This window comes from Ursus americanus, chromosome 13, assembly GCF_024610735.1.
Source record: "Ursus americanus isolate L20-20 chromosome 13, mUrsAme1.1.p, whole genome shotgun sequence".
NCBI classification, from domain to species: domain Eukaryota; kingdom Metazoa; phylum Chordata; class Mammalia; order Carnivora; family Ursidae; genus Ursus; species Ursus americanus.
In genome coordinates this window covers 24681552-24753640 of record NC_142139.1, presented here as the reverse complement: position 1 = coordinate 24753640, position 72089 = coordinate 24681552, and the positions used below count along the sequence as shown (strand labels likewise).

General features: G+C 36.1%; 1 protein-coding gene and 1 long non-coding RNA gene across 2 annotated transcripts; one reads left to right on the top strand and one right to left on the bottom strand.

Annotated features, from left to right (window-relative positions):
• Positions 1 to 13343: 13343 nt before the first annotated feature.
• On the bottom strand, positions 13344 to 60583 carry PCDH10 (protocadherin 10). Its single transcript, XM_045798974.2, has 5 exons — positions 57084 to 60583; positions 55448 to 55506; positions 54791 to 54897; positions 46758 to 47063; positions 13344 to 19831 (listed from the first exon to the last, which is right to left on the bottom strand). Exons 1-5 carry the CDS (start codon positions 59712 to 59714, stop codon positions 19812 to 19814), a joined length of 3123 nt encoding a protein of 1040 aa, XP_045654930.1. The 5' UTR covers positions 59715 to 60583; the 3' UTR covers positions 13344 to 19811.
• Positions 60584 to 61984: 1401 nt separating this feature from the next.
• On the top strand, positions 61985 to 67732 carry LOC148109068 (uncharacterized). Its single transcript, XR_015726433.1, has 3 exons — positions 61985 to 62187; positions 62596 to 62668; positions 67251 to 67732. It is a non-coding gene; the product is annotated as an uncharacterized LOC148109068 (long non-coding RNA).
• Positions 67733 to 72089: the final 4357 nt, after the last annotated feature.

Sequence of the window (72089 nt, the reverse complement as noted above, 5' to 3'; positions counted from 1 at the left end):
GATGTGGTTTTAAACTGAAAGGAATTGCCACTCTAAAAATTTATTTTTTTCCAAATATCTGCTCTCCAAATATGACCTTAGTAGTTTTCAAATGTTTCATAACTTAAAAATGACAAGTACGGTTATTTTAAATCTTTAAAGTAACTCTTTGTTAATCTTTTTTTTTTTTTTACCACGGCAAAAGAAAGATTTAAAAAAACCTCACAAACATAATTGTGTAAATTCTGAAGCTAACAAAATACTTAGCACCGAAGTTATGTAGCATATGGTTATCCTAGTCCCAAACAGTAAAATGTGTCTGTATGTGCCAGCTCTTAATTACCGGCTCATTAACACTCAGGTGTCAATTGCTGGTGGCAAAGGCAATACCCAAATGGCCTAGTTTCTGTCATGCACAGTGTAATTAAATTGACCTCAAGTACTAAAGCTTGCAAGTTGCCTGATATTATTTGGACACTAATTTCAGGCACTATTCAAAGTAGAATACTATGGTGAATAAACCAATGTAAGAGAAAAGCACTATCAGGCTTCAAATTTTATTTTCATTCATAATTATAACCTTAAAACCAATTGACTAAATAACGAGCATTCTAATCTATATCAAATATAACACTGGGTATCACCTATCTGGTTTTACCACTATCGATCTAAAATTTTTAAAACGTATAGACTCATAAACTCATAAACTTGTTACAAACCAAGAGTGAAAAATAAATCATTGTAATACTCACATTTGGGAAAATAGAAATTGCATATCATATTTTATAATTTCATTTATTAATATATAATGAGAGAATTATGTGTATATTACATTTAAATTATTAATTCCCAAATGTAACCAAATGTGAAGCATATCCTTGCTTTCTACATGGTCCTAACAACAAAGAAATATGTACTTCTAGCAAGAATCCCACAAACTCTCAATCATCTGAGAGCAGATTTCTTCATGACTCTGTGTTATAAGACTTTAGCTCATTATGTGAAAGCTTATTTTTAAGCTTCCAGTTAAAAAGAGAGAGAAGATGAATTCATGCACAAACTTTAGCTTTTCATAAAACTTCACAGAAATGAAAAGAAGATTTTCTACAGAAAAGCCTACAAGAACAAGTATAAGACAAAGAAACAAGTGAGCAAACTATAACAACATTTTGGAAGTTTGGAAGTGAATCAGTAAGTTGCTATCGACTTACTTGTTTTAAAAATATATGATCTTGAGCTGGAAGTTAAGAGTATGAAGAAAGAAATCTGATTTATCCCACAGAATATTCCAAAGGCTAAGGAATTAATAGAACAAATTAGTTCTGAAGTGGGAGTGAATATAAAAATGAAAAGAAGGATCAAAAAATGTCATTGAGAAGCAATTAGACTCCCAGGTTTCTCTCATCGACTGCGCATATGTAGGTGATCAATTATCCCCTCTGGTTAGAAGACAGGAAATATATTCTCTAAGGAGGTTAAAACAGAGGTGCCTACATTGGAAGACAGTAGGTACAGTTTAATGTGAGATCATCATACCTGGAAAACTTAGGCTCTTGGGTCTCCCAACCATCTTTCCCTGATTAACTTTCAAATTGCAAGTGCCCAGGCTTATACCTCCAGGAGGAAGACCTGAAAACATTTATCTGGATATCTCTAACTAGCCTAAGAAGAAAAACATACCAAACGTATTGACAGTGGGGTTTCCTTAATTAAATGATCCACCAGACATTTGCAAAAAAAAAAAAAAAAAAATCTCTACCGTAGATTCCTGGAAAGAGACACTATTCTGGGAAAATAAAATGCAACATAAGCTATCATCGATATCTTCAGGCGAATGAGAGATAATATTGCATTCACGAAGAGAGTTCAAAAAACCTTTAGAGAGGAATATTGAGAAAGCATAAAGAACTCTTAGACTTAATAATAAAACAGGGAAATAAAAGGATTAGTAGAAGTTCGGAAGATAAACACAAGAACATCTCTGAAAAAGCAGGTTAAAAAATGTAGAAAGTAGGGAAGAAAAAGTGAAAAAAGTTGATAGGTCAGTAGAGGAGGTTCAATATCCAAATAAAAAAGGATAAAAAAAGATGAAAAGAAATAAGGGGAGAAATGATGAAAGCAATAATTCAAGAAAATTTCCAAAAACTGAAACTTGGGTTTAAAGACTGAAAGAGCTCACCAAGTATCTGAAATTCAGATGGAAATCGATCTACATCAAATCATGTAATACTATGAAATTTCAGAACTTGATGACAAAGAGACCCTTCCGTAAGTTTCCATAGGAGCTGGAGGACCTATGTTCATAAAAAGTTTAGTTTCTATTTTGGAAATTATTCTACTTTTGAAGACAATATAGGAAACCTCTCAAAGAACCTCAGCTTAATATCTGACAAATTTGGCTTGAAGCAAGCCTGACCAAGACCAAAATTGTTCAAGGGCTCTCAGGGATTTTGGTCTTCTCCAACGGCATACCATTCACTTTTACGGTATAAGCAAAGTTAAGCCCAATATATGTGTTGCCTTGACATCTGGCACAACTAGGAAAACTTCAAATAACCTAACTCCCAAGTTTCTTTCTCTACTTTGCTCCCAAAGATAAGATCACCTAGCCAGACAACCCTACTTATCAGGGGGACTAGGTGAAGGTGGGTGTCAGTTCCCTATTGGCTTGCAGAACAAGCCAATTCAAACAAGCCAATCCTATCTCACCAGAATCAGGAAACACCTCATCCCCTTGATACTACAAAGCTTGTCTCCTTACAGCCCCTGGTTGTTCACTCTGTTCCTGAGTGCAATCCCATGTGGCCACGTGCAGCATCCTTCCTGCCGCCTTCCATCCCAGGCCTGTGACTATATGTGACTAATAAATTGCTCTTGGTCTCTTCTGTCCAGTGTTAGGTGCTACATATTCTCTGATCCCTTAACTCTAGGACAGAAATTTCTCCCTCATCAAAGGCGTGATTAAGAGACAGAACAACCCTTTACAGGATGATCCAACCATGACCAAGGACACTCGGTCAGCTTGAATTAACTGCTCTTGGATAACTAAATGATTTCATGATACAAGGAAGGCTTCCTGGAACCAAACTGTCATTGCTGATGGACTTGCACTTTGGCCTGTTAGGCACTGTGTTGTCTTTAGCGGGTATTGCCCTCACTTCCCACTGCAAAATGCTCTTGTCCTAAAGAAGAGAACTGTGTTTAATTGGCTGTACCTCAGCATGATGCTCTGTTGGAGTCGGTCTACATCTAGCAGGCATCTCTGGGACTCCTGCTTATAAAAGCAGTGACAACACAAAACCTTACTTGGTCAGTTAGTGCTTCAGTTCCACTTACCAAGGATAAGCTAGAGCTCTGGTCACTGCATCTACCTTGAGAACCATCACTATCTATTTGGGGCAGCCATCTGGCCATTATTGTGATTGTCCACCCTCAGGGGGAGTCCAGGGATAGTTCATAATGAGGTTTGTGGAAAGGAAGGAGATCACTGCCCTACCGAGAATTAATCATGGCACCTAAGTCATTTAAAGTGTAGCTACTTTGCCCCTTCCTTGTGCTACTCTTTCCCTTGCTGCTATCCCAAGTATTTTACTGACCCCCAAGGGTATATATTTCTGGCAACCCATGGACAAGGCACTGATGGAAAAAAAGGGGGGGAAGAGCAGGGGGCACTAACTGCTCCCCAAATAATGGAGGAGGTGACACAACTGCTGTCTCAGTGAAACATCCCTAGCCAATGTGTGTGGGCTTGTCTTAGTGCTTCTGGTTGCCAGCAGGCCAAAGGACTAATCTTCAAACCATGGGGCTTGACTGCCAGACTAGCACCATAGGCAAAAGGATTTTACTGCAGGTGGACTGTGACCCTGGGGACGTTGCCTAACCCTGGAAAAGGAGATAGCTGTCTCCAGAAGAGAAGAGTCGCTGGGCCTCTAAACTGCTTCCTCTCACCTATCCAGGTCTACTCCAGGTCCTAAGTTACCTGTGGACTTCTGATACAGGGAACTGCTCTCCTTGACTTTGCACTGCACACCATTAGAGTGGTAGTTGTGGGCCACATACTGAGCTCCTCTGCAAACAGTCTCTCCCCCACCCTTCACCTACCTTCAGAGCATCTATTCTTGCATACCACGCTGGCCGTTATGCCTTGGGTCATGGAACCAGCACTCACAAGATCTCCGTTGTACAGGCTGAATTCAAGTCTGACCCTCTGACATATCCCATCTGCAGGAAGGTGTAGCCTCAGCTCCCCTTAGACCCTTGTCAGATGCCATGGTGTTAGAGGTCGACCCACTCCCAGACCCCTTAGCAACATGGAGAGCCCCGTAGGAGCAACTTGGTGAATAATTAATGGAGTTTGTACACTTTATGGATCATATTGCCATCATTATATATGATGGAACTTGGTGGAATGTTGCTTCTTTTCCTTCCTTATCCAGTATGTCCCTGATAAATGCAGGATCTCAGGGTCAGCACAGTTGACCATATAACAGGCAGTCATCTTAGCACTGGATACCCTGGCCAGAAAATGGCTCCATATGAACATTTTTATAAACCCTTGGTGTATTATATAAGAATTGCTCCCTTGGAGGTAAAGGACTCTGGGAACCTCTTGTCCCACAGACACCTAAAATATAAATCAAGGGAACAGATGTCCCTATATATACTAAGGCCACAATTCAGCCTCACCAGGACACTCCTATTCTCCCCTTTGGAATTTCAGAGATTATTGATAGTGACCAAGGTGCTCATTTCACTTCTCAAAACAGACAAGTCTGGGCTCTTGAAGAAGACATTCAATACAACTTCCATGTCCTCTATAGACCCCAGGCAGCCAGTTTAATTGAGAGGCGTAATGGCTCCTTCGAAGAATTCCAAAGAAAGGAAATAGCCCTCTGCTATTGCCATAGGCATAGATTAGTCTGAATCCACATTCCCTGGGTCATGCATCCTTGTACTAATGCCACACAGGTTCCTCAGTTTCCTTTATTGGCCATAAAGGGAACACCTCTAAAGTTCATGTTTTTGAAGTGCACCTCACTATGCGGCCCTCTATGTTGGGGGGGCACAGCTGATGCATTAAATTAAAAATATGTAGATTATGATCTGCTGAATGAAGAGGCTTAAGTCACCTGCATAAGGTTGGCAGTTACCTCCTTCAGTATTAAGGTGCCCCAGGAAGAGCAAAGCCGGAACTTCTTGTGGGAATCCTAAGCTTAGGTCCTTATCTAAACGTCCGGACTGTGCAAGGGCAGGGTTATCTACTGTGAACTGACTAGGCAGCTACTCAAAATAGTTGTTTTTCTCTTCACACTGTCTTTCTCCTGCTCAAGTGCCTACTTCATGTCCTGGAGAGGTTCTTCTACTACCTAGAAATCTCAGTGCATCACCAAGGTAAGAATTGGTGTCAAGACATCAGGGAATCAATTATGGTATAAGGACCGAAATTAAAGCCAGATATTATGTGCTACCCTGACATCTAGCGTATCTAGGACTGCCTTGAATGGTCTAACCTCACCTTCCTCTTCTCCTCTGGAAGATAAGATCCCCTAGCCATACAGCTCTGCTTATCAGGGGGGACCAATCACAGTTGGCTCTTAATGAGTGTGGTTTCATTTCCCTGCTAGCTCCATTGAATTCTCCCTGGCCACATCCTCCAGCAGGAACCAGGGAGAACCCCTCCCTCTTGATAGCCAAAAAGCCTGTTTCTCATATCCCCTGGTAGTGTGGCCCTGTATTTTGTGTGGTGTCCTTCTCCCCGAGGCTATGAGAATATGTGGCTTGTAAACTGTTGTCAATTTCATCTGTCTCTCCAGTGTCCAATGTTGTGTGTTCCCCATCCCCAAAACCCTAAGATGGAAGTCTCTCCCTCACCAACAGGGTGGATAGTTGATGATTAAAACCCACGCTTCACCTACCTTCTTATTTTTTTTTTCAGTATTTGACTAAATTAGTTGAAGCAAGTTGAGCTAAGTTGGGTGGATTTATTAGCTGGGATGATGATGATTTTATAAAGTCAGGTTAGTCAGACCTTTTCTTGGTGAGGTAGCAGTCGTTCAATAGGATTTCTCTGGGAGATGTACTCCTATTTGTCTGACTCTAGGTTTGCTTATTCACTGCCAACATAACATGCTGGTTAGGAGGAATAAAAATGCATATATTAGAACAACATTTTGTTCTAAATTATCTATCATAAAAGGACAGACAAACTGTCCTTAGTTTCTTAGGCCACATTTCATGGTGTCTTCTATCTGAGAATCCTCCTTAGAAATGAGCATGTGGCATAGGGAGAGCATTGAAATGTAAAAATATAGAGTGAAGTTCTAGATGCTGTAGCTTATTTTTATATTTTTAAATATAGTTACTCCTAGAATTTCAAGTTAAAATAAGACACAGAGACTAGAAATGTAGCCTGGCATGGGTTAAAGAATTCAGTCAAGAGAAAAGGTTTGGACCTTACGTTTATGGTTATGCTCTTGCATCAGTCAGTCTATATTTGTCTCATTTGCTTCATAGGTAGGTTAAGGACCAGAGTATTTTCAAGGACCTGCTCTGCACTAAAAGTCTATTATTCTGTGGGGTCCACTTAAAAAAAAACATAGAAAATAAAATTAATTGCTAATAGAGTTTAGATAAGAGTTGATGACTACAGGTCAAACAACATAAAGTATTATGATTTTGTTCAAAAATATTTGCCGAAAATGTTATTTGAACAGATGGAAAGGAAACATAAATAGCTTTTTTACAACTATTATGTCTTTATTTTTATTGGTATGTCTTCCTCTTCATTATGTAGTGTCATGCATGTCACAAAAAGAGCCAGAGGTTTTGACTTAATCTGCATCCTTTTTAAATTAGTCAAGACCACTTCCGGCATATACACTAGCCGAAGGTGCACAGGGAAAAAAAAGAAAACCTTTAAAAATATTTCTAGCTTACATATTACATAAATATAGAATTCTTTCCAAATAAACATAATGAAAAAATTCAACTGAAGAGTTTTAATTGAAATCGTCATAATAATAATAAATTACTACAGAGGGAGTGAAGTAAAGTGCAATAGAGAGACTATCATTTGATATAAGGGTAAAAATCTAAAATTTTCTGAATATGTTTAAATATAATGCCATTCCGGTTCTACTTGGATAGCAAACGTAGCAAAAACTGAATGATAAAGAGAAAATTAGCAAGCCCTGCTACAAATATGATTACCCTTTTCTTTCTTTTATGTTGTCTCGTTTAAAGACGGCACGATCCGCTCAGGCAAACCCAAACTCCCATTCATAGTGACTTCTGCCTCTCATCAGTCAGCTGACCATGGGATCAGGGAGCAAGTACCATCTATTGGTTTCTGAATTGTCTCTTGATTCTGTCCTTCCACCTCCATTTTTACTAGTTCAGTCTGTAAATTACTTGTACTCACTTGCTTCCTGGCTAGAGATTTACAACAATGGGTTTCTCATTATCCCAATTTCCCTTTTTTCTGTTTTTATTGTTATGAATTATCTCATAACATCATCTAAATCATAACGCTTCATTATTTGCAGCAATTATTTTCATCTTTTAATTATTATTATATCTAATACTGGAACAGACTCTCCTAGAGTGTTAAAGGAAGTATTACATTTAAACCAGAACTGTGCAACATACCTAAACTTTAAAAATACCTAATATCCTTGTCCACTCCACCTACCTGATTGTTGTCAATTGAAAACATTCTTACCGCCTCAGCAGGAATACTCGACTAGTAATCACGTGTTGTAAACTTGTCATCTAGCTTTATGAAATGTTATGCCAGTGCACATGATTCTGCATGATCTCTTAATGGCATTTCCAGTTTCTCCCCTGTTCTGGTCCCTATAATTGCAAGCGCATTTTCTTAAGATTATGGAGACACATTTGAACTTAAAATATTTGCAACACTGTCATGTAAATCCATACATCCTTGTCAGGGAAACAATGGACACAAAACACACCTCCACAGAGGCATCCCAATGACATAGTTTGGTATGCCTGTGTTCTAAAATAAAATTTCTATATCCGCTCTCTGTTTTACTCCTTTTTTTTTTTTTAAGATTTTAGTTATTTATTTGAGAGAGAGGCAGCAGAGGGAGAGAAAGAGCATGAGCTGCGGTGGGGGGGTGGAGAGAGGCAGAGGGAGAGGAAGAAGCAGGCTCCCCACTGAGCAGGGCTGGATCCCAGCACCCTGGGATCATGACCTGAGCCAAAGGCAGATGCTTAACCAACTGAGCCATCCGGGTGCCCCTGTTTTACTCCTTTCTAAGGTATTCCACTTTACCTCATTCTTTATTGCATTTTAACTAGAATTATCTATCGTTTATTTTCATTATTTTTCTCTTTCTTTTAACTTACATATGTATATGACTACATGAACTTTAAAAATCATAACTGCTTCTCAGTCTCTTCAAACTTATTGGAGAGTGAAGGAGGACAATGGTTGTATTCTCTCTTCCTCTTTTTCTCTCTCATTTCTCACCTTCTCTCGCTAATTCAACTTTACTTGGTACATTTTATTATAACCATTGTGTTGTCTCTTTGTGGTCTACATAGCCCAGTATAAAATAAGGGTGGTTACCACGCAATGCCAAAAGAAATTGATCATTAATTGCCTATGTGTGGAAAAGCCCATGCCAGCTTGTTGAAGATCAAATATATCATTACCTTCCAACCAGGCATTCTGATAGCCTAAAGATTAATTAATATAGTGTACAGAATGTGTATGTGTTTGCCTATAAGATGATTTTCTCCATGCACTCCTCCATGAGTCTCTTTTGTGTTGGTTAATACCTCTCCCCATCACAGACAAATACACACATAGACACATACACACACACACACACACACACACACACACACACACACACACACACATGCATGGCTATCAATTTTGAGAGAAATATATTGCCAGAAAACTTTGAGGTTGGACTTCATTCCATTATTAATTAAGAAACACAACTAAGAATATTAAAAACTCTCACACTTCTAGAATAAAATTCAGTTTCAGGTTTATGCAATTCACCACACCAACGCTTGTTTTCCTCCCCTTTTTTCATGATTAAGAGAAGAGTCACTCCTCATGATAAAGGGAGCAAGAGGATGGAGATGGTGTTCCAAATTAGATAATTGCAACATTCATTAAATGTTTCTTACTTCCAGGCAGACTGGGTGAGCAACAACCCAATGATTAGCAACTGCACTCAAAGAAAAGTAAATAGGTAAGATGAAGCGAAACACAAAGTGTCTTCTTCTACACAATATTCTCAATAGAACTTTTTACCTGGATTAATACATTTCCTTTAAAATATAAGTGCCCCTTTAGAAACACTAATTTAGTCACAGATTAATATGAACTGCTTTAGTTTGGTGATAAATTTAAAAACCTAGTTTTCATAAGGAAATAAAAATTTTGATTAATTAAAGAGAAAAGAAGAAAATAAAACAATTTTGAACAACCCAAGGACAGCTCTAGAGAAGGGTCTGCCAAGCTAAGAAATGACAACTTCAAGAATTCTACAATTATAACCGTTGAGGAAAAAATCCATTCAATAGAACAGATACTAAATACTGAAGGTTTACACGGTACCCCTTTAACAAATCTTGATTTAAAGGTCATACTGTAGAAATGAAGAAAGACATTTCCAAGCTGGTTATGCTGTTACTATCTAACAAGGACTAGGTGAAAGAGGGGATCTCCCACAAGCCAAGTCAACCCGACAAGCAGAGCCCCAGGCCCTTACCAGAGCCTGCCAGTTATGAGGACAAACTGTTAGTATTTATACTGACAGCCAGTATGCCTTTGGGGTAATCCATGATTTGGTGATGCTATGGAAACAGAGGGGTTTTCTTAAGTCCTGTGAGACCCCAATCAAAAACAGGACCACAAGTAAATGAACTTCTTACAGCTATTCTTTCACCTTCTGAAATTGCTGTCATCAAAATTGAGGCCCACACTAGAAGGACTGAACTTGAATATCAGGGAAATGCCCTAGCTAACTTTCATCCACAGACAGCAACAACAGAATCTATAAAAGTTGCAACTCAGGTGGTGAACTCCATTCTGCCTCAGCAAAAAATAACCCCTCATTGCCAGACTTTTGTCATCTTGATGTTCTTGTAACATAGCAATTGTCTGCTCCTGAATCAGAAAACATAAGATGGGCAAACAATGGCTGTAAATTAAATAAACACTTGGGGCTATGGGAAACCCAAGATGATGGTTTTTCCTGGCTCTCTAGTAAACCCCAATTTTCAGTTTTTGCATTCCTTTATCCACCATGGTGCCATTAAGGTGTAGCAACTTCTTTTTTTTTTTTTTTAAGGATTCTATTTATTTATTTGACAAAGAGAGACAGAGCACAAGCAGGGGGAGCTGCAGAGAGAGAGGAAGAAGAAGGCTCTCCAGTGAGCAGGGAGCCCAATACGAGGCTCGATTCCAGGACCCTGGGATCATGACCTGAGCCGAAGGCAGCCACTTAACCGACTGAGCCACTGAGGCACCCCTGGTGTAGCAACTTCTATAAAATTGTGCAGTTTACTACCAACATCGAACCTGTCAAGTCTATAATCCTGGAGAAACTATTTTTGTCCCAAGAGGCCTCAGACTTACTCCTTCTCCTCCTTTTGAGCACCTGTAGCTGGACTTGATTCAGTTGCCACTTAGTGTGGGTTACTGATACGTACTTGTTATTTTCTGTATGTTTTCCGGATAGTTTCAAGCTTTCCCCTGCCCAAAGCTGACGCTCCCTCAGTGGCAAAGAAATTATTAGAGAATGTGTTTCCCACTTGGGGATTACCTTCTGCAATCTCCCATGATCGAGGCAACCACTTCACTGGACAAATCATATGAGCCTTACCGAAAACCTTGCAAATTTCTTGGCATGATTACTGGCCCCGTCATCCTCAATCATCAGGCAAGTTCAAGAAAACTAATGGGATTTTCAAACTCAAAATCTCTACTCTTGTTGAAACTACTGGACTCCCTTGACCTACAGTATTGCCTCTGGACTCTCTGACTGTTCTCAGATCCCCTTTGGGAAACATAAACGAACTCTACATGAGATAGTCACCAGTAAACCAATGTCTATTGGTATACAACTTTCTGCTGCTCCCTCGTTGTCATGCTAGTATGGCTAGCTACTATAAGTATTTAATGTCTTCTGCTAAAGAGTATCAACAGGTTAAAGAAGCCTTCCATATCCCAATTCAAAGGATCCTGTTTGTTGGCCATTGTCTGAAGACTGTTGACTGGATATTCTGCAAACATCATCATCAGAGGACTTTCCCTTTGCCCCCATTGGAAGGGACATTACCACGCACTCTCAACCACCGACGCTGCTGCAAAACTGGAAGGCATTGAGTGTATGGTACACATCTTGCAGCTAAAGAAGGCTTTACCTGACATCTGGTCCTGTCCAGACACTGAAGACCCCCAAATCAAACTGATGAGGAATACGAGTAGTTGACCTTAGGGTAGACTACTTCCACCCAAGACACCAGATCAAAACTTCGTCCTTTAATTGAACATGAAAACTTTTTTCTTCTCTTTCTCTCCTTTGCTCTGTCATTGGCCTGGAAAGCTAACACCCTCATCCATATTTCCTAGACTATTGCTAATGGGGGTAAGCTTCAGTCAGCCACTCTTAGAAGTCTTTTACCAAGTTCAACTTTTATGACAGAACATCCAGTGCCTTGTTTTTTTTTTCCTTTCTCCAATTATAGCTGTACTTATGCAATTACACTTGTATACCTATGTAAATCTTTGTACAATCACACTCTCACATTTCCATGAGTATCTAGATCAGATCTGCTCCAATCACTAAGAGATCTCTCTGGCAGCCCCCATCTTTGCAAGGAATTCAGAACAACTCTTTATTTTAGGCTATGAGATTTACTTTCTGAATGTGCTGAAAACCTAATTGATCCTGGGTTGAAGGGGCAAATACAATAATCTCTGTGAATGAATCCATTAATAGCACCTCCTTAATGGGAATGGTTTGTGCCCTAACTGGGTTTGTCTTTGTCCACAGTGCTTATCATTCTCTTTGGACCTGAATACCTGGATGACTGCTGTATAACTGGGCAATATTTTTTAGGATATCCAACTGTGCCCCAAATTTTCCATAAACTAAGACATCTCATTACTTGGCTCCCCTGAATTTACACCATCTAGTTAGAAAGGACCTCCCAGGAGGCGTTCATGACTTAGGATTTGCTTCCTTTGGCAGGCCATACTTCCCTGGTTAGGGATAAATGTAAAAGAGAATATGATCAGAAACCTCTCCTTAATTTTTGAAGATAGCATAGAATCTGTTGCTAAGACAATAGCTACCCAACAACGATCCTTAGCCTTTATGACCAAGGTCATTCCTGATAACAAGATAGCCCTCGATTTTCTTTTAGCTGACTGAGGAAGTAGGGGTCTCTGCTGTGGCCAACACCACCTGCTACACCTGGATTAACACTTCTGTGGAAGTTGAAACTTGGGCACATAAGATCACTGAGCAAGCCACTTGGCTTAAAAAGGTGACTCCTTTAGCGGGGTCTTTCTTTGACTTATTTGATTTTGACTGGCTTGGGTTTGGGGGACCATGGCTCCAAAGTACACTCCAACATTAAAAATATCCTGCCTATTATAATGTAATAATCTCCCTAGTGCATTTCATTCTCTCAAAAGCCTTAAATGTATGTTCACAGCTGCTAACCACCAAGAAAATGACCTCCCTAGGACTAGAATTCCAGAAAAGAAGCAAAGAGAATGACAAATTTAAGGACTATGAACCTGGAACCGTGACCTATGGATACCACAAAAAAGAAACAACAGAAGCTGCCAAGTGGTAGCTGAGAGTGGTGCTAATGCCTTAAATTTTGATCACATCTCTCAGTCAAGCTGACAGTCTGATCAAAAGGAAGGAATTGTTAAAAAGGAAACCACAGGTCCAAAATGGAGTTACTTCTGCTAGGCCCACATCACCAAATGGGGGCTTTATTCCTAACCTAATTGCAGTTTCAACCTTCCCCAGGAATGCAATCTTAATCAGTCAGTCTGGAATTTTCTGCCCAGCACCAGTGAACTAACCCACATAATAAGATCCTTTTATTTCAGACCTTGCCTGAAATAAACCTTTATTTTGTTTATGACTGCCTTGTCCTGGCTTTAAAAACCTTTCCCTTTCTGTAGCCCTTTGGAGCTCTCTCCTACTTGCTAGATGGGATGTTGCCTGATTTATGAAGAGTTCAATGAAGCCAGTTAGATCTTCAAAATTTACTCAGTTGAATTTTTGTTATTTCACACTGCCCAAATTCATTTTATAAGTCATATGCAAAAAATATCATTCTGTCAATTATTCAGTAACTCCAACAAACATTTATTTTCATGGAAATAGAAAGTTATTCAAAAAGCACATTGGGGATCAAGGGAAAAAATCAGGTAAATATATCCTAGTGCAATCATACATATATATTTTTCAATAGTAGGAATAGAGGGCTATTTGAGAGTTGCAAAGGGAAATGACTGGAACTCAGCAGCTGTGAGTTTTATTTCCTGGACTCCATACCACAATAAATAGAGAGGCAAAGGTGAACTGAGCTGATGAGTGGATACCAAAGGCAAGTCCACTTGCATCTTGAGGTCTTGCAATAAGCACTGCTTCGATACAACTCAAAAGCCGTCTGGAGTTTTGAGAAAGGAATGATTTCCATTTGTAGACTGTATTCCATACTTCTGGTAATCAAGAATAGTGATAAAGGGATGAAAGTGATATTAATAATAAAATACACTACCTAATGTGCGTTAGCATTGTGCTATGTATTTCACATATGTCAGTTCACTGAATTCTCGTTAAGACTTTTACAGCTAAGTGTACTTCATATTTTACAAAGGTTAAGATCAGGATTCAGATGTGAAAGAACTTTTTGAAAAGATCTTTCCTGACTTTGTACAGCATTAAATAAATTTAAATTTGAAATAGTGATCATATGGTGCAGTGCTTTTCAAACATTTGGGCAATGATTCACAGCAAGAAATGTATTTCACCTTGTGACCTATTTCACACATGTATCAGAAAAAATGTTTCACAAAGAACTATTTGCTTTTACCATGAGTGATATGTTTTCATACTCTTCTACTCTACATTTTTCCTATTCTATTTACTTATAGTTTTGTTTTTATGTTCTCGTCTTAATACACTGAGTTACTCTCATGACCCACAGTTGGGTTCTAACCACAAATTTGATTACTTGATTATTTGACCATTTAATTATTTAATATTTTCCTAGAATTTCTTTGGTTCTCAAGGCAAACTAGAATTTTCGTGAAGGCAGATGTTACTACCATGCATCCTTAACTGCCCGCATTGTTGGACCTTACTATAGGTATGTAATTTAATAAAATTTAATTTTTATTTCTGCAAAGTTATAATCTTGGTTAAATGGAAGAGTCTGTGAGATGATTCCCAGAAAGGATAAAAGTAAGGGATAGGAGGCATAGGCCGAGGGGACCAAAGTAACTTGTAGTTGTAGCTGTCAATATTTCATTGAGAATCATCATTCCTGCGTATTTCAATTAGTTATTTTCCACCATAGGGTTGGCTTTATTCGATGTCCAAAAAAGAGAAATACCTAGTCCTATCCCTCATTGCTTCATAAAATGAATTTCTGTCAGATATGTGTAGTCTGAACTCAAGAAAATCAGTTACATAAACCACACATGAGATTACAAGCACATTTCTTCTATTACCTTTCAGCTGTTTCAGACTGTAAATTTCTGTAAGATGCATTCAGAGTATTTTTACATTATAAAAAAATCTATACCTTAATTTATATTTTCTTCTTGAATAACGATACCATCTGTATTTTATTTTTTCTTACAATTCTGTTGACTTTAAATGTGAAGTAATTTCTTTCTAAATTTTAGATAAAATGTTTTCCTCTTATTGCTTGAAGGCACTCATATCCTGTGTACAACTTGTCTGTATCATTCCTTGTGGACCCTTGGTATTACTACAAACCAAAAAAATTAAAAAAGAAAATATAACATTAGGTGGAAAAATATATATATATATATATTTATTTAAAATATTCGTTGTGGGTATCATGAGAATCATATGGAACTAAATGCCTACTTTCGGAAGTATAAATATCATGAAATCCTTTAAACCTAGCATATGTTTCTTCGAATGAGACTCAGTTTTGAACAGATGTCCCCTTAGACCTGTTATATTAAGACTAAAATTACTAAATCAGCATTAGTTGTTTTTAAACTTAGGGTCATATTTTGCCACTGATTTTTATTCAAAGCTCCCACGGGCGTCAGTGGAAGATCCATGCATGGAAAAATGGCATAATATGTATCCTAGTTTTATTTATTTCATATGTATACAGCAGTATAAAATAATATATTACATTTACACTCATTTTACTTATGTATTATTATAGCATTCACAGTAACAAACACTATAGTTAAGATTTAAACTCATCTTTTGTTATAATACCCTGTTTTCACTCACAGATAACTGTCTCAAAAATGTGTTTAGAGCTGAAATTCCCTGCTTACTTTCAGCTCTATGATGTACGGATGTATTGGAAGTCTGAGTTCTATCGTTCAGAAATTTTTGAGTCTCATGTGAAAATGTAATATTTGCATCATTAATGCAAAATTTTCATGCAACTCAAAAACATCTGGAGTGTAAAACTTCAAACTAAGCATGTGACAAGTTTTCAAGAAATAAAAGTCATTTTTCTAATTTTACAAATACTTAAAAAATAACAGTGGTTAGAAATACATGCATGCACACTAAAGGTATTAGAATTTTAGTCATATTATTGCCTGCAATACTCTGGCGGCACCCATCTACCAGCATCCTCATAGAATGCTATAATCTAAGACCTATGCCAAGTTTTAGAAGAAAAAAAAATACTCTATTGAATAGTAGTTTCACAAATTACTGTATAAGGATTTTGTTCGACCTAGCGGAGGGAAATTCCTTGAAGTGCTAACAATATATAAAATAATTTTACTACTCCATGGCATAAAAAATATGGAATTTTGTCATTTTCTGTTTTTCCTTGTTAAAAAGGAACATATAAAGGATGTTAAGTGCAAAGCCTTTACCACTACAAAATTAGAGTTGAAAAAGATAAAGAACCCAAGAAATTGCAATATGAAAAATATAGGATTTTCAGAAAAATTATCAAGTATACCAATGCTTTAAATATTTTTGAGTTCCTCGGGTATTAAAAGCACACATAGAAATATGAGGGGGGAGAAAGAAAACCACATGAAATGACAATTAACAGTCCTCTTATCAGTCAGTACCGTACGTAATTTTCTTTATCCTGACTAACATTTGCAGCATTCTGACTGAGTAATTATGTTAAATATTACCTTTACTCCAGCAAATAATTTTTGTAAGGTGAAATGGTACAATTCATATACAGTTTAAGTTTATGTTGAGAATTGTGAGGATTTTTGTTCCTCCTATTGTCGGAGAAGTAGGAGAGTTTCTACATTACAGAAGATCTGACGGCAAATTATAACACTGTTAAAAAATGAAGCAAGAGGATGAGTAATTAAAATATTTAAACCTTCTACTATAGTACTTAATTTGCAATGTTTGATAAAGGCATTGCATTTAATATCTTCAAAAAACAGAATATACACATTTCCTTCATATTTCCCAAGAAAGATGATACACTTATAGTGACACCATTTTATCTGTTAAGTAATCCTGATGTGATATTTAAATATAGGAATTAAAATGATTTCACAGAACTATGTTCACAAGGTAAAAATTAGAATTTTACATGTGGATAAAATATTTCTAAAAATTGTCGTTTGACATACCTTTGAAACATTAAGACACTGTTTCCACAGGAAAATATTTTGACATTTTTACTACTTTAAAACTAGCCATGTTATCAAGGAGTAAATGTCATGATTATTCATTTTGGAAATAATTAATTGATGAAATATTGTCTAATAATTTAGATATCGTTTTCCTTTGATAAGTATAAAATGACATAAGGTTGGATATTAGGATGACTAGATTAAACAGAAAAACTATTCTAAAATTCCTTTTCATGCTAATCTAATAAATGTTTATTTGGAAACCTTTATTATTGGTGGATTGTATTTTTCTGTTTTACAGTCCCCCCCCCCCAATCATTGGTAGATAACATTTTAGCCAATTTGCTAAAATTATATCCTTACTCTATTATAACTTCTGATTTACTCTGGATGCACTAGGTAATTGATTAATAATGAAATGTTTAGTATTTTGTTTTAAATAATTCTATTTTTCACACAAATTAGATAAAATTTCCTTTTTTCTTGTTTGTTTTTGTAGATCAATGATATAAGAATTTAAATGCAAATTAGAATAACTGTTACTATGACATAAAAAAACTAATGCATAAATATATGGCATAAGAAGTTTGTTCAAGGGAGATTATATACAATGACATAAAGGGCACGATCATTAAAGAAACTTTCTTAAGGTTGAATGAATGAATATAACCATAATATATGAAGTATGTCCTTATTTTTAATGCATGTGATAAGGCAGATGGATGTGTGTTTTCCCCCATAATTGTAAAATGATGAATGAAAGGTTTTAATTAAAGCAGAGTGATTCAACAAGAAAATCATTTTCTTGTTTAAAAAGCAATTACAACAAACAGACGTTTTTCCAGCTAAATTATATCGAAACATATCCTTACTAAAATAGTCTATCATTCAAAATATTAATGTAGTGGTGCCAAAAGTTTGAGAAAATGTTACTGCTGCACTTATGTGAATGCATGTGCTTTTTGTGTCATACGTGGTGGATTAGTTTTACATATTTTTAAAGGGTTCCCAAAAGGCTGGAACATTACACATATTATTTCAATATATAAAATGATTGGGATTCTGACATATTAATATCTCTAATTTGATAACAGTCAAATGAGTGATGCCAAAAGCCACTCAGATATACACATATCAAGGACATATGAATATGTGTATGCTAATCGAAGGAAAATATTCCCATTTACATGACCACAAAATTGGGTGGAAAACATTTGTTATGTGTTAAGTTTTAGTCTATTCTTTAATAATATAGCACAGCTCAAATTATCACTGAATTCATAAGATCAGTTGACAATTAAGGTAAATATTGCCAAATTGATCTGTAATTTGGATTGGGCAAACATTCAGATATGTTGAAGGCTTTTTTAGAGGGGAGCTACGAGAATTCTGTTTTTTGCTAAGAAGATTATCTCATATTCTCTGATTTTTCTCTCTTAATTTCTCTCTCAGTTAAGCAATAAACGACAGCAGGAAAAAAAGAAAAATATGTAAAAGAAAGGAAAATATATCTTAACGAATTTAATAATTAGCTTTGTTGACCTAAAAGGAAGAGACAAGCTTAGCCTTTCAAGGCTGACTCAGGAAGAATTTCTCTCATTAATAAAACACTGACTATATTTAAGCTATAAAACTTTCACTTGTAAGATAATACTGAAACAATAATGTAACATGTTTCTATCTCCAAATTTATTTAATTTATTTTAAATTTAGAGATCCCTTATATCTTATAGTTACTCTTTACCAGTTCAGATATTGATATATCTCTATATATTCATATAGAGTTATAAATAGATATTATATTCATGTGTTATTAGGAGTCACAAAACTATGTAAAACTATGTAAAATAAAATTTTGTGTGAGTTCTATGGTTGATGACTTCTTAAAATAGTAATCTCAATGACATATTTTACATCACAAAATGTACAGACACCCAGTGTTCGTTTTTGTTTTTTTCTAACAACAAATACAGGTGAATTTATAGATTCCTTATAAAAGCTTTAAATGATTCTAAATTCAAAGCCATAGAAATAGAATCGAAAGAATGTAGATTGTTAGAGATTTTGATATTACATGTTCAGTGCTCTTCTGATAACATCGACAGCTATATCTTTGGCATTGAAAATTCAGTACGAGTTCTTGACAAAATTTTGTAGCTTAGAGCTTCATTTTCTTTTAAACAAGGAAAAACAGGGTTGAATAAGATATGAAAATTGGGAGGAAATTATTAAGGATTATTTTTTTTCTTAGTAAGTTTCTCTTTGGGACCCTGAATTACCTTTTACTTTACTGTATGATGTGGACTGTATGAATCCATTTAAAAACCAACTGAGTTGTACCACATTTTAGGAAAATTATATAATATAATATATATATTTTATATTTATTTAGAAGCTTTGAAATAGTACAGTAAACACTTTGCAACACGGTGTATAAACTACAGAATGTCTTTGATATTTTGTGGGTCTTCAGAATACAACATTTTTTATAACCCACAGGTGAAAAGAACATAATCACAATCTTTCTTGTAAAGTTGGAATAGTTTGGGGAACACTTGATCACACAAAAATAATATAAAACAGTCAAGTTTAAAACAGTGATATTGCATTTATAATGCACAAATTTCCTTTATCTTTATGACTGGCTTCTCGTGGTGAATATAAACATCTAAAGGGCTCAGTGACATTTGGAGAGAGAAAGATATATAGTGCTGTAAACAGGCACACACTGATCGGAGAGGCAAAATCAGATGCCTCTAAAGTTTCTACAGTTCTGCACATTTCAACTCATTTCTCAGGCCTGCTGAGAGCAATTAGGTCCTATAATTGGCCACGATGACTCCGCCGGCAATCTAATACTCAGTGACACACAGCTAACTGGATGGCCAAGATAATGAAGTTGAAAAGTTGATGCTTTTGTTGGTCGACTTTGTGCAAATCATGCTGCTTCAGGTGAATCCTGTAGAATTGACTAGCATATCCTTTTCCGTGCTGCGAAAAAGAAAGAAAAATACTCTAAGAAAAGGAGCCTGGCTTTTGGAGTTTAGAATTGCATGTCATTGTAAAAGAAACAAATACAATTGGAAATAAGCTGTGTCCCTACACAAGATCCATGTAGTGTCGAAATATTTCAGTGGTAACCTTGGTTTCTAATAGTTATAGAATAAAGTTATTCTGGTGCTTGGCTTTCCAAAAATGACAATTTTGATATTTTGAAAAACCCATTTCGTGTGGGAGATGTATACTTTATATACCAACCACCGGTAATGTGGAGACTAACCTTTTAAAGTGACATACCAAACAATCCCTACTTCACTATGTATGCACGACGAGAGTATAGAAAAAAATGTGTGGCCCTTAAACATTCTAGAATAATCCTTTATAATATCTCCGAAAAACTGGTTATATGTTTAGTTTAATAAATTTTGAATTATATATATTAAGTCAATATACGATACAGAAAACTGTACCAGAAAGTGTTTATGTAGTTAAAAAGTAAATGATGCTTCACATTTTCTAGGTTTACTTTATCTCACCTTTGAAATTATTCAAAAACCAAACCTTTTCATGTCTACAGAATAAAAAAAAAATCTAAATTTATCCCTTAAAAGGAATCGGTTTTCTTATAAAGAAGGTAGAGGTGCAAAGAGAAAAAGATATTGAACTTGGCCAAGTCTTATAAAATGTATTGAATTATGAAGTAGAATTTCCAAATTCAATCATTTAGATATTTTAAGTATTTTATTTATTTATAATGATAATGGATATTTCTTCTCACCTATCCATAATCTTTATATTTGGCAATGAGCACAATGAGAACAGAAACTGCAACCCCTAGGTCAGTATCTGGCACATAATAGATATATGATAAAAAGGTACTGAAAATTGTGTACAATTGTGATAAAAGGCAATTCGGTTGTGTAAAGTCAATTAAAATAAAAATTATGTATATATAGAGAGAGAATTAAAAATTAAGAACTACTCTAAATAGCATAACTGAACTGTTTCAATCTGGTGAATAGTTGGATTTTTTTTGTTTCTTTTTGGGGTTTCTTTACATGAATGTAAGAACATACTGGTCAGTTCAATTCCTCCTCTATGGTATGTCTGTTAATTTCAAGTAGATTATCTGGTTTATAATTTTCCTAATTTATTTCCCTGATTCTCTCATTTATTTTTCCTCACAAGCTCAGTTTGTGACCAGACCACCAAACATTTCTTCCCTAGGCCACTGTTTAGCAGACACATCAATTAAAATTGTAGAAGTCAAGCACCACCATTGACAGAAATAAAGTAAAAAATAATATATACATGTACTGTGTAGTAACTAGTATTGAAAACAATCGAAACATATTTTGTTTTCTAATTTTATATAATATCATGAACTATATAATGAGTTAGCTCCAACACAGGAAGGACTACGTGGTAGTTATTATAACTTACCTGGTCATAATGCTACAGAGAGTATTTTACAAAAGCAAACAGAAATTTGCTCTTTTTAAATAATCAAATCCTATTATCCTATGTTGTTGAATTTAAATTCCCTGTTTCCTGATAAACTTGAGTATATCTGATTTAAATATATTTGGCTTATACCAACCAGAATTTAAAATTCTTCAGTAAATTCAAATAATTAAGCACCGTAGAAATTCAGGTTCGAAAAATGAATTGGACAAATAATTACGGTGACCAAATAACTTACTGTCCAAGCTGAACAATTGTGTGAGTAAAAGGGAACACTAGTAATAATTACATAAGACATAATCTTATGCTTTCAAGGACAACCCAGGCAATATGAACACCCTATAAACAATACCACTTTTCTCAAAATAAGTTAGAGATATTACTTACAGGATGTTTTTTCTTAAAATACTCATTTAGAGGAAACATCTTAAAATACTCCTTTATAGGAAACTAATTTATAGGAAACATCTCAAACATTTATAGTTCGAGGGCAAAAGAAACTCAAGAGCGACCTATCCTCAACCTATAAAGTAATTTATTATGTGCAAAAATTAATATACTGAAAAGCTACATCTTAGTATAATGTAGAAATTAGCCAACCCAATACATATTTAAATCAGTAAAATATTTCTAATTAGGTTAAAAGATTACTTTTGGGAAAAGCTATTAGCATGGATATTATATGTTCATTTGATTCAGTCAAAATACAAAAAGAAATTGTATTATTAAAATAGTTCAGAGTTTTAAGAACACAGGTTAGTACACAGTATACTTGATATCTTAAATCTAAACATAAGCTTAAATGCATATTTTAATTACTGCTTAGAGTTACATGTGTGCTGCTTTTATTTAAAGTGCACCTATTCCAACAGTTATATGAATAATATCATTGCCTTTTATTAAATTACCTTCTCCCACCTATCTGTTAATTCAGAAATGAAAATCTGAATAGGACAAGTGTTAAGGGCTGAGGTTGAAGGTCAGAACAAAGTAGGATGAGGAGGAAAGAGTTCCTCCATTCCGAAGCAAATTTCCCAAATGTGAAATACGGCCAGACAAACTAGAGAAAATGAAGTATTATCACTAAAGTTACAGTCACATACATTTTATTTCAAAGCTTTTAAGAACTGAATTTGAATATCGAATACTCATTATCTTTGGGGGCTGTCTGGGTTAATGTTGGACAAGTAGCATACAAATATATATACATATATATAAAGCAATGTTATTACATTTTAGAGTCAGTGCCAAGGACATTATTCCACAGCGTTAACTGTTATGGCTATGCATTTGCTGAAGCATTTCAGGCTAGAGAGAATGGGTCAAATACATTGAATCTCTATGCTTTATGATGTATTCTACATATGTTTTGGAATTATGAAAGCATACTTGAAAATTTTCTGCCTTTTCTTTTCAATTCACAAATGCATTTTTTCCCCTAGCTATTCATCAGCATATGTAGGGATTTGGTCACTTGATAGAGATGAAAGATTTTCTTTTCAGTCAAATCTAAAGTAATAGGAAAAGGACTGTTAGTATTTCTTTTTACTTCTACTTATACATTCACTGCATTTATTCTTCATAGTGAATTACAGAAATCTCACATTTAAGACATTTATCTTATTGTCTGAACTATGGGTGAAAAAAATCACTCTTAATGGAAAGGAGATATTCAAATATTTATTTTTCATAGTATAGCATATATATGTGCGTATATATTTAACACGTATGTATGCATATATTTAACATATTTTTTAATGAAAGTTCCAGGATGCGTATTTTTCCTCATATTGTGGAATCCTGTTATTGCCTTTGATAATTTGTAAAGTATGATATTAAACTTTGGACATTTACAAATTCTGATCGATGACTATAAGCATATATGTTGCAAAAATAATTGTAAAAATGTCAGTACTGATATCCTATTTATACCACGTATAATAGTATAATTAGCTTGGTGAAAAATAATTTGGTATAATATGTTAAAATGACAATTCAGTAATTTGAATATTCACGTTTCTATACTTGCATAACAGGAAGCAAAATACCCTTTATACTTTATGACAGTATGAACCATAGACGCTAAAGAAACATATAAACATGTGAAGTGACCTAACCTATTTCTGTGACTGAAAGAACAGCCTTCGAATATCCCAGATGATTGAGACTCTACTGCAGTGAAAAACTTCCAGAGGCTAAGATCAGTAACCTGCTCCAGAGCACATTCAAATATTTAATGAGCCTCACGGTCAGGACACTTCTTTATATGTAAAGTGAATCTAGCAGACAAGAGTTAAAGCCCATTACCCCTTATAGAAGTCAGAAACACCTGCCCTCTCTTCCCTGAGTAAAAGCGTATCATAAACTGAAAGATCGTTTAAAAGCAAGCCTCCATTAGGGATCTGTCCAGTTGAATAATCAATTCTTTTTACTTTCCTCTATCTTATTCTTGAGCCATTTTTGAGGATTCTCTTTAAAAATCTTGCTAATTTTTTTTTTCTGTTTAACTATAAAGTCCTTCAGTGAGCATAATAGCAGTAACTATTAAATGTGGGTCGCTGCTTGATTTGTCTATCTTCCCCCTTGAACAGTGTTAGATTTGCTTTTATATTTTAAAATATAATTGTACATGGTTCATATTGTAAATGTTTTCCTTTTCACAAAAAAATGACAGAAAGGTTTTAAATTTTAAGATATATCTATGGAAATAACAATTAAATTTATTAATTTATTATGAATTACAAAAAGACTGAAAGCCTTCTGTTAATGTAATATATATTGTCTTTTGTCCAATAATACTAGCTTAGTGCAGCATAAACTTGAGTTCTTACATTTATTTCGTAATATTCACAACATCCTCAAGCTAAATTTCCTTTTTTCCTTTCATCAAACAGTATGTTTTTTATTCTATCTTGACAGTGTTCAGGGATCATAGAATATATCTAGAAAACAAGAATTCATCTGGAGAAAGTGGTTCCCATATGTAAACTTGATTAGTCTTTTAGAGAGAAAACTTTGTGAAATAAATGACTCAAACAATCCTTCAGAACATTCATGCAAGAAATATATATTAAAGCCAAGTGTTCATTTTAGTCTATATGTGTATGTAATGCTTACGATGTAATTTGCAATTAATAAGTTTGTTAAAAGATAAATTCATGGGTATTTGAAGAGGTAAGAAATTGGCAAGCGTAGTTTTGCGTAGAGAAATTGACATCACTCAGTGAGCAAACTGGATCTTTTCTAAGACAGGAGACAAGCATGTTGAGCATATTCTTTTCATAGACATTCTAGCTGTAGCAATTCTAGCACCCTTAACTACTATTAAAAAGAAAACCACTGCCTGTCGTTTTCATCTTTCAAAATGACATCACTTAGACCAAATTCCTAAACTGGAGCCCTATACATACTACTCTAAATGCAGTTTCTACCTCCCCCAGAGATGTAGTGTTAACCAGTCAGTCAGAAGAAACTTTTCGATTAGCGATTATCACATTGAGTCAGACACAAGTGCCCTCTCCCTTCCCCAAAGGAAGATGAGGTAATCTGCATGTTAAGACCCCGTTTTTATCCCCCCAAGGGAAAGCAGCCTTGCCTGGAACAATCCTTTTTTGCTAATAACTTTCTTGCCCCACCTTCCTTCTATAAAAAGGAAATTTTGCCAATTTCCTCAGAGGGCTCCTGTATTTGCTAGATGGGATGCTCCCCGATTGGTGAACCATTTAAATAAAGCCAATTAGATATTTAAAATGTACTCAGTTGAATTTTTGTTACTTAACAATAGTCACCATCTCCCCTAAGAATCCAGTGTAACCAATACTGCTCTGTTTCAGTTGTGATAAAGATTGTATGCTAATTTAAGGTTATGGATTAAAAATTAATTAGGACTCATTTTCTCACTAAGAATGGTATGTGCAAAGAAAGAATTTATTTTGTAAGCTGGAATGTGCCCCCCAAGATCAAGTAGAGTTGGTGCACTGTGCAAAGCACTGAATTTACCAGCAGTGAAAGTTTCAGAACTTTTTGCTCAAAGTTTATTTTCAAGCCAAACTTTATTGTTAATTAAAAGACTTAACAATCTTGAAAATAGGAGCTTCTATTTGTCCAGAAGTACATTCCACAACTGTGACACTATAGCATGACCCTCACATAGCTTTGTATGAGGCAATGAATCTCCTGAAACATCATGGGTTCCTTCTAGATAGAGGATCCATAGGCTTTTAGAGATTTCTATATACTTGCATGTGGTTAGGCGTATGTGGGATGTGTAATTTAAAATTGCCATTGCACAAAGGTGATGGCACATTTACAACTGGTTCACTAGAAAGTTTCTAGTCTGTGGGTTACTGCAACCATGTGAACTGCCACTAATATTTTTGACAGGGTAGAAGCACAATTATAGTAACTCAATTTTGTTTGGTTTAAGAATCTTTAACTCTAATTAACTAGATTAATTAAGAGTGCTTTGAGCTCTACAGCAAAAACCAGTGATAGTGTATCAGCTCCTTTAATTAGACAATACACTTTGATTATTATCATTATCTAAATTGATTTAAGCGAAATAGCTAAAAACACAGTAATCATGCATAATTTTTCCATCTAAACACAAGAGTTGTCAATATTCTAAATATCTGTTTTTAAATGATAAAAATATTACACCTCTAAGTAAAAATACTCAGAAAAAGTAAAAACCTACTATGACAAGGTATTGCATCAAATTTTATAGATTGAAGGGATCTATTCTAAACTCATCTTAGAAATGTGGGAAATTATGCCTCAGAAGCTTAACAAGTTTTCCCTGAAGGGGGAAAATAATAGGACAGACCCTACCCAGTGCACTCTAGCCACTCCATCAGGCTCTCTTTGTTGAACAAAAACACCTTGATTCATTGGTGTCTTAAAATCAAATTTGGAGACTGAAGTAGTTTTTAAATGCTTCCACCCTACATTGATATACAGTTAGGCAATAGAACTCTAACATATGTGCTCCTCTATGTTTATGATATCGATGAAATTTCCCTGGAATCCTGTATCATAACCCACTAAAATATGAACACTGATTTGTTCCAGAACTATTTGAAAATCACATTTTTTACACTGGCAATAAAGAGGTACCCTTGAAATTTCTTTTAAAGATAATCCACACAATTATCTGACTTTAACAATGACAAAGAATACTTTCATCCAAGTCAGACAAATACCATTATTTTGTGCATTTAAAATTCTAACAAGATATCCATATGTTCCTTTAAAGAATAAATGATTCTTCTTTTGTCTTTGAGAATTATGAGCGATAACATTTGCTGACATTTAGACACTTGTATTTCAACTAGTTTCCTTCAAAACAACATTATAAGGAGATCAAATTATTTATTTCCCAGTAAGGTTGAAATTAGCATTAATTTTCAAAGCAGAAGGCATGAAAAGCGCCCGAATGGGATTGGTCATTCCCACAGGTATAGAGATCTTATGCGTGTAGATCTATTTGCAACAAATATCACTGTACCGTGATATTAGATCAGGTCTTAGTGATGTGCTCAACTTTGCTTTTATATGAAAACCAAGCATAAATTCCAGCAAAGATAGGAAAACTTAAGAATAAACACATAAGACCTTCATTTAAAAAATACATAGCCATGTGTCTAATTTATTAATCACTAATAATCTACTTAAACAGTGATACAATTTCAAAATAATTTAAGCAACAGCTTAGATATTTAAGCCATGAAAACAAGTGGAAAATCTTCTGGATTGGTAAAATACTTATAACACAAGGTATACAAGTTTATTTTCAAGAAAGACACACACAGTACACACTACTTAGAAACTGTGTGTAAAAGTACAGCTGTTTATTTAATATTCTTATTGATCTGATTCCCCTAACGTAATTCAGTTGCTTCTATGTCAAAACAAATAGCAGATTATAAATGGGAATTGCAGGCTCAGAGAGGGGTTGGAAGGCTGATCACTCACACTAGAACAAGTTAGGAACCCCAAGACTATGTATGGGCTTTCAAAAACCCCTTGAGCAAAGTTGGCAGATGAGATACAGAGTGCCCAGTTACATCTGAATTTCAAATCAATAATGAATAATTTGTTAGTATACATATGCCCCCTGCAGTATCCAGGTGTCCTATCTTTTATTTGCTAAACCTGGCAACCCTATCCTAAGGCATCTGCTTCATGACACACCACGGATGACACTGGTCACCACTGGGGCAAATATTATAGTGTTTTCTAGAAAAATGTTGCATTATATTTTCTAATTATTTTATAACACTAATTCATATAGTTTTATATGTATTTCCATCTAAAATGATTTAACATTAAGATATCAAAAATTTTTCTTTAAATCAAGATTTAAAATTCAAAAGAAGAAAATAAATACATAAATAAAATTCAAAAGAAGATAGAGAAATGAAATCCAATTATCTACAATATAAATTCATATTTAATGAATTAAACATCATACATGGATGCAATTTTAATTATCACTTAGATTATTTCTTTGTATCAGGATTAAATTTTAACCTTGTTTTGAATGAAATCTTTGTTTTGTGAGATAGATATAGCATATTAGATAAAATGTTCTTTCTTCTTTTGCATAATAAACATAATTTTAAATCATTTACTCTAAAATCTAAACCGATGTATACATTTTAATTTTAGTTATCCCCTAGAAACTCATTAAACCACCTCCCCCTAGTCCTTTGAATTTAACCCATCATCAGATAATTAAAGATATGAAAACTGATAGGCAGGGCATCTGGGTGGCTCAGTCAATTAAGCACCTGCTTTAGGCTCAGGTCAGGATCCCAGCCTATGCATTGGGCTCCCTGCTCAGCGGGGAGCCTGCTTCTCCCTCTCTCTCTGCTCCTTGCCTCCCGACCCCCACTCCTGCTCTCTCACTCTCTCTCTCTCAAATAAATAAATAAAATCTTTGAAAACTGATAGGCAGTAAACCAAACTCACCTTTAAAAAAAATCACAAAAATGCTATATTCTTGAAATAAGATTATATCATGCTTGTTAAATGCTAGTTATGTACTAAATAAATGACAAGATTTGGATCCTTAAATAGTTTTATTACCTCTCATGACTTTATAATGTGTGTTTAAATAGGGCTCGTCTTAATTACTGTAAATATTTAACCACATAATAGATAAAAGTCATGTATACACTTACTATTTATGAAAAATACCACAATAAATCTAGGACAAAGTTCAAATTTTAAATAATCAACCTTTGCTGGGGCCACTAACAGATTCTGGTTAAGTAGTATTGACAATGTATGTTTATTTACAAGATATATATAACATTATTAAAACATGATAAATGTACAAACCTACCTTCATATTTAATAAAGTTCTCACACTAAAAAAATCAAAATTCTGCCTTATTAAAAAAAAGTATTTGAGATATTCAGTTGCCACAAAGCCACAGAAAAATAACTAAGAAAACAATCTGAAAATAAATTGTGCAATAATGATGACAAGTAAAAATACCAAACACTTAAAAATTGTTACAATGAAACCCCCAAAACCCAAAGGAAAGTCAGATAAATTGCCTATAGACATAGTTACCCTGTACTGTGAATAATCTTTTGTCCCTGCCTGTAAGCATGTATTACAATGGATCTCCCTCCATTTATGCTTGTTTAATTACCTTATATTTACTTGATTTTTTACATATATGTTTGTAAATGACACGCAACAGAACACTGAAAAAATATATTAGTGAAATTAACAGTTGGTGATGGTGAATCATGAGGCTTAAGGAGTTCTGGGGTTTTTTAAAAATTTATTTATTGATTTGAGAGCGCATGCGCACACGTGCACCATCCTGCAGGTGGGGGAGGGGTAGAGGAAAGGGGAGGGGCATCATCTTAAGCAGACTTCCAGCTGCAGGGACCCTGATATCAAGACCTGAGCCAAAATCAAGAGTTGGATGTCTAACCAACTGGCACCCAGGCATCCTGAGGCTTAAGGAGTTTTTAAAGAAGAAGTGATCAATCAGAAAAAAAGAATAAAAGGACTAATATAGTAAAGCCAGAATAAAAAGGACATGAAAATTATGGAAGATTGAAAGATGATGAAATCAGGGAAGAGTATGTTAGGATTGGAAATGGTTAGGTTTGAAGGGTTGTTTGATTATTTGTTCTGGCATTAAGAGGTTATTATAATTATATTAATTTGTGTAAGTCAGGAAGATGCCTAACTAGATAACTAAAGACAAAAAAAATAGCACTTGCTTTCTTTGCTTTAGTATGTTTCATTTGTTGATTCATTGATGTAGTCTATAAGCATTTATGAGTGTTTACTTTGCTCCAGAAAAAATGCTCGGACTTGAGACTCTAAAATGAATACACATGGATTCTGCTTTAAAAGATTTAACCATCCAATGGTAAAAACAATTGTTTCACAAGATATTTTAAAAACAGCAATCGTGCCTAAAAATCTAGAAGTTACAAGAAGAATGTACATCTGTCTTTGTCTGGAAAGGCTTCTTATTAAAGGTAAAATGAGTTGAATCTTGATTGATGAGTAAGAGATGGCCACGCGGATGTGGTGAGGAGTGGTTCTGGAGATGAGAAGCATTCCCGAGGGAGAATACAATGTGTCAAAGCACAAAGACCAGGGGGAAATGTGCATGGAGAAGCTGACAATCACTGAATGACATGAAGCAGAAACTGTAAGCAGGGTTTAAACATAAACTTTTAAAAGCTAGAGAACAGGGTGCCTGGGTGGCTCAGTCGTTAAGTGTCTGCCTTTGGCTCAGGTCATGATCTCAGGGTCCTGGGATCGGGTCCGCATCGGGCTCCCAGCTCATTGGGGAGTCTGCTTCTCCCTCTTCCGCTTCCCCCTGCTCATGCTCTCCCTCTCTGTACCTCTCTGTCTCAAATGAATAAATAAAATCTTAAAAGAATAAAATAAAGCTAGTGAACATTATTGTAGCCACAACAGGGAGCTTCTTAGAATTTTTAGAGGAGACTATTGAAGTCAAATGTCTATAAATATAAGTTAATACTCTATTTGACAGTAGAACCAAATGGAAAAACGGAGGGGTCTACATTAATTTGGTGAGGAAGGCAGAAAGGATGGGCTTGGGGAATGCAAAAGAAAGTACACCTGTGTCTCCTCCGCCCAGCAAAGACTCCAGGGTTTATATTTCACATATCTGGAAAGAGTTTGTATTCTATCACGCTGAATCTCCCAAATGCAACAAAATATTTTGCAATCAGATGATTACCTGGGTGTTTTGGAGCTGATAACTCAATACTAAGGATAATTGTGAAAGAAAAAAGGGGTGAAAGGAGCTGTTCAAAGAAGTGATTCTGTCCCCAATCTCAAGCCTCGAGTAGTATCGGCAGCAATAAAAGCTAGGTACCTATACAAAAGCATGGAACATTTTTTCCCACATATTGTAACAAAGAAAAAAAATAAGGCAATTAATGATCATAGACTAGCATTAAATTTACTTTATAACTGTGAAACTGATTTTTTTTAAATAAAACATAACTTCTGGTATATTCTTTCACAGAGAGACACAACTAAATCTCATCCTGGGAACATCTGGTCGGCAATTCACAGAAATAGTGAACACACAGGGACAGTTTTAATTATGGCATTTAAAATAACATATTTTAAGTGATTAAACGTCACATGCATTTGATCAGATCTTTTCTATCTAAAAATAACCCCAGCCTACTAGTATTTTCAATTATCACCTTTCCTTGTATCCACTTTTCACTTCCAAAAATATTAAATATTAATTTAATAAAGTGCACATATTTCATCTTTCTCCATTTTACTGAAATGTACTTTCAAGGGTGTTCCTAGCTGGTTATTAGTTTTCCAGTCAAAATGTATTCCCTTCTGGGTCTCCTGGGTGGCTCAGTCGGTTGAGACAACTCTTGGTTTTGGCTCAGGTCATGATCACAGGGTTGTGAGATGGAGCCCTGTGAAGGGTTCAGAGCTCAGCATGGAGTCAGCTTGTCCCTCCCTCCCTCTCTCCTCCTTCTCCCTCTCACACTCTCTCTCTCTCTCAAATAAATAAATAAAATCTTAAAAAAACAAAACCAAAACCCATGTTATTCCCTTTCAGCACGTGAACTTCAGCCGTAGTATCGCGGGGGTGCAACCTTTCCCCAGTCATTTAGTCTGAAGATTTCAGAACCATCCTGAATAACTACTTTCTTTATCTTTTATTGCTACATTGAGAATTCTAATACTTTTCACTTGTTTTTTCAAAATTTCTCTATTACTAATCCTTTCATTGTCATTCTCCACCAGGTCTTATTGCCACAAAGCCTGACAACTGCAATAACAGTCTGCTGATAAAAAACAAAACCAAAATCACCACATAACACATCCTTTCTGACGCCCCTCTGAATGGTGTCTAGTTTCTTAAGCCTGGGATTCAAATAGTGACTGGGTTACAAATAAATGCTCCCTCTACAATCAGGTGGTCTCAAATAAAAAGTCTAGCTCCCCTTCACTAGCCATCAGACCAAGAACAAGTTACTGAACATCTCTTTTTCTTAACTGTATAATCTGTAAATGGGCCAGAATACTTATTTCATTTGGTTATTGTAAGGCTTATATGGATTAATATCTGAAAAGTTCTTTGAATCACTAGTGCTAGGCTGATAATAATTTCTTAACAATTGTTAGCTACTACTACTATTGGTATTACTACTTAAAATGAGTCAATCTACCCAAAACATAACTTTCAAACGTTAACTTCCACTATTCCCCCTGGATTTATGTCATAGATTTGGCAACCTATATTATTCACTTATTTGTATGTATTTGCTCTCTAGTTCCACTTTTGTTCTTTCAATTCTGTGCTCCTAGAATGCCTTTTTTCCTCTATCAGTTAAAATCATTCAAATAGTGCTCCAATAATGGTCCCAAACCAGAGTTCTATAAATCCTTCCCTGGTTACACTCTAAGAGATCTTTTCCAAAGATTGCCAAAGGGATTTATTATAATAAAGTAAATATCTTTTGTATCTGTTAATGAGATGAAAAACTCAAAGTAGAATCACTGAAAAACAGTGTTTTTTGAGAAGAGAGAAAATGCTTAATTGCAGTGGACATTGTGATTTCATTCACAGACATGTAAATGAAAAAACAATTAAATCTCTTTCAAAATTTCATTTTTCCCCATAGTTGGGCAACAGTACTATTAAATGCAGGAATTTTTACCATTTTATTTTAAAAAAATGAGAAATTTTTGTTTTCATATGAGACACGCACATAAAAAGAAGAATATATAATGCTGAATTGTAATCGGGCACTAAAACTTAGTGGTTAGGGCTATTGTTATTTGGGCAAAATAGTGATATACATGCAAAACCGACCTGGAAGGCAGGAGACAGAAAACACACGGAATCATAACATCATGAGCAGTACACACAGAGCCCAATGAATAAACCATAAACAGAACGTAAAGTTTGGGTAGTTTTTTAGGCATTTCTCAAATGAGCTTGTGACATCATTTGCTAGTTTTATATGACTTTTAAAGACAAAGTTACAAAAACATAAATATACAATGTTGACTGAGAGAATCAGGTTTACCAGATAGTCGTAGGATTTTACTGAAGAAAAAGAGGCAAGAAAATATTTGAGCTTCTGCATGCTCAAATACTGAATTGTGGCAGACAGAGATAGCTTTCGTATACGTTATAGAAAGACTCAATTTTCACATGGTAACAGACTGTTTTCATTTACTTTGTGTGATGATCATTGGGCATTTGTGTCTCCCACACAAGGATATCAGAGCTCTTTGGAGTAGTAGCAATGTCCTGTCTAGGGCCAGAATTTACTCTTAGTACAATTGTTGATATGCAGGTTACATCAGATCAGATATAGGCACCTATTTGTATCACTTTAACATTTTTTTTGGCCTGAAGAAATATACATTCTTTAATTCAAATATAATATGCTGTTTCTTGGGTTGAAATAAGAATCTGTCATCTCAAAAGTGTATTCTTTGTCAGATTATTTTTACTGTTTCTTGTACATGATCAAGTATCTTTACTCATTGTAAATACACAAATTAAGCAAAATAATGAGAACATGAAATTTTAAAAATTATAATTGCGCTTTGTGACTAACATCACCATAAAATGAATGCAGCCTAGTCTTTGCTGGGCATTATACCTTTGGTTCTATTCAATCGGTTTCATTGGTTTCACAGATGAAAAAGAAAAATAGGGATACTGTACTTTTAAAACATATGTATTACGTGAAAGAATATATACTGCAGATGTAAAATAGTGATATATCGTGAAAAGAACATTTGGAGTCTGATTTTTCTCTGGGAGTAAAAGAAAGCATAATTAGTTCTATTTAAGCCAGAATTTTAATTTTCTCCATACTCAGGCTGATGTCATTGTTCCAATTTTAACTGAATATATGGTTGCCTTGAACACTTAATGAGTGCTTCCTTTGGGCCCAGGCACTCAGTGCTTCAGATATGTTAAATAATTTAATCTCTACAATGAGATTTTGAGGATCTATGTCACAGATGAGGTAAATGAGTTACAGGAAGGTTAAAGAAATTACAGAGGTCACACAACTAGTAACTGGCTGGATCGGTATTGGAACCCCAGCAGACTGGCCCTGTAACCGGAGCTCTTAACTAGACCACATCACATCTCTGATATGAGGACCCATACAAAGACCCACTCTTGTAATTAGGTAGTGGGCTACGAGTCCAAAGGAAGTACACACATACCATAAGAACAAAATCAGAAAGTGATATTTGCTGAAATTAAAAATTTCAAGTTATCATAAAGTCAAAATGGGTAAAATTAGTGATGCTTAGGAAAACTTATCCTGAAAATAAGACTTGAGTATTTTTCAAGTATTTGCCAAGACTACAATCCAACTAGGTAAGTAGGTTGTGCTTTGTGTACATCTGAAAAAGGAGGTTGAGAACTTTTCACTAGAGATGTAATATGCCTGCGGTCGGTTTTTCTTTTTTTTCTTTTCCAAAATTATCACAAAAGAGGGCTGGTATTTAACGTCAGGTATAGGGTGGGAGGATACCAATAATTTAAAATGCTTCTGCATATTTCTAGAACAGCACAGAGCAGGTGACACTGAGAGGACCTGATCTGAGTATGTTGATCTATGCAGAAGATACTGCATCGTTCTACTGAATGAGGGTTCATTAGGTTAAGTGTGAGCACTAATAATGAACCTGATCTGATGCCCTTTACATTTTCAACCAAAGTTCTCATAATATTTCTGTTTTCCCCCTGGATATCTCTCAAGAGTATTTCAATTGATTCCATTATTACACATGTATTTAAGATATTGATCTTATTTTCATATCTGTGATGAGTTCATAAGCCATAATCATTTTCCTATATAGTTGGCCTAGAGAACATTTATATAATCTAATTCTAGGGTGAACAAAACTGAAAATCACTATGCCTGGAATATAGGAGGTGCTCAACAATAAGTTTTCTTGAATGTGGGTCACCCTGCTTTTGTCAGTAGCTTGGGAAGACATGCCTAAAGCAGCTGGCTAAAGTATTACAAATAATATGACCTATCGACATCCTTCTGGAATTAGAAAGTAACTGAAATATGAAAAACTTTGAAAGATTAATAAAGGGCATAGAATTAAAATTAACTTCAAAGCAATATAATATACCCTTTATAAACTACATTCAATGTTTTTATTTAAGGGGAAGATAATATTTCCCCATATTAGATATATTAGCACACCTTCTCTATAAGCATTATGAAAACATAATTTCTATGAAGAATTCCTACAAAGCAAGCAATTTAAGTTCTCAAGGATTATGTCCCTAGATCCCAAGCTCAATATTAAATGCGAGAGATGAAATTAGATTATTTAATGTCAAGTATTTCCTAAAAATAATTCCAAGTAAGCCTGCATTAAAAAAATTACCTTTCTCAGTAATTTCAATGAGTCAATATTTTGTTCTTATAATTTGAGAAACAATTATCTTCACACCATCCCATATATAATTTAAAAATATTGATTTCCCAAATCCTTAGCTTAATTCAAGTTCAAAGGAGTTAGAATTCATTCTAATCTGTCAATAAAAGGCATTTCTACATTGTCTAACACCAAACAAACCCTTCGGCTCTATATAATTAAGTATATTTATAAAATCACAAATAATTCCTGTATCTAATTCAAAAATTATTTCATCACCCTTGAGTGATAAAAATAACTATCACCTTATAACACTGGTTGTGAATTTATGAAATCAGTGCCTTTATGTGTCTTATTTCATCTTTTCATGCCTATAAAATGGGCACTCAGTAGTAGTTACTACTGTTATTAAATTTAGACTTAATGTTTAGCTAATACAATTTCCTATTTGATTATTTTTCCCTTCATTTTATTTTTCTTAAGTGTGTAATTAATTCATGTTTTCATGTTATCAAGCTAATGCTACATTTTAATTTACTCTCCAAAGTAACAAACCAAAATGTAATGATCATATACAACGTGCTTGCTATATCTTCCAAAATAATTTAAGAAAGCACGTATTACTACTAAATTTAAGGAGTAGCCAACTTGGGGCACCTGCCCGGCTCAGTCACTTAAGCGTCTGCCTTCAGCTCAGGTCATGATCTCAGTGTCCCACAATTGAGCGTCCTGCTGGCAGGGAGCCTGCTTCTCCCTCTCCTCCCTGCTCATGCTCTCTTGCACGCGCTCTCTCTCTCTCAAATAAATAAAATCTTAAAAAAAAAAAGTAGGCAACTTGACTTTGAATCATTATAATGTCTGTTTCATTTTTTATTTAATTGCGAGCCATTTCACAGTAACCGACACCAAGGATTTTTCTTAAAATTCAGCAGAAGATAAAATGATACCACAAGTGGAAAATTCTTATTATAAGAGAAATAAGCCAGCTCAATAAAGATTCCGTATTTGACAGAGTCAGATATTTAAAATCTATAGTCATCTGTCTTCCTTTTATAAATTATTATTATATATAATATGGAGCTTTACATTTTTAAGTTGTAATGCATAATTTTAATAGACATGATCTATGTTATATACTGTGTATCTATCTAAATTTAATAGACATTTTATACTCAGCTTTTGCCCTCTACACATGTCCCTAAATTTCCTTCTAAAACTACGATTTCTTAATTTCTGGTCCTGGATATTTAATCATCCGTTGCAATTCAGTGTGTGAGGGGGACAAAAAAGCCTTTACGAAACCAGTTTTTTTTCCTTTCAAAATCTCTAAGAAATGTAAGAAGTCATCTAGACAGAAACAGGAAGGGAAGGAAATAGATAAAAACCTAGGCTTTCTGGGGCGCCTGGGTGGCTCATTCGCTAAGTGTCTGCCTTCGGCTCAGGGCGTGATCCCAGCGTTCTGGGATCGAGCCCCACATCAGGCTCCTCCGATGGGAGCCTGCTTCTTCCTCTCCCACTCCCCCTGCTTGTGTTCCCTCTCTCACTGGCTGTCTCTATCTCTGTCGAATAAATAAATAAAATCTTTAAAAAAACAAAAACCAAAGGGATAAAGAAAGGGGGGGTAATCAGAAGGGGGAATGAAACATGAGAGTCTATGGACTATGAGAAACAAACTGAGGACTTCAGAGGGGAGGGGGGTGGGGGAATGGGATAGACCAGTGACGGGTAGTAAGGAGGGCACGTATTGCATGGTGCACTGGGTGTTATACGCAACTAATGAATCATCGAGCCTTACATCGGAAACCGGGGATTACTGTATGGTGACTAACATAATATAATAAAAAATCATTTAAAAAAACAAAAACCAAAAAACCTAGGCTTTCTCACTTGCCTTTCTTTCGTCCTCCAGTAAAACTGAGCCTCATCCTCTTTACTCCTTCACCAGCCCCAGTGCTGGGAAACACGTTCTGCAGGAAATACATCTCAGGGCTGGAAAGTGCCATTCCACCAAATCACAGCTGACATATGCCTACGTTTGTAGTTTGTAAAGCTCTCTAGGTAAAGCATTTCCACATCTCTCAGGAGCAAATACCAATATCAGGGTCAGGATATTTCCCATAAAGTGTAATTTACATCTCTCAGGATGCAATATAGATCCATTTTCTCAATAAAGACAGATTAACTGATCCCATCTTATCTGTGTAGTATTTGTTTAAACACTTAGCATTTGTTAAGTCACCTCTCCCCTTTTCTTCTCAATTCACAGCCCCTCAATCCTTTCAAACTCTCTTCAGATATGCCATTTTCCAAAATGTTAATCTCTTTATTTTAGTAAGTCTCCCTTTAGCATCCTGAATGCCAATTTGCCACAGTCTTCTAACCTAGACTCAAAGAAATGTGAAATACAGACATTTCGATTTTTCTACTCTTTCATTATAATCTGGTATTCAAATGAACATATTTAAATATTTGCTTCTATAAAACACCACTAAGTTAATGTTTCAAAGATATAAAGACAGGTACCAAGCATTTCTGAAAGACTAGACATAGTAAGAATTCCAAAAATAGTAAGAGCAATCATGTTCAAGGGGAATACATGCTAACTAACTTGTCTTTTTAGTTTACACATTGGTGTATTTTAGGCTCTGCTGATTGCTTTCCCTATATTATCAGAGAGAACAACTGGCTATTACATTTTAGTGAAACAAATATATTATCCTATTTCATTTATTCAAATTATATAAAATTGAAAACCCAGAAAAATTAATTTTTGTTTAGAGGCCAAGAGAGTGGCACCCCCTGAGGTGCTAGTAGCTGAAAGAGGACAGAATGCAGGACTTTTTGAGGTTCTTTTTGAAGTACTAGGACTTTTTGACTACTGGACATGGTACCCAGTTAATGTTGTGGCCACTGATTACACAAGTGAGCTCATTTTGTGTAAACTTGGTTTATACGTTTGTGATTTTTGTACTTTTCTACATGTATTTTATACTTTAATAAAAAGTTTAAAAATAAAAAACTAAAAATGGGTTGCTATGTATGGAGCTTATTTTAATCGTGAATCCAATTAATTAAATGTAAATAATATCAATAATATTTATGAGAAAATTATAAATAAAAATATAAAAGTAAATAATATTTATGAGAAAATTATGGAAATAAGAACTTTCTTTAAAGAAGAATACTGTTCTTGTGGTAATGTTAAAAATAAACTTTCTCTTAAAAAACATATGCTGAGGGGCACCTGGGTGGCTCAGTCATTAAGTGTCTGCCTTCTGCTCAGGGTGTGATCCCAGAGTCCTGGGATGGAGCCCCCACATCAGGCTCCTCCGCTGGGAGCCTGCTTCTTCCTCTCCCACACCCCCTACCTGTGTTCCCTTTCTCTCTGGCTCTCTCTCTCTCTCTGTCAAATAAATAAATAAAAACTTTAAAAAATAAAAATAAATAAATAAACATATGCTGAAATACTCATGGATTAGGCAGTAGGACCTCCGGATTTGCTTTAAAAATCTGAGTGAAAAGACAGTGTTCTTAGTATTTGGATGAAACAAATACGGCCAAGAACTGATCATTGTTTAGACTGGAGACATGGAGAGTTTATTTTTGTATATGCTTGAAATTATCCATCATTTTTATGTTTAAGAGTATAATTTAGTAGAACTCTGTGGGTTCTACGTAATATTGTTTTCTATTACCATTGTTCTTATCAAAAAGATTAAGTTAACTCAAGAATCAAGATACATCTACCAAAACATATCTCATTTTCATGACCTTCCGTATAGTCATCTGATGAGTATTTCTCTGACAAATAAACCTTAAACCCACACCATCAGTGACTAGCAAGGGGACTAGTTCTGGCAACATGTTTATTAACAGTGGGGGTGAAAGAGCACAATAATTTTATAGTAATTTTACAGGTCAGCCTCCAGATTTTCTATACATTTTCTAAGAATGAAAAAATAGCAACAGTTAAACTATAACATTCACCTTCATATCAATGGACCTACTTCTAACACTATTTTGATTAAAACTACGTGGGAAATATTGTATCTTATACACATCACCAAGTGTATCCCATTGGGACAACTTATTAGGTACACTTTATATACTGTTGCCATTGTTGACTCAGAACTTTCTACCATGTGTTGCACTTTGAGACAAAACCCAATGATATGTTTAGTGAGATTGCAAAGAATCCCTTTACCCTATTTCTTTATCCAAGGGTGATTCAAAATTTAACTCAAGAAATATACATTTGATATTGATTTTATTTGTGTGTTTCTCCTAGGCTTGGGTCTTTTTTTTCCTTTTTAAGACACCCAAAAATTTTTACAAAGAATATTTACAAGTATGCTTTTTATGAATAATGCAGTCTTTATCCAAATTTTGGTTGAAATATAGCTATTGGCATAAATATGAAACTTAGACCACTTGATGACAAACTAACTCACTTTTCTAGTACGTGTAAAACATACCATTAAATATCCAACACAAGTAATATTGGAATCTAGGTTAGGATTCTGTCTAATAGCAACATATAAAGAGGAAAAAAAAAAGGCTTACTTAGTACAACATTTTTACAGACAGTAACAATAAGTTTTCCTCAGAATACAGACATCTAGTTCCTCATAGCGTCACGATTAACTTTACTATAATATGCAGTATGAACTGGTCCTCAAAAAGTACAATCAGTACCTTAAAAAATAAAGAAACGGACCAAAATTAATTACGTCACTTATCTGTTTCTCAAAAAACACTATATTCTCATGTTTAACAGCATCTGATAATGAAGTAGCCATTAGTTAAATAATCATGCTCTGTTCCTCCTCTGGTAATTGACAGATATAATTAAAAATTAAATTAAATTAAAAATATAATGCTTCTATATGAGATATATATATGTGCACAAATGTATCCATACAACAGAATCATGAAATAGAACACAGAAAATATGTTTACAATCACTTGTTGAATTCAATGACTTAAAAGCTGTCATTGATAATTTTTTCTGTGACTGATAATTTAATAACACTCTACAGATTATGGAAATTTTGTTGAAATTAAGTTCACATATAATCTTTTCAATCTTCACAGTTAAAAGAAAACTATCACTAGGAGGAAGAAAACGGTATGTGCCTAGCTATAATGTACAAGTATAATGTTATATAATGTATCGATGAAAGATTCAGAAATAAAACCCTGATTTTTATCTGTGAAAATTGCTAGTTTATAATTTGGCTTTATCCATGTCCTTTTGTATGTAATTACACTTGGGATTCAATGTTTTCAAATCCTCTATACTCTCCTCACCTAAATTAATGTAAGTGATTGGGGGCCACTAATGCAGTAATTAGGGAGTCTTACTAGACTTTGATATAAAACTTCCAAGATTTTTATTATACTTTGGGAAACATTAAATTGACTCCCATTATGCTGTGTTTAGTCCTAATTTGATAGTATTATTTAATCTTGAACAATGAACCTCACAGTCCAAAACAGTTTCCAAGTTATATTGTCTAAATGATGCTATCTAATTCCTATTAAAAGGACTTTAGAAGACACAGGCTCACCCAAAAAACGTCTGGCACATTGAGTATTGAATAATGTTTAATGATATTTATAAGCAAGTGAATTTGTATATTCCAGACTTCTTCACAATATCTTTATATCTTAATGCATTTAAATTTTGACCCATACATCTTCAATATGATGAGGCAGGAAAAAAATCCCAAGTAGATAATCCTTTTCATTGAATAATTCTATTTATATTTTAATTGATAATCTTCCTTTGTTAGGCTCACATGCCGGACAAGTGCTTATATGGATTTACTTCCAATGTACAAAATAAGAAAGAGGATGGAAATGATCTGTAATATAAAATGAGGTATATAAATAATATTAATATGCTAAATGTTAGCTCAATAAAAAGCAAAGTATGCATGAAATAAACTGCTTTAAACAGTAGATGGAGACTAATATACTAAGGAGTGTAAATATTGAATAGATATAAACTACTTTTATCAATTAAGTCTTCTCTACGTACCCTTAAATATATTTTTTTATTTAGCTACGTAGCTGTCCGTTCAAAAATAAAATTAATAACATGCAAATAAATAATTCCTACATGGGAATTATATAAGAAAAATAAGTGACTATACTAGATGAAAATTTATATCTATTAGCTTTATAAAGAAGTGAAAGATAAGACCTAAACTATGAAAGCTGCTAGCAAATAAAATACATCAAAGAAAGATTATCTCAAAGATCTGGTAAGAAAGGGGAGTATTTAAAATTCTAAGAGAGTTAATAAGTATGAAACAAATTTAACACCTTTTTAGAATATAAGTTCTTAGAATGAATCAAAAGGAGTTTAAAGTCTCAGAGTACTGAAAAACTACAAAAGCACCTTGGTTACGTGCATATCAATATTTTGAATGAGTTCACGATCTACTTCCCCTTAGAAAAACTTGTAGGAAATAGCACGAGAGAGGTATAACTAATTTAAAACATATTTTAAAAATTGGAAGAAAAGAAAGTTTGCCTAGGGATTAAAAACAAAACAAAACTGTGTGTAGATGCGTGTGTAAATGAAAGTATAACGACAGCATTAAAGATTATTTGGGTACTTTAAAAACATTCATTCAGCCATTCATTCCCTTTTTTATCACATAATTATTTAGCATTTATAATACGCATAGCTGGATAATGAGTCTAAATACGCCAAGAGAGTATTAGATACTAACCAGTTCCAATGCACCCAAAGGCACAAATTTTAAATGACATGTGATAAGTCACTGAGAAGCACGGATGTCTGAATAAATGAAAAACAAATTGCCTACAGAAATTGCCAGATGTATAGATGTAAAATGAACATTCACCTCGGAAGGATTTTTATAGCTTTCACTTGAAGTCCTATTAATTGGGGTGGGCCATTACTGACCAACTACAGAAGAAATAAGATAATGTGATAATATCTCAGTTATCTGAAGTTACAGGAAGGTTCCAGGCAGCTACTGGATCAGCTAACTGGAGTAATGATACAAATTGTGAATAGATGACCATTTTTCAAAGAAGTTAAAATATCGTAAAATTCAGTGAACATTACATCTAACAGAAGACATACAGAGAATATGAACTGGGATGGGTTTTTTTTCTGGCCTTGAGTTATTCATTTCCTGCTTACAGAGTTGAGGTAAGTAAACTATTTTGATTATGAGAGATCAATTCTTAATTACTAAACAAAGGAATTTAATGAAAAACAGAAGGACTGATGTGATTCAAAGACCAGAGATTCGTCACAAAGGTTTAAACTAAAAAAGTGAGAAAGTTAGGTTCACAAATCTAGAGCTATTTTTATAAAGAAGAGTGAGAGAAGCAAAAGCCTCAGAAATAGGATATTATAAAAAAGCAACACAACTTGGAGAAAAAGGGAACAGAAATTAACATATGTACTAGAAAAAAATATCCTGAAAAAGATGTCCGTTCATTTAGTGATGTACGGACCTATGAGACAGAAATGTTAAAAAGGCCATGTATAATATGCTTATTTATGGACTTTATTATTTGACAAACTGATGCTATGTTTATGACATTACAGGAATATAGAAATCCCAGAGAAAACATATAGAAGGATTCATAAATACGAGGGTGATGTGTACCAATAAGAAAAGTTGTTTTATTTTGAATCTTATGTATGTTCTTACCACACTATTGAGTTCAACAAATTACGAAAACTCATAGAAGGCAGATTGAGATAATGAAGGGATTGAAAGAGATGTGTCTAAACAAAACATGCTCTACAATTTTAATCAACTGAAAACTTGAAGTGCACCATAGAAATAACATAGATGCCCAAAAGAATTTTCTCAAAATGAGGTTTACTGAAAAAAGTCTAGGTAAAGTGTCAGCAATTTTTCAAATGGAATGTTTCAAAGTTCTGACATCTTTTCTTGTGTTAAGACTGAGTTGAATCAAAGTTTCAAAAGGACTCAAAAAGTAGGCAAAAAATAAAATTAGTTCAGGAGACAACAAGTAATTTTTTGGCATACATGGACTAGTCTAAATGTTGTGTAATGTGAACACATGATAGACCGTGATATTTCAATAAAAGGTTCCCTACAGTCCTATGAGTCTAGAAAATTTCATGGATTTAGGGTTTAAAAAATTATTATGTCAGGGTATTTTTTCATTTCACTCAATATAATTTATTATTGTATATGACCCTTTAAATAAATGAAAGAAAGATTTTCACAAATATATTTTAGATGGAATTTCATTGGTTGTCTTTTGACTGTTGTTAATTCTTAGGCATTGATTATGCTTATTGACAAGAAATCAATGAGTTTCCAAATAATGAATACTTACAATTTTACTACTGTACTGTTTATACTGATTCAAACCAAAAGATATGCTTGTTTACTGACAAAAGTCATAAGCAATGATGTGAAAGCCAAAATCATAAGCAAGAGTGATTGCAAAAGTAATATTAAAGATATTGTTTTAACTATTGGGTTTTTATATGATCTTAATCATATAGCTTTTATCAATTATATTCTTGAATTTAAACTATTTTTTGCTCCTTATTTGCTGAGACTATCCAGATTGTTTTCTGTATAATGTTGTGTCATTTGAAAGACTTATTTTAAATAAGATGTCTATAATACTAAAGAAATTCTTGAATTCTTCACGATAAAATGTGGTGTTATTTTTAAATTCCAGGTAATAATTTTTTTTTTACGTTTCATTTTAATAAGTGTCAAAAACAGTGATTAATTTTTATCAAAAGTTAAGGTGATATTTTAGTATTTTTTATTTCTCTGAAAAAGGTAAAGCTACACTAAAATTCATTAGCATTTTAAGATAAATCTAAACACTGAGTATTGAATACAACCACCTTCTACATGTTTAAATTTATTTCTTCAATCTGTCAGTGTATCCCTTTGGTTTTTATCATAGTAGGAACAAACTACAGCATTATAACAAAAATAAGAGCAAGCAAGTTCATAAAGTGCTCATGACTAATGAGTATGAATAGACATTTTCTAAATTATTCCTAATTTAAAAAATAACTTCCATTTCATTAAGTGCATCATGCATACTCTTCATGGATCTTTTCTTACACATTAAAAAAAAAGGAAATATAGTTGTATTTGGGCATTTAAAAAAAACACAAACTACTTTTTTTTTAACGTGCATACACGTACTTTTGTGTAGAAGAAGGTTTCTTGCGATTTTGAATTCTAAATTTAGCAATCAGAAGTATAGAAATGGGAAGTTCTTGGGTATAGACGATGATCTCATTTGTATTATTAAGCATATTACCATTTCCTGATCATTTTATAAATGACAATGGTAGCTTCATTAGGCTTTATTTTTAGAGCTCTACAGAAATAACTAAATATACAGCTACTTTCTTAACATTAAATAAACATTATGTTCACTACAGAACTAAATGCATGTTCAGCAAAAGAAAACTACTACCCCAATAATTATTTAAAACATTCTGATTAAAAACAAGTTATAGGTGCCAAGTTTTTAGTTTAATTATTAAGGGACATGCTTTTCAATTTAGAAGATGAGAATATTTCCATTCCTGATGATAAATAATACAAGTATTAACAACTATCATCATGTGAATTTGGAGAGCAAAATCGTTAGGAATGTTTTTTATTTGTAGTTTATACTATCAAGTTAACCATAAAATCGACTATGTCTATTAAATCAGAACCATGATGTGTTTTAAAGATAATTGTGTGAGTCTAAGATAACATTAAACACCAGAAGTTGAAGTTCTATGAAGAACTAAGGAAAATATAAGTAAAAATGACTAAATACTTATATTTCTGCTTATTTTTCACCCAGGTCACACTTCATCCCAAACCCTAAATTTTGAATGGTGTGAGCTGGCTAACACAGGGAAAAAAATAGTTTTTAAAAACTAATTTATTCTACTATTTCTGAGTAATAGGCAAACAAATCTTAATTTTCTTAATTAAATAATATATGCATTCTTTGATCTCCAGCAACACATGTAACTATTTCAGGCTATTTTAAATCACTAATGTATGTAGATATGTGAGCTAAACTTTGGGACTTTAGCATCCAAATTTCATCATAGTTATTATGTTAGATATTTCAAAGTACTTCCCTTAAGTATATGTGCTTTCCTTGTATTTTTTAACTTCAAAAGATAAAGCAAAACAAGTATCAGTAGTTTATAGACAGGAGCAATTATTTGGTTCTGAAATGCTAAAATACTTAATCATTTGTGGGGTAATGGTATTTCCAAGTAATTTGAAACAGTTTAATCATTGTTGCCATCCCAATGTATGTATCCAATGGCAGATCTATTTCTTTACCCATAGGACACTTGCCTACTCTTATTACCAATGTCTACAGTAGTAGTCTTGTCCTCAATGCATTCAATCCATGACTTTCATATTTATATGCATAAGAGTTAACACATATGTTCTTCTAGTTTTTTTCTTTCCTTTCAGTATTTTTTCTATTTCCCTCCCATTCCATAAATCATAAAAGAAATGAATAATCTGCAATCTGTCTCATTTTTGCTCCTAGCTTATGATTCCATGATTTTTTTCATACCAGGAGATGAAAGAAAGAAAACATCATATACGTTGGATTTGCCATAAAAGATAAAAGTTATCTTTTGAATTTTTATGAGTTTCATCCTTATCAAACATTAGTTTATATGATTTGACCAAACTATTGAGTTGTCAGTGGTATTTACCCATTAACTAAAAGGAAAAGATAACTATTATAGCAGAGCATATAGGATAACTTCATTACGAAGGTCCTCAAAGGAAATAACACTATAGAATCTCTAAGCATTTTTATTTTCACAGTGGTTGTATAAAATAACCCACTTAGAGAATATGGTCCCAATATTGAAAGAGCTGAGTACAATTTTCAATGTCTCCATGTTAGAAGAACATATTGTTTTAAGTAAATGAAGAATATTGCTTTATTTATATGTTTCCATCACATAGTTCCTCTGATTCTGATCAGAGACTTACTCCATATGAACATATTACTAAATTGCGTTGAATGGTCAAAGTGATGGCTGCACTGATTTCCTAATTTAGCCTAAAATGTTTAATGTCACAGTGGAAGAAGGATGATTATGCGATAATGCTGACATCAATAAAAAAATGAAATCTCCCAGTGACTCAAGTGTCAAGAGATGTTTTTCCATCTTAATTAAGCCCTTCAAAACACATGGAAATCAAGTAAGCAAGAGAGCAATATCCAAAGGAAATATGAAGCACATTTGAAAAATGTTTTCAACATCAAAAGTTATGTTTGATTGTTGTCAACAACCATGTCCTAACACAGGAACCTGTCTTCCTGTTAAGTATATTCATTTTCCGTAGTAAAGTGCTGCCTGAATCCAAGAGTCACTTTTATCTTTGTTTCTGAAAACAACCTGAACTCTATTTTTACTAAGAAGAATGACATGTTGAACTTATTCCCTCAAAGGGAATACTTTGATAAAGCCTTTTATGTAATACTTACTCAAATATGGTGGTTTGTAAGGCGCTCGTGTATTAGACAGCAGTCCATCCAGCTCCTTCCTCTCCAGAGTGCTGTGAAGGGCCTTCTCTTTGCCAAAGGTGGAGAAAGACCTCTCCGCCCCAGGCTGGGCTTCTGGAGTTTCAAACACCTCGGTGTCTGGAACAGAGTCCATGCCAGGAACATGCAGATTGCTGCGATAATCAGCAGCCTGACGTCCATCGGCGGGGACAAAAGAAGGCATCCAGCACCGATCTGAGTGGCCCAGCGCTTTGCATTCCTCAGTGCAGTTGGAGAAGAGATCCATACCTGTAAGCAGAAAAAAGAGAAACTACAGATTCAGGTTTCACTAATGTGAAACATTACAGGTAGCATAAAGAGTGCTGGGTAAATGTGTTTTGCCAAAGTTTTCTTGCCTTAACCTCACAGGAACCAAAAATGTCTTCGTACTATTTTCCAAAGGATTAGACTTCTAGCAAAGAGGACCCTGAGGAAGATGTTTCTAAATTTCTCACAGTATTGGGGGAAAATTCTGGCTCTAAATTATTTAAATAACTAGGGGATGGTGAATAGAAAAAGAATGAATATTTTTTAAAATCTCTGGTGAAATTCATACAGAGAAAAATGCAAAGTGTAAAGCCTTTATAATCCATAATCTCTAATGATGATAAGGCATCCGACATTTTTCTTCTTAGAGACAAAAACATCAGAACTATGTGAAGCACAAATGATGATATTTAGATTATGAAATCTGGACATGAAATAGAAAGTGAAATTCAACAGAAATACAGCACACATATTGATAAGTTGATAAATAACAAGAACGAAACATTTCAGGAGTGGCCAAGAGCATGCTTTCTCAGGTTCTCAGAAAATGACCCTAAAAGGTATGTTTCAATGACACTCTGGTAGCCCATATTACTACAAGCCACTTATCATTTACCACTGCAGACAAAACCCGAACAAATGACTGTGATTAGGGAAACCAAGGTAATCAAGTGTAATGTGAGTCAGCTGCAGATACTATTGACAAATACCTTATTAGATGTTCACATTGGAAAACACTTGTCCTAGTCAACACAGAACAGTTTCCCTACTAATCTGAGAATACTAAGATTTCAAATGACATCTTCAAGTTTCATTGTCTCCCACAGATTGACAAGATCATTTAACACTATCTGACTTATGACGCAAGAAAGTTCAGTTTCTTAAGCAAAGCAGAACAATTTTTGAGCATGATAGAATACTTCTTGGTACTCATTTTGATAACTACCCCTACTCAGAAAAACAAGTGCATAAACCTAAATCACATTTTAATACATTTCTAAACATACTAACACATTTGTTGTGCATGTTTTTAAACAGGATCAATTTAAATAATTTGAGTATGATCGTTCTGTATAAAAGAAACTTTCGAATGCGTGAGTATGAATTCCTGTTTTTAATTGACAGACTAATATTTATTTAATGAACCCATCTGATTGTTTCTTCTTATAAATACCATGAGTGATTTGAACTCTTGAGTCAGTTTTAGTTTATAAATTCCTGATGGCATTTGTGTCACAAACTGCTTTACTTGTTTGTGTGTAAATGTTAACATCTGTATGTATAAAATACAGAAAAGATTTCTTCGGAGTATTAATCTTCTAGATTACCCGCAAGTATTTTGGAGTTCAGAACAGTTAATTATGTAAATTATGTTTAAAGAAATGAAACAAAGCTTCTTATCATATATTAATCTCACTTTATGACTTTTTTATTTTAAATTAAACTATGTATAATGTTGAGTCTGACTTCGATTATAATGTTCCATTGATAATTGTCATGCATAAGCCTGGAAATAAATTACTGATCAGTGAACCGTTGAGGAACTTAAACGTGAGCTGAAACCAGGATAAGGAACCAGACTAAGAAAGCATGTAAAACGTGTCAATGTTTTTCTAGACACCAAAGTAGCTCAGTTTTTTTATCCTATTTCTTCAAGAAAAGATGTAGAAAGAAAAAGAGTTAGGGAAGGAAAATGTCCCTGATACACATTGGCATATGAGGCAGGTAGAGCCATAGAACCACAGAGATTTATGTTTTGAATACTGTACTAGAAATGCTTCCTATTTGCAGTGTGATAGAGAAGAAAAGATTTTTTTTGATAGATGTAACTACTGTTAAAATTCAAATTATTATGAGCAATCATTTGTTTGAAAATTAAATTCAAGGTATTAAATTTAAAGTTGGTGGAATTAATTCAAATATTAAGATCAAACTGTATTATTAGACCCTAATAAAGATGGGTATATAATGCAAAATTTGGAATTAATGCAATTTTCCTCATATGACTGATAAGTATCATTTTAAATATACTACATGAGACCATTAATAATCTTTCACATCTTTTCGAGCACCTGTACCCCAGGAGTCTCATATTTTTAAATATGATCATCTCTCTCATAGAAAAAATTTAATAAACTAGTCTCTCAACATTATTAAGATGTTGTCTGATTATGTTAGTAGGTACTTTCAATAGTACTTGTTTTTATAGATAGTGTATACTCAATTGTGCCCATTTTCTTTTCTTCAAGTTAATGGTTTTCTGGTTTTCCACTTCCTTAGTTATTAGAGGCTAGTTAAAATTCCCTCAGATGATGTAATCAAGTTCTCATCAGTTGAGAACCTGTACAGAAAATATATCATGTGCATAACAGGAAAAATGAGAAATATGATAAAGTTTTTGTTGGAAGAACAATTTTACCTGACAGAAGGAAGAAAGCCCTTATAAATAATGTTCTTACTAAATTTATGAACTAGTCCTTTTAAAGTGTGATTCCCATAGTACGAACACAGAGCTTTACATAACCAGAAAGAGAGAGATGGTGCCACAAATTGTGCACGAATATATTTCACAAGTTTTACTGATAAAGCAAGTGTACCAATTTCTCACGAGGAAAAAAATATCATAGAGACAAAATTAAAAGAAAAATAACAAATAGTACATCAATAAATTTCAAATCCTTTGCCTTTTAGATATATAGTTTGAGAACCAGATAAATATTCCTATTACCATTCCTCACTTCAGGGAGTCACTAAAAGACTAGCAGTATTTACCTTTTTTCATTTATCTCCAGTCCCATTAAATATATTATTTAATGACCAAATAAACAGAAGTATATTTAAGTTTTGTTGTGATAAATAACTACATAATACACAGGAGTGCCAGGTGTTATAGGGCAGGTGACATATTACAATGTATGCCTTTCACACTGCTCTTAGAATTTTTTAATAGCTCAAATTAAAGGCCCAAGAGAAAATAAATTTAACCTGATTTTTAGTTTTTCTTATTCAAATGCCCTTACTATAGAACCTGTGATACTTGTACAGCAGAAAAATACAGGCCAAACCTCAGTTTTGAAGTTCTGCTATTTACTAAGAAATATTTCAATATACATATATACATATATACATGTATATGTATATACATATATATATGTATATGTATATACATATATATATGTATATGTATATACATGTTATTTGAAATTTCTTTTCCTAGTTATTTATTTTTCCAACTTCTCAGAAATAATCTGTTCTACAAGGCATGACAGCTGACGTGATAGACTGCCTGTTATGCAAAGATATATTTAGACAAATTTTTAAATACATATTTTTTAACCAGCAAGTAACTTGTTCCTTATAGTCAGAGGCAGTGATATCACCACTGAGAACAACTTGTGATTTCAAAAATATTATAATTGTATTCAATTTGTGCTGTTTTCTGATGAATGTAATAATACAAAGTTATGGGTACATGTCTTCCTCATGCACCAAGGCTTCATAAAAATGTTTAATTTTTCATAACATGATAAATTAATTTTAAAGAAAATCAATACTTAATTTTTTGAAGAAATTTCCAGTCCTCCTTTAACCGCTTAGCACCAAAAAATGGAGAGATATTAATAACAACCACTAAAGTTGCTATAATTTTTAGAAAAACATAGCTCATAGGCAGATATTTATCAATATGACTCACTCATGAAAAAATCAAAACATGTACATTAAAATTTCTCCTTATCATTCAAAATGTTTATATTTTTCTCCATTTTCTCTAATATTTTGTCATATATTTTTCCAATTATAAATCTTTCTGTAACATCAATTTGTAGCTCAGATTTTCACCAGAAACCTGAGTAAGCTTTTGCAAACAAATGTAAATTCACTTTATGTATAAGTCCGGATGTTTATCTGCAAGTATCTAAATTCTTACTGGAGGTGGGAGAGGGAAATTTGTACTTATGATAAATCAAAAATTGTCTTATTGATATTGCAGTAGTTGTGCAACGGCCAGACACATTTCATGCTATACTTTATCTACTAGTTTGAAGATACTGACAATTCAAATCACTTTATTTTTTTTATGTATAGCTAAATTTTGACCACATATCATGTATCAATCTCAATAATTAGTTAAAAATAAACACACTTAGAAGCTAAGTTTCCTTGTAACTGAAAGAAAAATTAACAAGAAGGAGCCACTTGACAATTTTCAGGTAAACCATAACAAGTAACATTAACAGAATCACTTATTATTCTTCAATATATATTTTAAGGAGACACAATTATTAAAAAATGAATTGATAATTCCAGGAGTATGAATATTACAAGGATTTAATAACTGAGGCAAAAAAATTCTTACAAATAAATATAGCTCCTCAGATGTACCTGTAATAACGTTAAAACGTTTAAGAATATACAACTAAAATTTTTGTGTCAGTATTGCAAATCAGAAAAAAAAAATCTTTTAATCTAATGATATACTAAACAAAATTGAAACTATATTTCTTTTAAGTACACTTTGACTTTTTTTTTTGGCTATTTGAGCTGCGATTAATCAGATTTTCCTCTTGTGATGGTTTATACATATATTTACCACATCTCCCTGGACTTCTGCCATACCTAACTAATACATCAATAGTGCACTGAAAAAAACGGAAAGCACCTTGACAAGGCTATAGAAAGAAAATGCCACAGAGCAGTGGTCAAGCCGAAGAATTTCACACATGGAGCCAGGTGCAGTAGAAAACTGAAAAAGCTTATGTGATTCTCTGTGCAGCTGCCTCCGTGTTTAAAGCCCTTCTATGAACAAGATTGGTGACTGCAAATGGCTTAGAAAGGAGAAAGGCAGGGGGGGTAGGGAAGAAAGAACAAAAAAGAAAACTATTCATAGAAGAATAAATAGAAGGCATATCTAAATAAATAAATACAAAGTAATGTTAACATAGAAAAAGAAACTGAGAATAAATAAAAAGTTAGGAAGTTTAAACAGGTGAAGCACTAAGCTCAATAGTGTACATAATGGAATATGTAATGAGGTACAGACTAAAGGACAGGATTCAGAGTTTACGTCTTTCTAGTACTATTTTTCCTTGATAATCTGGTGTTCTCCCCCTAAAAACTGGCTGAGTAAGATTTGCTTATTGGTATGAATTTTTTCCAAATCATAAACCTGGAAATAGATGTGCTGTGAATATTTCCTAAATATTACAAAATTGGATGATCATCAATACCCGACTTTACAAGAAAATAAAACAGATGTACTTATTCACCTGAAATGGGTTTAACTTTTAGGAACTATTACAGCTACTTGCTATAAAGTTTACGGTACACAACATCAGTATGAACTGGAGAAAGTCATTAAGTAAATGCATTTCAATTCTCTGCATTTAGGGTTTTATACTTAAAAAGAAAACACTTCAAAATCATTCTTACAATAAAATTAGACATATTAAATCTGATTGCAATTCAGCACACAAAGGTGAGATTACTTCTTAATACAAGTGTGTCATTACAATTCTAAAACAGCAATTATTGTGCTTGGTATGTTGTGGCTGCCCTAGAACTGCCAATGAAATACAAAAATAAATTAATTCTGTAATACTTTTCATGTTTAAGAAAGTAAAGATAGGGGAAAAAATTTTGCCATTGATAAAGAAAAATACAAACTGCCTTGTTTTTTAAAAATGTTTTCCAGAACACAATTTGGCATTTTAATTTTCCTTTTAATGCTTTGACATCTCAAATAATTTGAAAGAAACATTACCAAAATGGCAACATTGAGTCCCTCAGAAATAAAATAGCTACTGGGAAGGCAGGTTGATAAGAATCTATTCCCATCCATCTTCCAAATTTAGCACTTTTTGCAGATGTTTATTCGTTTCTCTTTCTTTGGTTAGGTTATTATAGCTCATTATGTCTGAGGGACTAAACTAATTGAAATGTTCATTGAGACTGGAGTGCTACAGAAAAAAACAAAGCAGGGGTGGGGGAGTGGGAAAAGGATAAATTGCACCCAAGGAAACATGCAGCAGATACTGTTTTAATATTAAACATTTTGTTTTAGAAGTTTAAAAAGGCTAACTTGAATTAGAAACCCTGGAAAATGAATAGGAATGAGCAATTCTAAACGTACAGCTTTTAAAAGATAACAATAAATCATATGCCATATATAGGCCAAAAATGAAAGGGACTTTGTACTCAAATATAAACTTCTGGCAAGATCTGGTTTGTTGTCAGGTTCCCAGACACTAAATAGATGCTCTGTTCACTTAGCGTGAAGGCCCGCAAGGGGCAGGGACCTCCGGGGATTCTTGGCAGTTCTCAAGTCTCATTAGGTCTGCATATTAATGACTTGCAGCAATATAAAGAGACCCTTGAGCAGCCTTTTCCCCCTCCTCTTGCCTGTGTTTCCCAAGGCTAAGGCAGCCTCAGACACAGCACACATTAGCCAAGTGAGAGGCTTGCAGTAACCACTGCTGCCAGGCGACCATGGGGCGGGTACTGCCCTTTGACACACTGTCTCAGCACCATTCAGAGGTCCACCCAGTGTGTTAAGGAATGTGTGCTCTCTAGGACCAAGGTTACCTTGAAAATGAAGACTCTATCACTCTGTGGTTCCATCATTAATCAAAATAAAGCTCAAAATCAAGTGAACAGAGTTGAATCTAGAGATGGCCCAATGATGGAATTTTTTTTCAAGTTACAAAGGTTAATTTGCCTTTCCATTTCTTTACATGTCAGAAAAACACAAAGCTCAATCAAAAAAGAAAAAGTAAAAAAAAAAAAATCAACAAGGACACATCTTAGTTGAAATGCAAATGAAGTGGAAAGAATATCCAACCCTTGTGAAATCATTTTCATTATTATAAGGTATATATTTTATTTTTAAAAGTGTTTTCTTTAAGGATTAGTAAACAGAGTTATCAGCATCCTATAAAACTTAACAGTTAAATTTATATAGAAAAAAAGTAAAGGTAAACAATGTAAAATATATGTATCACATTGCAACCCCATCAGTTGTTATTATTAACCTCATATACAAATATACATGGGGTTCAACTTTTGACATGTCATGGACCCTATCGAAAATATGAGAAAACCTAGGATGCTTGAGAAAATACACATTATCAAATGTTTACTAATGACCTGAAGCCTAAGAACCCAGCATTGGAAATCCTGCTTTCAGCCTATTCATGACTTTTAATCACCTTTCCTACTTTCATTCAATACTCAGTGGCTTGCAAAATGCATTGCTTGTGAAAGGAAGAAATCTGGATTCTAGTTCCCAATCATCCACTTATTCTCTGTGACTTTGTGCAGGTCAATCAATTTCATTCATCTTCAGTTACCTCATCCATAAACAAGCCTAATAATACCTTAATTGACTGAAGACTGAGGCCTGGAGCAGGTGAGAAATCTATAGGTTTTTGTATGCGATATAATTGCACTAAAGAATGTTATATAAGGAAGAAATAGCTCATATTCTATCATATTTCATAACGAATCTCTAGCTTTACCCAAAGGAACACTAAATTTTTATAATCCTCTTTGAATACACAATTATCAACGTAGGATGACACCATTTTCTTGTGGACTTACCAACATCGAACCTACAGAAAATTACCCAGGACATCATTCTTTCTAGATTTACTTTTAACAACAACAACAACAACAAACTATAAAAGTCACCATTGCCCTTTGAACACACTTACCAGCTGACTGGCCGCGGTTGGTGGCATCATGATCACTATCTCCCTGTTCACTGTCTCCATGACCACTGTCCTTAGAGCTTACTATGTCAGCTTCCTGGAATGCAGAACTAGAAGTACAAAAACGTGAATATTAGAATAAAAAAGGTGAAGAAACACAGAAAACATTCTTCTGCCACCACATGGTCACCAATGGTGCTGCAGATTCATAGATGTCTCAATTGGCTTTATTTCTGCAGAAAGGTAGTTTTCATCACCTTAAGCCTAATTCTTTAAAACTGAGCACAGCAGTCAGTTTGAACCTTTTAGGCATGTCACTTTGGTCATTATTCTATGATCAGAGTTATGTATATGTTTATATCATTTTCATAAAAGAAAGTATATATTCACCCGGAATAGGGAGATTATCAGAAGCAGTGTAGGAGTATAAATTGATAAAATATTCAAATATATTCAGTAAGTTGTATATAGATGAAATATACCCATATTTTTAATGTATTGTCTAGGAACCCCAACATAATCGGTATTTACATTCTGATCTAGCTGGAGATGCTTTATACGTCTTCTATTTTAATATTGGATAATACACCTAATTCCTAATTTTAGTAGGTAGTAAATTGTCCACACACCAAGCTAGGGGGGGAAAAAAAGAGTCCATACCTGTTAACTCGGCGAGGTCTGTCAACTAGATAGCTGAGCTCTGCTCGCTGGTGTTTAGTCTAGAAAAAAAATAAATAAATCAAGAGCATTTGAACGCTAAGGGCTTAACTAGTAGTCTTCTTTTGAGGTTAGGAATTGAGTCTAGTTTAAGTAATTGTGTACAGTTTTATGAATTTTCAAGCCGTCCTAAGACCTCACCCTAGGGATTGCTGTTTAAGGGAAGGGCAATACGTAGAGACACTTCAGTCTAGATTTGCAATGAAGGATTAAAAAATTGCAAAAATAAAAAGCCAATTCTAAACGTGTATGTGTGTGTGTGTGTGCGCGCACAATTAAGGAGAGAATGCAAATGACCTCATAGCTAGGGCTCATAAACTATTGTCCCTCATAGAGTCAACCTAGGTACACTCTGCAGTCCTTCTTTCAGTGGCCTAAAAAAGTGTTTAGGTGCATACTGGTTGACACAAGAAAAACAGCACGCTCAATAAGCAAAAAGTTTGGATATTTTATGGAATTATTTTGTTGTTTATTTTCAAAATGTGCTTAAGATACAAATGAGCTATACAAGTATTCATGAAAGTCAATTAATAATATCTAAGACTCAAATAAATAAAATAACCTGCCAAGAAAGGAATCATAATCCCCCCCCCCCAAATTTTTCCCCCTCCAAGCGCCCTCTGCATTCACCTCCCCACCTCCACCATCCACACACCCTTTCTGGTCCAAACTTTCTTGTACATAAATCAACTCTGTTCTCCCCCTCCCTCCCTCCTTCCAACTTTGCCACTCCTCCATCTTTTAAAAAGAAATCGGAATTGACAAGCCAAATTCTTTGAAAAAGAAAGCCAACAGCAGTGATTTGTCAAGAACAGTGGCAAAAGGTGATTTTTCGCTAAAAGATATATTTAAGGTAACAATTGTTTAAGCCTTTCGTTAGTTTACGCTTACAGGGGCTTGTGCCAAAGCAACTTCATTCAAATTCACACTGTGTGGGCGTTGGGCTTCAAGAGCGTCTGTAAATGCTGTCCAGAGCAGAACTGAAGGCTTTTCTGCAACCCGAGTTCAGAGGAAAGGATCTGATAACTTATTCACTAAAACATGCATTCGAGTTTAGACAACTGTGCGAAGTTAAACAATCTATAGCTTACTTTTACACGCGACTGAAAGCATCGATAAACAAAGCAAACAGAATTAACTTTATTAATGCCTGGGACAAACGCAAAGAGAAAAAGACCTTTGCCAGTACCAGAAAGTCCCTCCATCGCAATTCCCTTGCTCCCCCGCGCACTTTTCCCTTTACCCTCAGATTTCTGGAAAGGGAAAGGACTGAGAAGGGGTTAGGATTTTAAAGGAACGATGTCAGAGGGAAGGGGGAGGGTCCAAGGTGGCAAAGCACCAGGGAGGAAATGAAAGTAAACGTGGAGGGGTGGAGAGCAGAAAATTAGAGACAACAGGAAGCTTAGGTTACATACGAAGGGGTAGGATAGCCTCCCCCCAATTCCTGCCCCCACAAAGATACAAATAAGTTAATATCCTAAATATAAATACACAGTGCACCAGAGATACAAGGGCCGGGCTAGAGGAGGCTTTCAGATGGAGGAGATGAGAGATGGTGGTCCTTTCGCTTCAGCCTTACCTCGTTGGACAAAATGCTTCCGTTGGAGATGATGTCGGGCTGCTGGTCTGTGTAGCCGGTGACGATGGCCCCACAGGGGTTGTGCTCAGTGTCCGTACTCCGGGAAGGGCTGCAGGGCTTAAGGAACATCAGGTCGGTCTTGGCGGACTCAGGGGTCAGGCAGACCTGGTAGCAGTAATTCTGGTTGTGGTGGTGGGAGCCGAAGCCCCCGGACTCCTCCACCGGCACTTGGGCCGGGTTACTGGGTACATTAGAGCTTTGCACCAGCATGATGTCCGACTTACTGAGTTTCTTCTTGCGCGCCCGGGCTTGGCGGCCGCAGCATGTCGAACCCCCGCTGCCACAGCAGCAGCAGCAGAGGCAGCAGTCGCTGGCTAGACACGTGTAGATGTTGAGCTTCTTCTCTTTTTGGCAACGCACCGCAAGCACGATCATGGCTAGCAGGAATATGAAGGACACCGAGCCCAGCGCAATGATGAGAATGAGGGTGAGGTCCAGCGAGGTCTCCCCGCCGCCGGAGCGGCTGGGGCGCTGATGCTCCCCTGACCCCCCGCTACCGCCCCCGCCCCCACCCTGGGGCTCCACAGCTCCATCCACCAGCTGCACCACCAGTGTGGCAGTGGAGGACAGGGGCGGCTGCCCGTGGTCGCGCACCTCTATCACCAGCTCGTAAGGCCGCTGGGGGTCGCGCTTGGCCGGCACCCGACGCGCCGTGCGGAGTTCCCCGGTGCGCCAGTCCATGCGGAAGAGGTTCATTTCGTTGCCCCTCACAATGCTGTAGGTGAGTCGGGCGTTCTCGCCATCGTCCGCGTCCACTGCGGCCACGCGGGTCAGCAGGTAACCCGGCTCCGCCGACCGGGGCAGCACCTCGCGCGCTGGAGTCCCGTTGCGCCCAGGTAGGGGCGCCACGATGGCAGGGGCATTGTCGTTCTGATCCACGATGAGGATGTTGACAGTGGCGTTACCAGCCAGAGCCTGGGGGCTGCCGGAGTCCCGAGCTTCCACTTGGAAGCTGAAGTCCTTGAGCTGCTCGTAGTCGAAGGAGCGCAGGGCGTACAAGTAGCCGTTCTCAGAGTTGATGGACACGTAAGTGAAGACGCTCATGCCCTGGATCTGGCACTCGAGGATAGAATAGGCTAGCTGGGCGTTGGCGCCCTCATCGCGGTCTGTGGCGCTCACCGCATAGATGTACGCGCCCGGCACGTTGTTCTCGGTCACATACACGTCGTAGACCGGCTGGCTAAACCGCGGTGCGTTGTCGTTCACATCTGACACTTGTACCTGGATCGACTTACTGGTGGAGAGCGCCGGCTCGCCCCGGTCCCGAGCCACCACTGTTAGGGTGTAGGAGTCTCCAGCCTCTCGGTCCAGGGGGGCCTCGGTCACGATGGTATAGTAGTTCTTGAAGGAAGACTTGAGGCGGAACGGCACATCCCCCAACAGCTCGCACTGCACCTGCCCATTTTCCTCTGAGTCGCGGTCCGTTACGCTGAACAGGGCCACCACCGTACCGGGCGCCGCGCCCTCGCTCACCGCCTCCTTCACAGTGCTGAAGCTGATCTCCGGCGCGTTGTCGTTAGCATCCAGTACTCGCACTAGCACCTTGCAGTGCGCTGGCACGGCGTTGGGGCCCAAGTCCTTGGCTTGTACGTATACTTGGTACACTGGGCTCTCTTCATAGTCTAGCTCGCCGCTCACCTCCAGCCGGCCGGTGCGCGGGGAGAGTCCAAAGAGCTCCCGCGCCCGGGGCGAAATGTGGCTGCTGAAGGAATACACGACTTCGCCATTCTGTCCCTCATCTGGGTCTGTGGCGTTGAGCTGGATTACGAGCGTGCCCGGTGGCGAGTTCTCAGGTAGGGACACAGTGTAGACGGGTTGGTCGAAGGCGGGGACATTGTCGTTGGAGTCCAGCACTCGGATGGTGAGTAGGGCAGTGCCGGTGCGCTGCTGTTGGGGGGGTAGGCCCGCTCCCCCGCCGCCTCCCCCTCCTTCTCCTCCTCCTCCCCCTCCTCCCCCGTCCACCGCGGTCAGCACGTAGCGGTGCACCGCTTGCTGCTCTCGGTCCAGCGGCTTCTCCAGCACCAGCTCGGCGAATCGGTTGCCATCCCCCTGGGTCTGCACGTCCAGGGAGAAGTAGCTGTTGGGGGTTATCTCATAGTCGCGCAAGGAGTTGGTGCCCACGTCTGGGTCGAATGCGCTCTCCAGGGGGAAGCGTGTGCCCGGCGTGGCGCTCTCAGAGATTTCCACGGTCAGGTCCGGCTCTGGGAAGGAGGGGGGGTTGTCATTGATGTCCAGCACTTCGATCTCCACCCGGAACAGCTCGAGGGGGTTCTCCAGGAAGACCTCCAGGTGCAGGACGCAGGAGGGGCTCTGCTTGCAGATTTGCTCGCGGTCGATCTTCTCGTTCACGTACAGCACCCCGGTCTCCAGGTTGAGGTCCAAGTAAGGGGTCCGCGAGTTGGGCACCGTTTGAAACCTGCGAGCTGAAAGTTTTGTAATGTCCAAGCCCAGATCTTCAGCGATATTCCCCACGAAAGTGCCATGTTCCTGCTCCTCCTGCACTGTGTAGTGAAGCTGGGAAAAGACTCCTTCCACCATCCAGAGCAAGGCAAAGAATAATAGCACAATCATCTCCAAAGGGAAAGGAAGCAGCTTCCCGCAGCCAGCCAGCCACCCAATCACCTCCCCCACCACCACGAAAAAAAAATCTTAAAAAAAAAAAAAAACAAATAAAAGTGAGCTATGTGGGGGGCTCCTGTGGCTTTCTGTCCTTAAAAATCTTATTCCTTTTGCTTCATTTTAGGACTTCCCCCAATTCAGCCTCATTTTTCAATCTTAGCGCAGGAAGGGTGACAGGCGTCCCCTTTCCTCATCTGTAATCTTCCCACTGACCAATTAATAAAATAATAATACAATAGTCAGCGTCCTTTATTCCGACAGTCTTGGCGCAACGCGGCGCTGGCAAATCCCAAGGAGGAAATTTCGATATTTCAAGACTGTCCTCGGTTTGTCTTCTTGCTGATGGGAGGAGAAGGAGGAGGAGGAGAAAGAGGAGGAGGAGAAGGAGGAGGAGGTAGAAGAAGAGGAGGAGGAGGAGGAGGAGGAAGATGAAGAGGAAGAGGAGAAGGAAGAGGAGATGCTGCTGGCACCGCTGAACATGCCTCAATGTCAACGGCTGGCAAATGCAAAAGGGCTTAAAAACAGCAAGAGAATTTTGTGCCGGAAAAACATAGAACGGCTCTGCAGCATAAAACTTTCATTCTCTTCATTTCTCCGGATGGATGTTCTTCTTGGCATTTTCTCCTCTTTCGCTCTATTTGTATTTTTTGGTTTTCATAGTTTGGTTTCTCTCTGTCCTCATCTCCACCATCATTTGCCTCTCTATAAGTGTGATGAGCAGTTTCTTTCCTGCTGTTTTCTTCCCAAGCCTCTTTCCCTCTAACCTGTCTCTCTTCCTTCCAGTCTTTCCCTCCTCCTGCTTCAGCCTTAGAGCCTGTGATCTCGGCTGGCAGTTTCTGAGCTCCGAGCGCTCCGCTTTTCTGTTTTTGCGCAGCGCCCTCATTCTGCCAACCAATCGCTGAGGAGCACCACCCACTGAGCCACCGCTAATTGGCTAATCTGGCTGTCAAGCAGGTACGTCACTGGGCAGCCGGGAGGGGCGGGATGGAACCCAAGTCCGGGCGGGCTGCCGGGGTGAGTGTGAGTGTGAGAGTGAGAACAGCCCCGCAGGTCCCGAGGCGCTGGCTGGGGACTCTGCCGCGGAAAGTTCCCAGTCCCCAGTCGCAGGTAATGGAGAGGGAATAGAGAGGTTCCCCTGTTTGCATCAGCAAATGAGAAAACATAATAGCAACAGCAGCGGTATCCTCTCTCCGGAGCGGGGTTTCCAATGACGCTAACATTCTTTTTTCTTTAAGGTATTTTCCTTTACTACTGATCGTGGAAATAAATCACCGGAAAGGGGTAAAGTTGCAGAGGTGCCACTAACTGTAGGGGTTACCTAATTAAGGGACTCTGGCAGATATTGGCTGGACATTTTTAAAAGAAGAGATATAATACGGATTCTGTAAAACTAAGCGTGAGGGACTGAAGGATATTGTGTGGAAAGGAGTGAAGCAGTTGGAGTGTGGGGCGGAGGTGGGTCCTGAAAAGCCGAGGGATTCACGCCAGGAGATGTGGGCTGGCAGCTACTATAGATGTGCAGACGCGTTAGACTTGCCTCTTCCCTCTCTCAGTGTATATCCACAACATTCTTACCAAATAGATTAATTCCCTTGGGGACCTAGCTGTAACTGCGAGCGCTTTGATCAATGAGGAGTTTCATTTGAGCACCGCCTTCAAGCACGCCAGCCTAACGTCCGACTCGCTGGCATGGGAGCATCGCTGGGCGCTGCAAGGCGCCTCGGATATCCCTGCGCCTCACTCGGCCAAGTGCTATGCTGCGGCGGCGCGCTCAGGCTATTTTCTGCTTTTTCTGACATTTGGAGATCCCTCTCCCCGCCCCCATGCTAAACTGGGGCACCGACTGTTGCCCAGTTTGAGGCAAGACCGCTGGATGACAACAGCGGGGCGGCCGAAAACACCCGCAGGGGTGAGGGTGGGTAGGTGGTCAGGGGCCGAGCACATGCGGCGCCGGAGTCTGTGCCGCTGCGGCTATCAGCGAACGCGCTTGCACCCTTAACGGTGCTCGCATCCATCCTCCTTGGCCCGGCGCACAGGTCTGTGCAAGCCCCAACGGAGCCCCGAACCACACACCCCGATTTCGAAGGATGCGCTTGAAGAGCTCTGAGTGCCCACTGCCGTGACGCGGGGGCAAAGCGTCGCATCCATGCATCCAGTCCTTGTGAAGTTAAAATACAGCGCGAACTCTTCAATGTTAGAGAGTGGAATGAATGTCAATTCTCCAAGAAAAAGATTTTTAAAGGCGTATTTTGTATATTAATTACTGGGCTGTAGGGGGTTGTTTATTCACGAAAGCTGCGCCTGTTCAGTTTTCTTCTTATGCCACAATATAGAATGGTCCCCTGCGGCTTCCTGGTAATGAATGACCCGAGAGTAACACCGTCACAACCTGCGAGAAAAGGAGAGCCCTTTCCCCAACCCCGAGGTACGTTGACATTTCTTCGTGGCAGGGAATTAAGGAGAGCGAGTGTCCACGGGAGTGATTACAGACTGAGGCATGGCTCTGTGAATCCCGCGAGTGCGTGTCTAGTGCCCTGGCGCCCCCACCCTTGGCTCTTTCATGGAGATGGGTCCTGCCTTTGAATGGTTAGAAGGAAAGGATGCCAGCAAAAATGGCTAATCCTTTTTCAGCTGCAGTAAATTGACTACTGGCCATAGCCAAGAGAAAACCGCTGCAGTTAAAATGATTTTAGCATCACGTCTACTGCTGAGAATGGAGTGGCAGTTTATAAAAAGGACCTGTGGATCAATGAAAAGGAGATTATAGTGTATCTGAATATTAATAACGGCATTGCATCTGTACTTTCTACCCCTCCCCCCCCTTTTTCTTTAGATCTGCAGGATTGAAATGAATTGAGCTCTTCCAGCTGACTCATCAGAATCCTGGACCATTTTTTTAAATGACGGTAATTTTCCAATGTTTTCATTTATACGTTTGGAAACACTTGTATGTGCGCGCGTGTGCACGCGTGTTTGTGTGTGAGAGACATGTGGCTGAATGACAATGCAGATCCAGAAATTGGGGAAGAGGTTTTGTGTTTTCAAAATGTAGATGAAGTTTGAGCCGACTTGAGGCGTTCGCTGAGAGCCACAGAGCTTCCAGAGGTGGAGATGAGAACGTGGAGAGATGGCCAGATTTGCCTGTAAATAATCACTACATCCACTGTAACACTTGAGCTGCAATTTTTTTTTTTTTTTTTTTTTGGTAGCAGTTGTGTTTGAGCCGGGAACTCTCTCTGCAAACGTGGGTTACAGGCGTCTCCTAGCGGCGAAAGCAGCATAGGACAAGCCAGAGAATTTTGCTTCGGAGCTTTCTGGTTCGGCAGGGTTCGCCTGTTGGGGGCTCTGCAGGATTTCTTGGGTGGCGAAGGCCTGTGTCCGCGCCGGCGACACCGGCCAGGGTCTTCTAGAGGTCTCGTCTCTCTGACTTCTGGTCTCTAAGGCTGCCTGGGACCCTCGGGGTGACGACGGGGTCTTCTGCCAGGGGGAACAGACCCGAGCCAGGCCTTCATCCTCGCTCTGGGTAGCTCCAGCCAAAGGCAACTGAGAGAGCATTTTGTTCAGGGCAAGATTCAGATACTGGCATTAGTAGCCTTCCCTGCCTCCTTACCCTGAAACCATTATATAGCCCCAGCCCGTCACCCACAAAACAAAAGCCTTTTAAAAATGCCTCTTAATTCCTTTTCCTTTTACATTCCCTTCGGTGAACCCCGGAATTTAGTGAGGCCATGATTACGTAAAGGGCCTCGGTAGTGGGGTTCACGACCTCCTTGAAGTGCCGAGTATCCTGTGATACTGCATCCCTCTCTCCCTCCTCACGCTATTACTGCGCCGGGAGGGAAACAGCAACACCTAGCGAAGACAACCTTACCCCCTACGCCCAACACCCCCTCGGGGGAGCCAACCATCTGGGTCAAAACAAATTGCATCCTAAATCAGAACGGGAAAGTAGTTATTATTATTTCGAGGGATGTATCAAAATCACTTTTCGTAAAAGCCCTGGTTGGTGTATGAGAATGATAATGCGCACTCATGTATTTCATTGGCCTCTAAGTACAGCAGAAATTGGGGGGCGCTAAAGATCCCACAAATGCATTTTATATGCAAGGTTACAAACCTTGAAACTAGGTAACAGGGTTGCCTTCTTCTCTACCCTTTTCTGGAAAAGGCGGGAGGGAAGCAAGTTTGTTAACCAGCGTTTGGATAAATGAGTGTTTGCAGTGATTTAACTTGACTTGAAAGCAATTTGTTTCTAAATCCTCTTATTATTGCAGTGTGCCCAGAGCTTTGAGAGATTTTTTTTTTTATATAAAGAAATGGAAGAAAAAAAATTTAAATTGTCAATAAGAAGTCTTTCAAACACCAGACCCAGCCAGGATTGAGCTAGATGGTTCCTGGCATTTGTCATTCCCAGCAAGGAGAGTGCAGAGAGCAAACTCAGAGGACCTGGACCCTACAGCATCTCTTATGGGTATCCTTGAAATAGGTTTATTTGTAGCAGTGTAACTTAAGAGGTGGGAAGGCAAGGCTTTGGAGACAAAGCCACAGACATTGTGTTAATTTGTGTTCAGTTACTGTGGAGAGAGAATCTTGACTAGAGTTTCTAGAAAAGATTTATAGCATATGCTATTACAAGGGTTTAGGTAACTCTTTAGATACTGTGTTGTAATGTTCTGAACTCAACAGAGAACAAACCAGTCCATGTTTTGGGGACTGGGAATACTAGATATACCATTACAGCATTACTTGATATTCAAAGTAGAAATGTTCTTCTCCATTTTGTTTAACCTAATTAATATTGGTGTGGCTTCACATTTCAGTGTCTTTCCAGTTATCAGACAGGGCCAGCATTTTGTTAAACTCTAAACAGTGAATTAAAAGCACTGATGAGCTGAAGCAGCCCTCTAATGCAAAATGACAAATTGCACTTAAGCAATACATGAAGAAGAAAATGATTTATGGATTTTTACAATGGTCTGAGCAAATGAAAGCAACATGAATTATACATCCTAATGCTCACGATATCATTTTCTAATAATACTGTTTCAGTTCAGATGCTACACTCTCATCCTTTCTATAAGAGATATTGATCAATAAGAGGTCCAGGAATATTTTTAAATTAGGCAATGGTGTCTGATATGGGTTCCAAATGTATATATTTCTCCTGAGTATGGTGGGAGGGGTGAACATTGAACATACTAACATTCTAGTCAGCTCCTTCACATATTTTGTCTCTGGGTGATAAATAGCCCTTTGGAAACTTATGTTTTGTTCCACACCTTCTTCTAGAATGCAAAGAAATAGATCTAATTTAGAATGACAATCTTTATTACATCATGACCTCTTTCTCTGAAAATCAAAATGCATAATCCCACCTTACCTTTTCCTTTCATTGCTTTTGATATTGAAAAATCTGATTTTTCCAAAATGTCTCTTACCTTCTTCATTTTTGTTTCATCCTATTTTCCCCGAAAATTGTTTAATTCCTTAGTGTGTTAAAGACACACCTGAGTTAGTAAAAAGGTTATATACCTTAGTTTTATTTTGGTCTTAGTAGACAGAATAGATCTTATGGTTGTCTTAAATTACAGAAAAAAAAAATCAGGTAAAATTTTATGTGGTGCTTGTTTTTTGAGTCTGGAAAAAAAAAAGTCTAGTTACCTCTGTGTTACGATGAGCGACTACTCCTAGCACTTTTATTTAACCATTTGTGGCTTATATAAGTATTTTAGGGCATGGGTAAAATTTTAAGTGAAGACCGTGTCTTTGCTGTGTTACATACCCAACCACAGGAAACTTCTAATTACCCAGAGGCCTCCAGAACCACATTATTAGGCTTAATCTTAATTATCCAGGTTTATAAAAAAAAAGAAAAAGAAAAAAATTGAATCACAGCTTCTGCTTTTGACAGCATTAATAATCACTCTTACTGAAAGTTTACTGAAATCAATGAAGTGATTAGGATTGTAAATAAGAACTACAAGACATCACATTTAAAAAGCAAGCTGCTTTGCTAATATAAGTGATGTGTGGGTTTTACTGATGGGGCCCAATGGTAGAAATGAAGGTTTAAACATTAAGATTGATTCAGAACAATTTCAAAAATTAATTGCAAGCCCTGGTTAAGTTTATATAAGTAAGAAAAAAGGTGTTTAGAATTCTGTGTGTCCCCCCCCCCCCCCAGTGTGTTTGCTGCTTATTTGACAATGATACAGTCAGCATAATGCTAGTGTTTGTCTGGTAAGTATAAATTGTTTTCTTAAGGGGAAGTCCCTTGAGTTTATAAATACAAAATGAGCTTATCCAAGTTGTGATTAGGGTTACAAGCCATAGCATTATTTTCTGAAGAGTTTGAAAATGTTATTGGAGACAGACACCATGCAAAGAATATCAAACATAACTTGAGAATTACATTAGTAATTAGTAATTGGAGTTACAATAGTAAACAGTAGACACTTGAATAAAAAATTATCTATTCCAGTTTGACTGCCTGCCTACTTAGTATAGCTCTTTATATTAGAAACTTGATTTTCATGATGTCTTATTTCAATGGGCCTGGCAATGCTACACTGTAAAATGCTTTATTTTATTACAGTTTTTTGGGGCTTTTTAGGTGAAACTGACTAATGACCTTTAAACAGCCAATGTATTCCAAGCATGCTTACATAAGTTATCATATCCCTGCCCATGTCTATAAATATTACCATTTCAATATTACAGGTAAAGATACTAAGGATGTTCAGAATTTAAATAACTCGTCAAATTAATACAAAATTCACATCCAGGCCTTTTGATGCTCATGTCGAGGCTCACTTTCCTACACCATGATGTTTTTCTAGTTTGAGTTAGATTTATTTAAGAAGTAAAACAAACAAAAAAATGAGCTAATTTAGAGGTCGGGTTCATCCAGATTTTGTATGGACCGCAGTATTGGTCAAAATGGCTAGTACATTGAGTTGAGCTGTTGGGAAATTCATAAATGAATTTAAGGAGGTGGTGTGTGTGTGTGTGTGTGTGTGTGTGTGTGTGTATTTTCAGGAAACCCAAGCTTGAATATGTTTTCTTACAAGAGTGAATGGTTTATAGCAGCCATCTCTTTCTCATGCAGAAGTGCCTGACATGGGAATTGTAGGTTTTAATGACTAAAAATGGAAATTGATAAAGCAAATGTGTCCAAAAGGAAGGCATCTCTGCCTCATCCAGTCCTGAAAAATACAATGTTGATCAATGGTCCCGGCAGTATTGCGTTAGTTTATTAGAGTTTGTTAAAAGCTAGAAAAAACCCAAGAAGTATATCAGTTTTTTCCAATGCAAATATTAGTGTTTATTTTGTATATTTTTCTGAACTGGTCTTTCATTTAAAAGGAGAACTGTTTCTTTTAGCAAAATATCACTTTATACTAATTTCTTCAGTGTTGCTCAGAAAAGATTGTTTTAACTTGAAATTTCAAAGTTAAACAAATTTATTTGACAATTTTGTGCCAGCAGAAAATGGAAGGAAACAACTTTAAAACAATTTTAATATGGAAAGAAATAATCAAAGGAAGATGATATGGGATCTTATTTACCTACTGTAAGTAAAATATGTACTATTATTTTGATAATAAGTATTGACAGAGGAAATATCATATTTCTTTTAGAAGTGTACCCAGTCATTCAGAGTATGTGCAATGTAGGCTCTGCAGGGTAAGTTCTATATCTTAGTCATTTTTAAAGGTACCCAACTGTGGAAGGCAATGATGTAGTAAATTATGAAGAACATAAACTTGAGAATTAAGCCAAATTGGGCTCAAATCACTGCTTCTCAAAATATTTGAACTTGGACACATTACTTAACTCCTTTGAAACTCTGTCAAAGTGTATCAAACATGCTGAACATCTGTTAAAATATGATGATATATATTGACCTTGTAGAGTCATTGTGAGGCTTAACTAAAATGTTCTATGTAAAATTCTAGGCCCATAGTAGACTCTCAATAAATGTTGAATATTATTATAACAAGATGTTTTGAATGAAGTGTCCTTATTGAGATACTTATTGAGAATAATTGGCTTTGATTCCTAATGATTTTATTTCCTTCGTGAAACAGAAACTAAAGTATTTACTTTGAGGTGCAAAAACAATTCCACATTGTTTCTATTTTGCAGGAAATTATAATTTTGAAGATTGGATGCAAATAATAAATGAAGAAGACTAAACTAACAATACTTTAATTAGGCACCAAGACATAAAAATCAATAATGACCTTTTTTCATAGTTGTGTTTTATTTTAAAACTTTTATTTGTTTTCTTCCAGATAAGTTTAAATTTTATATTAGTTTTTAATTTATATGATAATACTGATATGTAGATAGATTTAAAAAATCATTTTGATAAGAACATGCTCTTTCATTGTAAAAATTTGTTTTTCTTACTTCTGTATTTATCAAAATTTTAGGATTAAAGTACATTGATTTGATAGATTCACTTATTTTTCTTCCAGTTCCTTGATGTAAAGCTTTAATACCTACTACTCTATTCATGATGATGAGTACCAAAATTCTCAAAATTAAAAACAAATTAGTGTAAATCAGTTACTTAAGATAGAATGAGTTTATTAGAATGACCAATTCTGAGTCTCAAGCCTCAATTGTATTTAACTTTCTCCTCAGCACCCTTCTCCTTGTAATTTTTCTGCTCAATATTGCTGTTATTAATATTCTTTTCAGTAGGTTCTTATAACTTTAAAAGCAAAAACATGCATGGGTGCTTATGTGATAGGAGCACAGTCATCTGAAAGGATAGAAAAAAATGTAAATCATGGGTATATTTTTTTAAGGATTCATACTCAATTTGATATATAAATAATATACATCAAAAGGTTTTAATAACTTAATTGAACAGTATGAAAAAAACCCTGTTAAAACATGTAATGACTATGACAACCAAGTGCATAAAGAGTAAAGGAAAGACTAGAATAACACCAATTAGTTAAACAAAGATTCCCAGAAGAGGGCAGTTTTTGTTATGATTGATTTATTTTTGAGAGAGAGAGAGCGAGAACGCAGGAATGGGGGGGGAAAGGGCAGAGGGAGAGAGAGAATTTCAAGCAGACTCTGCGCTGAGCACAGAGCCTGACCCAGGGCTTGATTTCAGGACCCTGAGATCCTGACCTGATTCGAAATCAAGAGTCAGTCACTCTTGTTATGTTACGCCCCTTGTTATGATTTAAAACTATCTGAAGCAGGTTAGAGGAATTTGCACACTGAAGAAGTGAAGGCAGTGATAGCAAAAAGCTTTTCTATAGAGATCATAAAGGCCGCAAATTAATCTTTTCAATTATGGGGCAATATCCTGACTCTGGACTTAGTTCCTGAAGTCTGCAATGTCAGAAGGCCTTAATTTTGTTTCATTGGGTTTTTTCCCTCCGCATCACCAGCTGCAAGAACCTGGCCAAATTTAAGGTCAGTAGACAAGGGTGAGATCCTCATTTGGCAATATACCTGAATAATGCTTTTGGTGTGGTTTGGGCTAATAGCCAATGTTCAGCCTTAGAATTATGATAAAACATAATATTATTGCTTGTTAGCATATGTATTTGAGGAACTTGGCTGTTGCTAATCTAATGATGAAGTGCTGATTGCTGATTTTCTCAAACCATTTTTGAACCTTTCCTACTGAGACTACCTAAGTAAGTATCTAATTTAACAAGAACATGTTTTCATTCTGTTGGACAGATAGAAGAGAGAAGTATTACTTAAGCCTAAGGAACCTAACAAAGATTCAGCTAAATGGTCACATTTTTGATGGATTTGTTGGCTGCATAACCAGTACTTCATAAAAATGTGCTGACTAAATAAATGAATGATTGACCTTTTAACTTTCTACTATTATTCATCTTTAAAGATATTTCTAAGATATTTTGCTCAATTCCACAATCTATGTTTTTTTATAGTCCATATTTGAGAAAGGTCTTTTTAAGTTGGTTATTGCAAAGAAACCTAAGATGGAAGGTTCACCGTGTAAGTGTTCACAACTAATGAAATGTATTTTTTTTCTCCCCAACTACTACTGAAAAGTGATATATCATTACGATTTTGTTTTCTAATTTTCACCTGATTTCATATATATAATGTTGACCTTATATACAGATATGAATAGAGTAAGTAAAATGGCTAATATTCTGAATTATTTTATTCCTTTTATAAGGTCATGACAAGCTAAGAAGGAGTCCTCTGTGATTAGAATGTTAGATGTTAAGGGATGAGATGGGAGGACATATGCTGCTTCAGATAGAATCAGGAGACACTATAATTTAGAAGAGTATTTCAGGGTTCAGTTAAAAAGAAATGTTGATTACCTTCGTAGACTCAAAGAGATATACTGAATTTCAATCCAGAGGGGACACTGTCTTGCTTCTAGCTTCTCTATTCTTCAATCTTCTGAAATGGAATTATGTCACTTCAAGAAAAGGCTATTGGTTGCCTTAGTGTATATAGATACATATATATTTTTCCTTTTGTATTCCCCAGCTTCCTTATTCTATAACTGCCAGACCCATTTTGTGGTTTAGATGTTACGGAGTTTGGAAATAATTCTGTAATTAGTCTGACAACTATTTTACATATGCAAGATTAAGAGTAATCCTGTGAGGTTTTTCACAGACTAATAAAGTCAGGATTAGTTGACCAGAATGAAAGGGTTTCAGTGTAAAGGTAAGTACATATGTTAGGGAGAAAAAAGGCATAGCAGTTAAAACTATGTTTTTGGTATAGGAAAATTTAAAAAAGTATCAATGAAATAGGATGGATGTCACAACATCCGGTGATGCTATATGTAGAAGTTTGCTTGGTTTAAAATGGAGACGTTTCATGTCTGTTGTGAAAAGAAAGGTTTAGATTTTCATCTTTCATGATATATGAAAACGAATTCCCTGCTGGATTTGAGCATTAATTAAAACATATAAAACCATGGGATAATTAGGTTTATGATAGCATCTGTCGACTGAAAAAAGAGGTAAACTCGAATTACCAGAAATTGAGTTTATTCGGGAATAGCAAAGGAATTGCAAATCAAAAGGAAAAAATATACCAAATTTTTTCCAGTCCGAGGGACTCAGGAGGCTGCATTTATGAGCAAGGAGCACGAGTGGAGAGTCCGACCAGAATCCAAGCAGTAGGTTTATTGGCTTGAGGAGAGAGAGAGATTGTTCGCGGATGTTCATTGGCCCAGAGATAAGTTTCCCTCTTTTTTAAATGGGGCATTTGCGGGAAATCACGCTCCTAGGTTTCCTTAAGAGCGCATGCGTGAGATTCTCCATTTCGGAAGCTCGGAAGCTTTGTTTCGGTTTTAGACGGTTCGCACGTGGCACGTTTACATCACAACAGGGCTTAACCGTGTGCTCTTCGAGTTTACTCCTGAAGGCAAGTAACAGAACTTCTAAACAAATATGTGAGAGACAGCGGAAACTGTGCTCTTCGCACAACGTGAGGCCCTCGAGTGGAGAACAGTAACCTTCTGGGAGGCACTCCCGGGATCCCTTTAACCGAAACTGCTAATGGTGGCAACAGATGGAGATTCCGGAGGGGGAAATCGAGGCTTGAAAATTTTGGACCTCTTTATTGCAATGTGAGTTCCTTTTGAGAGTGATATGGGAGGAGGGGGAATTAATATTGTTAGCCTTTCAATATATTGCTCATTACCAGGGTTAGAAAAATCCCCAATTTTTGATGTTGAGATCCCCAGAAACTCTTGAGAGGTTTACTTTCAGTTAGAGAGTCCTGAAATAATAACCTGTTTTTCAGATTCCAAGTGGAGAGTATTTCTAACATGCATAGATAACTTTGACAGTGTCTTCTGATTGGAAAACTAAGTTACTGGTCGTTTTATGGTTATTTCTTACCAAAATTCACATTAAAATTTGTTTAAAAGGTTTTTGTTTTTTCATTCATTTATGTTTTAGTGTATCATTTCTTATTTAACTGTTTTTCTAAGATTAAATATATACGATTTATCTCTGGAAGGCAAAAAAAAAAAAAGTAAATATCAACCTAGAGCACGTGGTTTATTTATTTAAAAAATCTATTGATCTTTGTCCTGATTCTGTTTAATAGCACACCCGAATTAATCTAGGCTGGGAAAATTCATTTACAATTTTAAAATGAATGCCCCTTTAAAAAAGTGCTCTTTTTTTCTTACCCTTAAAGTTAGTAGCTTGGATTTAGCTGACTTTCTCATGACTTATGTAACATTTTTATGTTTAAAATAAGGACATGCATGGGAGCATGAGATCTGATTTATAGACTGGAGACTATAACAAGAACTCCTCTATTTCTGTGCTCTGAAAT

What these genes read in the sequence shown, in the direction of transcription:
- PCDH10 (XM_045798974.2), bottom strand. Translation starts at nt 59,714, where the DNA reads ATGATTGTGCTATTATTCTTTGCCTTGCTCTGGATGGTGGAAGGAGTC. An exon ending in GAAGCATTTTGTCCAACGAG is followed by an intron (nt 55,507 to 57,083) that starts GTAAGGCTGAAG and finishes TTTTTTTTCTAG; the next exon opens with ACTAAACACCAGCGAGCAGA. An exon ending in TTACAAACCACCATATTTGA is followed by an intron (nt 19,832 to 46,757) that starts GTAAGTATTACA and finishes TCTTTTTCGCAG; the next exon opens with CACGGAAAAGGATATGCTAG.